Source organism: Ranitomeya variabilis, chromosome 5 (genome assembly GCF_051348905.1).
Source record: "Ranitomeya variabilis isolate aRanVar5 chromosome 5, aRanVar5.hap1, whole genome shotgun sequence".
Taxonomy (NCBI): Eukaryota; Metazoa; Chordata; class Amphibia; order Anura; family Dendrobatidae; genus Ranitomeya; species Ranitomeya variabilis.
In genome coordinates, this window is record NC_135236.1 from 54953042 (window position 1) to 55025130 (window position 72089).

Consider the following 72089-nt stretch of genomic DNA (forward strand, 5'->3'; position numbering starts at 1 on the left):
GGGAACCAAAGGTAAAATATAATAACAACTTTATTGAAAACAAAAATATAATTGGACATGTAAAACACAGAGAGAACACAGGATGAAAGACAGGGAATACACCATGAAGGTGGCACCACGGAAAACCAGCAGGTAAACCACAGTAAGAAGCATCAATAAACCTAAATTCCGTGCACCCAATCAAAGTAAGCATACAAGTATATAGGAAATGCCTGGACAAATGCCAATAGAGAGGGGCACCATTAAGGAGTAACTAGATATTAAGGGAAACACATGAAGATGCAAAAAGTAACAGTAACGTGGAAAATACCTGTGGGACCGTGATGCCACCCACCCCAACGCCGCGTTTCGGCCTCGTGCCTTCTTCCGGGGGTATGGCATCATCAATAAGTGCCAGCGTTTTAAAGTATGGGTCAGCCAATCCAGAGCGCCGTAACAATGAGGCCCATATGTCGGCGCATGCGCAAACCGGCTGGTTCAGGAGACAGGCCGACACCGAGGGCGTCAAGCGAGGCCGAGGACCGCGTCACCAGGCCCCGCCCACATGAGATCACGTGAGCGGCGGCGACGTCAGACCCCAGACAAGCCTGTGAGACGCCATCAGCATCGCCTGGCAACAGAGCGCCGGCGCGCATGCGCACTGGGTCAGGTAAGTATGGTGGAAACGGCAGTCAACAAAAAACACAGGCAAGGAAACCCAAATAAAACAATATTGGATGGGAAACATTGGAAATATAAGCAGGAGTATTCAACCTGTAAACAAAGTGCACAAATAGTGATAAAGTGCAAAGTGCAAGAGATATATCAAAATGTGATGTGAACCCTCACAAAAAGAGGGAATAATACTAGAGCACAGTATGCATAAATGGTAAAACACTAAACAACAATATGCTAAAACATAGCCATATGAAGGATGTATCAGTGCCACAAAAATTGTACACATATACACAAATACAAATTACGTATATAAATATGTTCGCACAGTGAATACATAATAAAATAGATGCACATAGTGAATAATAAACAGGAGACAATCATCCAAAAAAACAGTCATTGTGATCTTCATAAAACGTTGATATCCCGCATAATTATAAGAAGAAGAGTCAAAATGGTACAGATCCAACGGAACCCAATCTAAAAGAATAAAAAAATTGTAAAGAAACAAAAAAAGGGGGTTAAAAATTTTTTAATAAAACACACAACAAGATGCCAATTAAAAAGTGTGACTACGATAAGGAAAGGAATGGTCTGCTCAAAGAAAAGAGGCAAAACTGAGGCTTTCGTTGAGACCCAAAGGATGTAGTGTCTGAAGTCTCCATATCCAACGCGCCTCTTTCTGCGCTAGATGGCGACTCAATCTGCCACCACGTAAATTCACAATCAGGTGATCAATGCCCTTAATCCTAAAGCCAGAGGGATCACAGAAATGGTGTAACTTAAAGTGTCTAGGAATAGTTTTTAGGCACTCTGCATTCTCCACCTTGGCAGCCGCCAAGATGTCACATACATGCTCCCGTGTCCTGACTTTTAGGGTACGTGTTGTAAGCCCAATATATATTTTATTGCAAGGGCATGTCCCATGATATACCACCATTGTGGTCTGACAATTGATCGTATGTGTTATGGTGAACTCACGGCCATCCGATGACAAAAATTTAGTGGCAGAATCAATATTGGGGCATGCTATGCAGTTCCCACACGGTCTGCAACCCCATCGAGAACGATTGGGCACATTAGAAAAAATTGGAGAGGGTGGTGCCGGTTTGAGGTAGCTCCTAACAAGATAATCCCCTAGATTTTTGGATCTCCGTGCCGTAACAGATGGGTATGAGGGCAAGTATTGTCTTAAAACGGGATCTGCAAGTAAGATAGGCCAATGCCTAGCCAGAATATTAGACATCTCCCCCCACCTAGAATGGTACTGTGTAACGAATCTGACCTGATTGGAGATTTTAGTTGATTTAGTAGAAAAGAGAAGTCAATGGCGATCTGAATGCTTCGCCCTGTTGTACGCTTTTTTGATGCTTCTTTTGCTATAGCCGCGATCCATGAAGCGGTTTTTCAGATCCTCAGCTTGGATTTCAAAAGACTCATTAGTAGTACATATTCTTTTCAAGCGAAGAAATTGCCCAGTGGGGACCGCTCTTATCACATGGGGTGGGTGGGAGGATGAAGCATGGAGTACCGCATTCACCGCTGTCTCTTTACGGAAAACACTGGTCAGAAGCAAGCCATCCACACTCCTCTCCACCAGGACATCTAAGAAATCAATACGGGAAAAATCATGTTTGTAAGTCAGATGAATATTCAAATTGTTGTCATTCAACTCCTGCACAAATGACCGTAATTCAACTGAGGTCCCTCGCCAGATCAGGAAAATGTCATCGATGTAGCGGGCCCAAAAAACGACCCGCTCCATCGATGACCCATGATCCGACGAGAATAGATCCCTCTCCCACAGCCCCAGGAACAGGTTTGCATACGAGGGCGCACAAGCCGCGCCCATCGCTGTCCCCTGGAGCTGCAGGAAGAAGGATCCGTTAAAAAGAAAAAAATTGTGTGTCAGGAGAAAATTCAAAAGGAGAGACAGAAAATTGATGTCAATGGTGGAGAGGCTTGTCATAGTAAGAAAGTGTGAGACTGCCCTCAAGCCATCCTGGTGGCGAATATTGGTATAAAGGGACTCGACATCACATGTGACGAGGAGCATGTCCTCGTCAACATGGATGGAGTCAATCTTCTGTAAAAAATCTGATGTATCCTTTAAATAGGAGGGTATAGTCTCCACCAGGGGCTTGAGAAAAAAATCAATATATTTCCCAATGTTTTCCATAAGCCCACCCACCCCAGAGATAATCGGCCTACCTGGAGGTGATTGAAGTTGCTTATGAACTTTGGGTAGGAGATACAAAGTCGGTATGCAGTGGTCCTGGCCCAGCAGAATATCACGGACCTGTGTTGTAATTATCTCATCAGAAAGCGCTTTATTCAAGATCTTAGCCAATTCTTCTCTGAATGAAATCAAAGGATTAAATGTTAAGCGCTTATAACACTTAGGATCCCTAAGAAGACGTTGTGCCTCCGCCAGGTACAGTTTAATTAGCCAGATCACAATATTCCCCCCCTTTTTGGCAGGTTTGATAACCACATCCTCAAAATGTTTGAGATGTTTCAGAGCCTGTGTTTCGCTAAAAGATAGGTTACCAAAACCGATATTAGTCGGTATTGAACCAAAATCCTGAGAAACCAACTTGACAAAAATGTCAACATTTGAACAGAGGGACAAGGGGGGGAATTTTTTGGATCTAGGGCGCAATGAAAAAGGTACCTTAGCCAACGAGGGATTCAAGTGTTCACGAGCCAGGTCTTCCAGATCTTGTAATGCTAGTTGTTCTTCCGGTAAAGGGAATGCTCGTTGCCTCTTTTCTTTGAGCAGACCATTCCTTTCCTTATCGTAGTCACACTTTTTAATTGGCATCTTGTTGTGTGTTTTATTCAAAAATTTTTAACCCCCTTTTTTTGTTTCTTTACAATTTTTTTATTCTTTTAGATTGGGTTCCGTTGGATCTGTACCATTTTGACTCTTCTTCTTATAATTATGCGGGATATCAACGTTTTATGAAGATCACAATGACTGTTTTTTTGGATGATTGTCTCCTGTTTATTATTCACTATGTGCATCTATTTTATTATGTATTCACTGTGCGAACATATTTATATACGTAATTTGTATTTGTGTATATGTGTACAATTTTTGTGGCACTGATACATCCTTCATATGGCTATGTTTTAGCATATTGTTGTTTAGTGTTTTACCATTTATGCATACTGTGCTCTAGTATTATTCCCTCTTTTTGTGAGGGTTCACATCACATTTTGATATATCTCTTGCACTTTGCACTTTATCACTATTTGTGCACTTTGTTTACAGGTTGAATACTCCTGCTTATATTTCCAATGTTTCCCATCCAATATTGTTTTATTTGGGTTTCTTTGCCTGTGTTTTTTGTTGGCTGCCGTTTCCACCATACTTACCTGACCCAGTGCGCATGCGCGCCGGCGCTCTGTTGCCAGGCGATGCTGATGGCGTCTCACAGGCTTGTCTGGGGTCTGACGTCGCCGCCGCTCACGTGATCTCATGTGGGCGGGGCCTGGTGACGCGGTCCTCGGCCTCGCTTGACGCCCTCGGTGTCGGCCTGTCTCCTGAACCAGCCGGTTTGCGCATGCGCCGACATATGGGCCTCATTGTTACGGCGCTCTGGATTGGCTGACCCATACTTTAAAATGCTGGCACTTATTGATGATGCCATACCCCCGGAAGAAGGCACGAGGCCGAAACGCGGCGTTGGGGTGGGTGGCATCACGGTCCCACAGGTATTTTCCACGTTACTGTTACTTTTTGCATCTTCATGTGTTTCCCTTAATATCTAGTTACTCCTTAATGGTGCCCCTCTCTATTGGCATTTGTCCAGGCATTTCCTATATACTTGTATGCTTACTTTGATTGGGTGCACGGAATTTAGGTTTATTGATGCTTCTTACTGTGGTTTACCTGCTGGTTTTCCGTGGTGCCACCTTCATGGTGTATTCCCTGTCTTTCATCCTGTGTTCTCTCTGTGTTTTACATGTCCAATTATATTTTTGTTTTCAATAAAGTTGTTATTATATTTTACCTTTGGTTCCTTTGGTGCTTCCTTTCTCATTGGTTTATTATACTCTAGTAGCACTGAACCTTACTAGATATACCCTGGCACCTCGTCTATATCCTTTTGGTGTGGTGTGTATATTTCGCTTTTGGATTTATACAAGTTCCTTGGGGGGTCTAGTTTCCAAAATGGGGTCACGTGTAGGGGAGCTCCAATGTTTAGGCACACAGGGGCTCTCCAAACGCGACATGGTGTCCGCTAATGATTGGAGCTAATTTTCCATTCAAAAAGTCAAATGGCACGCCTCCCCTTCCGAGCCTTGCCGTGCACCCAAACAGTGGTTTACCCCCACATATGAGGTATCGGCGTACTCAGGAGAAATTGCCCAACAAATTTTATGATCCATTTTATCCTGTTGCCCATGTGAAAATGAAAAAATTGAGGCTAAAAGAAATTTTGTGTGAAAAAAAAGTACTTTTTCATTTTTACGGATCAATTTGTGAAGCACCTGAGAGTTTAAAGTGCTCACTATGCTTCTAGATGAGTTCCTTGGGGGGTCTAGTTTCCAAAATGGGGTCACTTGTGGGGGAGCTCCAATGTTTAGGCACACAGGGGCTCTCCAAATGTGACATGGTGTCTGCTAGCGATGGAGATAATTTTTCATTGAAAAAGTCAAATGGCGCTCCTTCCCTTCCGAGCCCTGCCGTGCGCCCAAACAGTGGTTTACCCCCACATATGAGGTATCAGTGTACTCAAAACAAATTGGACAACAACGTTCGTGGTCCAGTTTCTCCTTTTACCCTTGGGAAAATAAAAAAAATTTCGCTAAAAGATCATTTTTGTGACTAAAAAGTTAAATGTTCATTTTTTACTTCCATGTTGCTTCTGCTGCTGTGAAACACCTGAAGGGTTAATAAACTTCTTGAATGTGGTTTTGAGCACCTTGAGGGGTGCAGTTTTTAGAATGGTGTCACTTTGGGGTATTTTCAGCCATATAGAACCCTCAAACTGACTTCAAATGTGAGGTGGTCCCTAAAAAAAATGGTTTTGTAAATTTTGTTGTAAAAATGAGAAATCACTGGTCAAATTTTAACCCTTATAACTTCCTAGCAAAAAAAAAATTTGTTTCCAAAATTGTGCTGATGTAAAGTAGACATGTGGGAAACATTATTTATTAACTATTTTGTGTCACATAACTCTCTAGTTTAACAGAATAAAAATTCAAAATGTGAAAATTGCGAAATTTTCAAAATTTTTGCCAAATTTCCATTTTTTTCACAAATAAACTCAGAAATTATCGACCTAAATTTACCACTAACATGAAGCCCAATATGTCACGAAAAAACAATCTCAGAATCGCTAGGATCCGTTGAAGCGTTCCTGAGTTATTACCTCATAAAGGGACACTGGTCAGAATTGCAAAAAACGGCAAGGTCATGAAGGGGTTAACATTTTAAAAATTATTAAAAGGAAAGTGCACTGAAGCAAGAGTGTGCACCCTGCATGGTTAGTACCTAGTATCACCCACTTTTGCAAGTATCACAGCTTGTAAACAATTTTTGTAGCCAGACAATCCTTGCTGGAGGGATTTTCATCCGTTCTTCTTTGGAAAATTCTTCCAGTTCTGTGAGATTCCTTGGCCATCTTGCATGTACTGCTATTTTGAGGTCTAGCCACAGATTTTCAATGATGTGCAGATCAGTGGACTGTGAGGGCCATTGTAAGACCTTCAGTTTAGACCTTTTGAGGTTGTCTGTTGTGGATTTTGACGTGTGTTTAGGATCATTACCCATTTGTAGAAGTCATCCCCTTTTTAACGTCAGCCTTTTTACAGATTGTTTGGTTTGCACAAGAATTTAGTATTTCATTGCATTCATTCTTCCCTCTACCCGTGAAAAATTCCCCGTCCCATTGACTACAACACAACCCCAAAGCACGATTAATCCACTAATGCTTAATGGTTGGCAAGTTGTTCTTTTCCTGAAATTCTGTGCCCCATTTTCCTCCACACATACCTCTCTGATCACTGTGGACAAAGTTCCATTTTAATCTCATTGATCCACAGGTCTTGTTTCCAAACTGCATCAGGCTTGTTTAGATGTTCTTTTCCATACTTTTGATGCTAAATTTTACGGCGAAGCCACAGGAGAGGTTTTCTTCTGATGACTCTTCCATGAAGGCCATATTTGTGCATTTGTCTCTAAACAGTAGAACAATGTACCACACCTCCAGAGTCTGCTAAATCTTTCTGAAGAGCTTTTACAGTCAAGCAGAGGTTCTGATTTGCCTCTCAAGCAATCCTACAAGCAGATCACAAAGTTTTCTTGGTCTTCCAGACTTTATCTTGATCTCCACTGTTCCTGTTACCTGTCATTTCTTAAATACATTTTGAACTAAAGCAGTGTTTCTCAACTCCAGTCCTCAAGACCCACCAACAGGTCCTGTTTTCAGGATTTCCTTAGTATTGTCCAGGTGATAATTGCAGTACCTCCTTCCATCACCTGTGCAATACTAAGGATATCCTGAAAACTTGACCTGTTGGTGGGTCTTGAGGCCTGGAGTTGAGAAACACTGAATTAAAGGGTAACTTGAAAAAGCTCTGCTAGCTTCTCATAGCCTTCTACTGCTTTGTAGGCCTCCACCATTTTCATAACATTAGGCAGCTGCTTAGAAGAACCCACATTTGCAGTATTTTTGGCTAGAGGCTGTTTTTTTTTTATAAAGCTGAGAAATTTGCATCACCCGGCCTTTCCTAATGATAATAGTGAACAAGCTATAACCCTATCAGGCTAATGAACCCCTTCATGACCAGAGGTAATTTCAGGTTTTCATTTTTTGCTCCCCTTCTTCCCAGAGCCATAACTCTTTTTTTTTGTCAAAATAGCCATGTGAGGACTTGTTTTTTTGCAGGACGAATTGTACTTTCAAATAATACCATTGGTTTTACCATGTCGTGTACTCAAAAACAGGAAAAAAAAATCCAAGGGCGATGAAATTGTAAAAAAATTGCAATTTTATCTAAGTGGTGAAAATTATTAATTTTTTTAACAAAGTTTGGAAAAGCGCCATTTTCCCATACCCGTAGCGTCTCAATTTTCCGTGATCTCCGGTTGGGTGAGGGTTTATTTTTTGCGTGCCGAGCTGACGCTTTTAATGATACCATTTTGGTGCAGATGCAATAACGGGCAATCAAAAGATTGCATTTTAATGCAATGTCGCGGTGACAAAAACACGTAAGCCTGGCGTTTTGACTTTTTCTCTCTAAGGCGTTTAGCGATCAGGTTAATCCTTCTAAACGCCGCAATACCAAAATGTGTTTTATTTATTTTACTGCTTTATTCTGAAAGGGGCAAAAAGTGGTGATTTGAACTTCTATAATTTTATTTTTTTTTATTTTTTTTTTTTACTTTTGTCATGCTTTAATAGTCTCCATGGGAGACTAGAAGCCGCCATAACCCGATCGGCTCTGCTACATACAGGCAATGATCGGATCGCCTGTATGTAGTAGAATTACTCACTTGCTATGAGCGCCGATCATCGGGCGGTTCTCATAGCAATCCGGCAGTGACAACCATAGAGGTCTGCAGGAGACCTCTCGTCCTCATGCCAACCCATCAGTGACCTGTAATCATGTGACAGGGGTCACCGGTGGGCGCATTTCCTGCACAATTAGCGGAAGTGCATGTTGGAGCCCAACATGGACGCATTATTACGCCCAACGTCGGAAAAGGGTTAAAGTCTGTAAGCTTGGTAAAAGTTATGAGCACACAAATCTCCAAGGGTGCCCAAACATTTGCATCAGTCCATCTTTTTTTATGTTATGTTTTTTATTTTATATATATAAAATTTCAAAGGAAAGGTGTTATCTTTAGGTCTTTTTAGAGATCATTTCATCTTCATCTTGCTTCACTGTTCATAATAGTAATTTTGACCAGGGGTACCCAAACTTTTACATGTCACTTTAGTTTCCATTGAAAGGTTTTAGAAACAGATTTAACTAATTTCGGTTTACAATAATCCGAAGACAAAAATCTACTTGTAGAATCCTCTTCCGAAGTGTCCGTTAGGAACTGGAGTCAGGACCCCTTTGAGGAATATTAACCCCCTTAATGACTTTTTACTGACCTGAGATATAAGAGAATAACATCACCATACAGGAGACAATCCAGCATCTGTCGGCTGTACACTATAGCTGACAACTTGCTGCATCAGCCATGATCAGTGTTGGCACCGTCCATATCTGTTTAAACCCCCCTAATCTCTCCTTCCCTCCTGCCTCCCCACCTGACCTCCTCTGCTGACCTGCTCCTCAACCTCAGATCTCTCCTAATAAAACACAAAACAAGCCGCCCACTCTCCTTCTCCCACCTGCTGTCTCTCCTCACTGCTGGTGACATATCTCCCAATCCTGGATCCCCAAATGTCATACCTCCCATTATTACCCCCTTCTATCGCTCCCAACCCAATATAAACACCCAAAGTCTTGCCCACCTCAAATCCATGCCCTTGACGCCCACCCCCCTGCTCCATCTCTCTGGAATGCCCGCTCCGTCTGCAATAAACTCCACGTGATTCACCTCTTTACCTCTCGTAATCTGTCCTTCCTGGGCCTCACCAAACATGGCTGACACCCTCTGACACAGCCTCCCCTGCTGCGCTATGTTATGGCAGCCTCCACTTCACCCACACTCCTCGCCCTGGTAACAGACATGGAGGAGTGGACCTTCTCCTTTCTTCTAATTGTACCTTTAACCCAATCCCACCTCTACCCTGCCCTCTTTTGAAGTCCACTCTGTGCACATCTACTCTCCCTCCAACCTCCAAATGGCCGTCATATACCGACCTTCGGGCCCAACCACTGCCTTTATTGACCAATTCGCCACCTGGCTTCTTCACTTTCTGTCTGCTGACATTCCCACCATCATCAAGTGTGACCAACATCCCCATTGACACCCACGAGTCAGCAGCCTCCAAACTCCTGTCCCTTACTTCATCCTTTGGACTTACTCAGTGGTCCTCCTCAGTCACCCACACAGACGGACACACATTAGACATTCCCTGCGCCGAAACTCCTGATCTTTACTATCTTATGACAATGCATGCGTCGCAAAACGCTGCGTTGTGTACATGCGTTGTTGGTTGCGTCGCCGACGCTGCGCCCAACAACGCAAATGTGAACGTAGCCTAACCCATCTCTTCAATCTATCATTAACTTCTGGTACCTTCCCCTCTGCTTTCAAACATGCCAGTCACACCTATCACTAATCAACTTTCTTGACCTTAACATAAGGAAGGATCAGAGGGGTGGACTGTCCACCAGAACTTTTAGGAAACCAACATCCACTAATGGTCTCTTCAGATGGGATAGTTTCCATCCAGGTACCCTGCGTAAAGGTATCCCCAAAGGTCAATTTTTACGCATAAGGAGAAACTGTTCTGATAACCATGAGTTCACGGAACAGGCCCATGACCTAAGGTGTAGATTTGGTCAGAGAGGGTACCCTGGGTTGGTCCTCGATGGGGCATGGAGGCATGCAGCTGGTTGTGCCCGTCATGATTTACTTCATCCGCCACCTAAGGTAGATACACCCGAAATCCCGAGAATTATTGGCATGTTTGACAACAAATCGTGTGTGGTACAAAACATTCTAAAGAAGCATTGGGGGATCCTTAGGGCGGATCCTGATCTCAAGGACTTTGTTCCATCCACCCCTAAAATTACATACAAAAAGGGTAGGTCCATCAAGGATCGATTGGTTCACAGCTTCTATGATCGCCCTAAAGCATCTGGCACCTGGCTGGACCGCAAACCCTGTGGCACCTTTAGGTGTGGGGGTTGTAAATTTTGTTCATGGGTTAGAAAGGAGAAAACCTTTAAGAGTACCACATCGGACAAAATCTACTATATGAGAGATTTCGCTAATTGTAAATCGGAGGGAGTGGTGTATATGGCGACCTGTTTGTGTCCACTTAATTACGTTGGTAAAACTAAAAGAGAGCTGCGGAGACGCATTGGTGAACACCTGGGTGACATTAAACATAACCGGGATACACCGATAGCGAAACACGTTAGACTAGTCCATTTGAATGACAACAGAGCAATTTCCTTTTGTGTCCTTGAGGTCGTGCGGCGTAACCCACGAGGTGGTAATTTGGACAAATTACTCCTTCAAAAGGAGTGTCAATGGATTTTTAGGCTACGAACTCTTGTACCGAATGGCTTAAATGAGCAGCAAAATTACTGCTGTTTTCTCTGATTCGGTAATCCATTATTACTAGCCACCTTTCTCGATCGGGTTATATTACCCGTACTGTATCATTTATCTTTGTTTGTTTATCATATTATATCATTTATTTATTTTGCAGGTACTTGTGGTTTGGTTTTGGTTTTTTTGCAGGGTTAAGGGATGGTGATATTATTATAGTATTATTACTATTTTCGTTGTTTGCATCACTATACTATTCTTTTTTAGTATCTGGGTACTTACCTGTTTTGGCCGTATTGCATATCTAATATTGCATATATCTTTGTTTATTAATTTATGTAATTTGTATAGTTTCTCATTTAGGCATGTATTAGATTGCCCCGGTTAATATGGTAGCATACCTATGATTCAGTACATGTGCCTTCTTTATCTGTATTTGTCAGGGTGTCTTTTTATTCGCCGCCTTAATAGCCCTTATACTTACTGCGCATGCGTTGTCCCCTTGGCTGTGGCGCTGAAACGCTGGTTGATATCTTCCCTTGATAGGGTGTACTGGGTGCGCTTGCGCTCTGTTGTTTGTTATGGGCTTTTTCTCTATTTGCCGGCGCATGCGCTGTGATTCATGGTTTTGCCCCGTATTTCCGGTCTATTTACCGCTAGAGTGTGTCAGCGCTCTTCATTTCCGTGTGGGTCCAGTTTGGACTTCACTATCATGGCGTCTTATGGGGTTTTACCTGGCGCTATCATGTCTATGGTATGATCTTAGTGACGGTTATGTTTTAATCGCCAAACAGGAAGTCCTTTCTTTCCTTGCTGTGAGTTTATCTATTTAAGCCGTACCCACAGGTAAATCACTGCAGCCCTATCTTTTTGTATACCTATATACTGCCATGTTGTTATCTGTACTCTCCTGATGAACCCAGGCATGTGGGGGAAACGCGTCGAGAGGTGTTTTGGAGATTTTGCTCGCCCTGAGTCACTTTGTGAGCCACTACTCCTGGATGAATGATCGGCTGGGGATTACTAGTGCAATAGATGAGTATACTATTACTATCATAAATGTATCCCTTGTTCTAAAATTGCATTTCTCATTTGGCTGACCTCATCAGTTTATGACAATCTATTTCCAAGGGTATGTGGTGGCGTGTTGTGTTTTGTTATGTATCATGTGGTATGAGTATTTTTTAGTGATTATCAGTCAGTCTATGACAGTGTTGGTTGCATATTTATATGTATCCTTTAGACTATATTATTAACCAACCCAGGCTTATGCTGGTTATATACCGATGTTATTTGTTTTCTTTGTGTCCTATTTGGTGATATTTTAGTCAGTGCAACTATCCTTTAACCTTACATCACATGTTGGGGGTTGGGCCTGAAATGCTGTATAGCTGGTATCATATAGTGTCACACGTTATTACCAGCCACCTGGCCTTCTGTTTCCAATTCTATCCCTTATAGGGAGACAGTAGGAGACCAGGGATAGTCATCGTACGAGCGGGGGCGCCATTCTTGTTATTCTTCTTAGGGTGCCAACCTCCGCATCTAGGTAGTATCATTCTCTAGGGTTTTTGTGTAGCTGTGAGGGATAGTGCACTTATATATATATACACCCTTACAGCTATTACTGGTCAGTCACTAGTGTTATATCACTTTTTCTATTGGATATTCAAATAGCATTGTGGGTGTGGTATCTTACCAGTATTTATAAACTAATACGGGGGATTATATTGTATATATTTTTCTCCCCTGGAAATACTGACTTTTTGGTAGGGTTTTTTGGTTTTAGTGAATTATCTAATAAAGCATTCCAGTTTTACGGGGGTTATTTTTCTTTTGTAAGCTCTTCAGTCACACCTATCCTCAAAAAGCCTACCCTTGACCAGAGAGCTATGTCCAGCTATCGCCCCATATCTTTGCTCCCAAACTCCTTGAGAAGCACTTTCCTCTCACTTTGCATCTAACTCGCTCTTCGACAACTTACAATCTGGCTTCCATCCCCACCATTCCACTGAGACTGCCCTGACCAAACTTACTAACGACTTACAGCCAAAGCTAACGGACAATACTCTGTACTCCTCCTTCTAGACCTGTCCTCTGCCTTCGACACAGTTGACCACTGCCTCCTACTACAGATCATCTCCTCCTTTTGGTGTCAAAGACCTCGCCCTATCCTGGATCTCCTCATACCTTACCAACCGCACATTTAGCGTTTCCTTCTCACATACTACCTCTTCATCTCGCCCCCTCTCTGTTGGAGTCCCCCAAGGCTCTGTCCTAGGATCCTTACTCTTCTCAATCTATACACTCAGCCTGGGACAACTCATAAGGTCCTATGGCTTCCAGTACCATCTATATGCCGATGACACTCAGATCTACCTCTCTGGCCCAGATGTCACCGCTCTGCTCTCCAGAATCCCAGAGTGTCTATCAGCCATATCCTCCTTCTTCTCCTCTCACTTCCTCAAACTCAATGTGGACAAATCTTAACTAATAATCTTTCCTTCATCTCGCACACCTTCCCTACCTGATCTATCTAAATACCAAAGTTTACCTAATAAGGTAAGAAGTGACGCAAGAAATAGTAAAATATAACAATATTTTATTAACAAATCGCCCCCTTTATGAAGCGGTAAACGCGAAACGGCGCTCGTCAGGCACAGCACGCTGACACAATTACATCTTTATGCTGCATTCCTTTCCATCCTCTCGACTCAGGTAACCTTTGATCATGTTTTATCAGCTCCATTATATCATGCTCGCTGCCTCGGGGTAATCCTTGATGCTGATCTCTCCTTCAAACCACATATCCAAGCCCTTTCCACTTCCTGCCGACTTCAACTCAAAAATATTGCACGAATCCGTACATTCCTCAACCAAGAATCTGCAAAAACCCTAGTCCATGCCCTCATCATCTCTCGCCTTGACTACTGCAACCTTCTGCTCTGTGGCCTCCCCTCAAACACTCTCGCACCCCTCCAATCTATTCTAAACTCTGCTGCCCGACTAATCCACCTGTCCCCCCGCTATTCCCCTGCCTCTCCCCTCTGTCAATCCCTTCACTGGCTCCCCATTGCCCAGAGACTCCAGTACAAAACCCTAACCATGACGTACAAAGCCATCCACAACCTGTCTCCTCCTTACATCTGCGACCTCATCTCCCGGTACTTTCCTACACGCAACCTCCGATCCTCACAAGATCTCCTTCTCTACTCCCCTCTTATCTCCTCTTCCCACAATCGCATACAAGATTTCTCTCGCGTATCACCCCTACTCTGGAACCCTCTACCACAACACATCAGACTCTCGCCCACCATCGAAACCTTCAAAAAGAATCTGAAGACCCACCTCTTCCGACAAGCCTACAACCTGCAGTAACCACCGATCGACCAAACCGCTGCATGACCAGCTCTACCCTCACCTACTGTATTCTCACCCATCCCTTGTAGATTGTGAGCCCTCGCGGGCAGGGTCCTCACTCCTCCTGTACCAGTTATGACTTGTATTGTTCAAGATTATTGTACTTGTTATTATGTATACCCCTCCTCACTTGTAAAGCGCCATGGAATAAATGGCGCTATAACAATAAATAATAATAAATAATAATAATAATAATGCTTATCTCCGAATCCTATAGTTCTTATACACAGCATATTATCCTATACGTGGCTGCCATCTGGTGGTTGTTCATGTAAATTACAGTCCATTGGATATTATTATTATTATTATTATTAATTATTATTATAGCGCCATTTATTCCATGGCGCTTTAAATGTAAGGAGGGGTATACATAATAAAAACAAGTACAATAATCTTAAACAATACAAGTCATAACTGGTACAGGAGGAGAGAGGACCCTGCCCGCGAAGGCTCACAATCTACAAGGGATGGGTGAGGATACAGTAGGTGAGGATAGAGCTGGTCAATCGGTGGTTACATGCTCTAATATAGACTGTGATCCGCTTCAGTTTTTTCAAATTTTTTTTTTTTTGGAGCTGCTTTCCAGAGAATTTTATTGCATATCTGTGGTGTTAAGCTTTTCCTGGTTCTTGTTCTCCGTGGGATAGAGGACTATAAGGTGAAACTTCTGAGAGGCCTCGGCGTCCCATCACCTTTTTGAGATATACCTTTTCAACCTCCTTGAGAGAACACTTTCCAGGAGCAGACATATTATCGAAAAATTACCATCTTCTTGTGTCACGTCCTGATTAGTTCTTTGGAGGTCCTACAATTTCTTTGTCATCTCCCTGTCTTTTTATACTTAACTAGTTGTTTTAACCCCTTTCTGACATCTGACGTACTATCCCGTCGAGACCAACGGGATAGTACGTCATATGCAATCGGCCGCGCTCACGGGGGGAGCGCGGCCGATCGCGGCCAGCTGTCAGCTGACCATCGCGGCTGACATCCGGCACATTAACCTTCAGCATACTGCGATCAAACATGACCGCAGTGTTCCGGCGGTATAGGGAAGCATCGTGCAGGGAGGGGGCTCCCTGCGTGCTTCCCTGAGACCCCCGAAGCAACGCGATGTGATCGCGTTGCTCCGAGGGTCTCTTACCTCCTCCTCCCTGCAGCAGACCCGGATCCAAAATGGCCGCGGCATCCGGGTCCTGCAGGGAGGTGGCTTCACAGCGCCTGCTCAGAGCAGGCGCAGGGAAGCCAGGAGCTATGCATGTCAGATCGCCGATCTGACACAGTGCACAGCAAAGTGTCAGATCAGCGATCTTACACTATAACATGATGCCGCCCCCCCGGGGCAATGTTATAGTGTAAAAATATATATATTCACATGTGTAAAAAAATTAAAAAAAATTCCCCCAAAAAATTCCAAAAAATATATATATATATATTGTTCCTATAAATACATTTATCTAAATAAAAAAAAATAAATAAAAGTACACATATTTAGTATCAACACGTCCGTAACAACCCAACCTATAAAACTGTCCCGCTAGTTAACCCCTTCAGTGAACACCGTTAAAAAAAAAGGGCAAAAAACGCTTTATTATCATACCGCCTAACAAAAAGTGGAATAACACGCGATCAAAAAGACGGATATAAATAACCATGGTACCGCTGAAAGCGTCATCTTGTCCCGCAAAAAACGAGCTGCCATACAGCGTCATCAAAGAAAAAAGAAAAAAGTTATAGTCCTCAGAATAAAGCGATGCAAAAATAATTATTTTTTCCATAAAATAGTTTTTATCGTATAAAAGCGTCAAAACATAAAAAAATTATATGAGGTATCGCTGTAATCGTACTGACCCGAAGAATAAAACTGCTTTATCCAAAATATGGAAAAATTATAGCTCTCAAAATGTGGTGATGCAAAAAATATTTTTTGCAATAAAAAGCGTCTTTCAGTGTGTGACGGCTGCCAATCATAAAAATCCGCTATAAAAGTAAATCAAACCCCCCTTCATCACCCCCTTAGTTAGCGAAAAATTAAAAAAATTTATTTATTTCCATTTTCCCCTTAGGGTTAGGGTTAGAGTTAGGCTAGGTTCACATTGCGTTAATGGGTTAACGCTAACGGACAGCGTTGCACAGCGAAAATGTAGCAATTAACGCCGTGCAACGGGTCCGTTAGCGCACCCATTGACAGCAATGTGATTTTTTGCTGAAGTGCATCGCTAGCGCGTGCCATTTTCGGCACGTGCTAGCGATGTGCCGTTCTTTTGTGGTGCGCCTCGGACGCTGCTTGCAGCGTCCGCGGCGAGCCCAAGGTCCGTTCCCCGCTCTGGCAGATCGGGGATCTGCGCGAGCGGGGACGTTAACGCGACCCCTAAAAAGACATTGCGTTAGCGCAATCCGCTAGCCCTAACACAATGTGAACCTAGCCTTAGGGCTAGGGCTAAGGCTACAATTAGGGTTGGGGCTAAAGTTAGGATTAGGGTTGGGGCTAAAGTTAGGGTTAGGATTACATTTACGGTTGGGAATAGGGTTGGAATTAGAGTTAGGGGTGTGTTAGGGGTGTGGTTAGGTTTATGGTTGGGATTAGGGTTAGGGATGTGTTTGGATTAGGGTTTCAGGTAGAATTGGGGGGGTTTCCACTGTTTAGGCACATCAGGGGCTCTCCAAACGCGACATGGCGTCCGATCTCAATTCCAGCCAATTCTGCGTTGAAAAACTAAAACAGCACTCCTTCCCTTCCGAGCTCTCCCATGCGCCCAAACAGGGGTTTACCCCAACATATGGGGTATCAGCGTACTCAGGACACATTGGACAACTTTTGGGGTCCAATTTCTCCTGTTACCATTGGGAAAATACAAAACTGGGGGCTAAAAAATAATTTGTGGAAAAAAAAGATTTTTTATTTTCACGGCTCTGCGCAATAAACTGTAGTGAAACACTTGGGGGTTCAAAGTTCTCACAACACATCTAGATAAGTTCCTTGGGGGGTCTAGTTTCCAATATGGGGTCACTTGTGGGGGGTTTCTACTGTTTAGGTACATTAGGGGCTCTGCAAACGCAATGTGACGCCTGCAGACCAATCCATCGAAGTCTGCATTCCAAATGACGCTCCTTCCCTTCCGAGCTCTGCCATGCGCTCAAATGGTGGGTCCCCCCCACATATGGGGTATCAGCGTACTCAGGACAAATTGGACAACAACTTTTGGGGTCCAATTTCTTCTCTTACCCTTGGGAAAATAAAAAATTGGGGACGAAAAGATCATTTTTGTGAAAAATTTTTTTATTTTTACGGCTCTGCATTATAAACTTCTGTGAATCACTTAATGGGTCAAAGTGCTCACCACACATCTAGATAAGTTTCTTAGGGGGTCTACTTTCCAAAATGGTGTCACTTGTGGGGGGGTTTCAATGTTTAGGCACATAAGGGGCTCTCCAAACGCAACATGGTGTCCCATCTGAATTCCAGTCAATTTTGCATTAAAAAGTCAAATGGCGCTCCTTTCCTTCCGAGCTCTCCCATGCGCCCAAACAGTGGTTTACCCCCACATATGGGGTATCAGCGTACTCAGGACAAATTGTACAACTTTTGGGGTCCATTTTCTCCCATTACCCTTGGTAAAATAAAACAAATTGGTGCTGAAGTAATTTTTTTGTGAAAAAATTTTTTATTTAAACATTCCAAAAATTCCTGTGAAACACCTGAAGGGTTAATAAACTTCTTGAATGTGGTTTTGAGCACCTTGAGGGGTGCAGTTTTTAGAATGGTGTCACACTTGGTTATTTTATATCATATAGACCCCTCAAAATGACTTCAAATGAGATGTATTTATAGAGCTTTAAGGCTACTTTCACACTAGCGTCGGGCCGAGGTCCCCGACGCTAGCGTTGTCCCCGCCGCACAACGGGGGCAGCGGATGCATTTTTCCCACGCATCCGCTGCCCCATTGTGAGGTGCGGGGAAGTGCGGGGGCGGAGTTCCGGCAAAGTTGGAAAATTGCAAAATTTTCACCAAATTTCCGTTTTTTCACAAATAAACGCAGGTAATATCAAAGAAATTTTACCACTATCATGAAGTACAATATGTCACGAGAAAATGTCAGAATCACCGGGATCCATTAAAGCGTTCCAGAGTTATAACCTCATAAAGGGACAGTGGTCAGAATTGTAAAAATTGGCCTGGTCATTAACGTGCAAACCACCCTTGGGGGTAAAGGGGTTAAACATTTTTGATAATAAAATTTTGTTATATTTTACTTTTCTTGCGTCACTTCTTACCTTATTAGGTAAACTTTGGTATTTATGTATATTTGAAGTGCTACTGCCATTTATATGTCGGATCATGGGATTAACTGATCTCTCTATCGCAATAAATTAATTCACACTTACCCCTGTCCCGGTGGTAATCTCCTGCCTCGGAATAACCCTGGACTCTGCCCTGTCCTTCAAACCGCACATCCAAAGCTCTCGCCACCTCCTGTCGCCTCCAGCTCAAAAATATTTCCAGAATCCGTCCTTTCCTCAACCCTCACTCTACCAAAATGTTGTGCATGCCCTAATCATCTCCCGCCTCGACTACTGCAACATCCTCCTCTGTGGCCTCCCTGGTAACACTCTCGCACCTCTCCAGTCCGTCCTTAACTCTGCTGCCCGACTAATTAATCTCTCTCCTCGCTGCACTTCTGCTTCCCCTCTTTGCAAATCCCTTCACTGGCTCCCAATTTCCCAGCGTATCCAGTTTAAACTACTAACACTGACCTACAAAGCCATCCATAACCTATCTCCTCCGTATATTTCCAAACTAACGTAATCTCCGGTCCTCCCAAGACCTCCTCCGGTCCTCCCAAGACCTCCTCCTCTCCTCCATGCTTATCCGCTCCTCACCCAATCGCCTCCAAGACTTCTCCCGAATATCACCCATCCTCTGGAATTCAGTGCCCCAACACATCCGGTTATCCACCACATTTGGATCCTTCAAAAGAAACCTGAAAACTCACCTCTTCAAAGAAGCTTACAACCTGCAATGACCACACGGCCACCTCACCACTACCGGAGCTACTGCAACCCTCAACCTACTGCCTCCTTCCCCACCTTCCTGTAGAATGTAAGCTCTCAAGGGCAGGGTCCTCGCCCCTCTGTACCAGTCGGTCATTGTTAGTTTGTTTACTGTAAGTGATATTTGTATTTTGATGTAACCCCTTCTCATGTACAGCACCATGGAATTAATGGTGCTATATAAATAACCCCTTAGATCCTGCTGTCCATAATGACCATCATATAAATGGTTAAAAGTGCATGGGAGCTTCCTCTATCCCCATTGGCACCCTGAAATCATGATTGTGGGGTCCTGACGTTTGTCATGGCAGTTCACGGCCAAATATCGGCCTTAAGAGTCTGCTGCCTACAGTAGCCTGTTTAGAAGTTAGCGACATTTAGGTGGTTAAAAAAAAAAAAAAGCCACTTTCATTCCCATCATGCCACTTTGTATTAATTCCTGAAAAGCACCCGAAGGGTTAATAAACTACCTGACAGCAGTTTTCGGTAGGTCAGGGGGTGTTTTTAAAATTGTATCACTTTTGGGGGGTTCCCAATATTTAGGATCCCTAAAGTCAATTCAAAACCTGGAGAGATCCCTAAAAAAAAAAAAAAAAAAAAAAAAAAAATTTAAAAAAAAATACATTTTGTAAATTTCCATGAAAAATTGCCGATTTTTTTTTTTTTTTTTTTACAAAAACCTCTTAAAACGGTAACAAAATAAATCAACATTTTACAAATGGTGCAGATTTAAAGCAGACATGAGGGAAATGCTATGTATTAATGTTTTTGTGTAGCATGACTATCTGGATTAGAGGGATAATCATTAAAAGTTAGAAAATTGCTATTTTTTACATTTTTGTCAAGTTTATTTTATTTTTCGCAGCAAAATCCGCAACGTGGGCACATACCCTTAAACTCCCTCCTGAAACCTAAAGTACAGGCCCCCATCACCAATCTCAGTGGTGAGGATCTGGCCACTTAAGGTACCTTCACACGAAACGACGCTGCAGCGATAGCGACAACGATGCCGATCGCTGCAGCGTCGCTGTTTGATCGCTGGAGAGCTGTCACACAGACCGCTCTCCAGCGACCAACGATGCCGAGGTCCCCGGGTAACCAGGGTAAACATCGGGTTGCTAAGCGCAGGGCCGCGCTTAGTAACCCGATGTTTACCCTGGTTACCAGCGTAAAATGTAAAAAAAAACAAACAGTACATACTTATATTCGCGTCCCCCGGCGTCCGCTTCCTGCACTGACTGACGTCACCGCTGTGCTGTGCTTTCACTTTGCGGAGCTCAGTCAGTGCAGGAAGCAGACGGCGGGGGATGCGAATGTAAGTATGTACTGTTTGTTTTTTTTACATTTTACACTGGTAACCAGGGTAAACATCGGGTTACTAAGCGCGGCCCTGCGCTTAGTAACTCGATGTTTACCCTGGTTACCAGTGTAAAATATCGCTGGTATCGTTGCTTTTGCTGTCAAACAACGATACACGGCGATCGGACGACCAAATAAAGTTCTGAACTTTATTCAGCGACCAGCGACATCACAGCAGGATCCTGATCGCTGCTGCGTGTCAAACTAAACAATATCGCTAGCGAGGACGCTGCAACGTCACGGATCGCTAGCGATATCGTTACAAAGTCGTTTCGTGTGAAGGTACCTTTACTTCCTAGAAAAAAATCAACCACATCCATCAGGATATCTCAGCCCAATCTCCTCAGTGCCTGGATCCCCTTCCCTGCCGCACCTCAAGCTCACTAGACATCTTTGAGCCTGTCTCAGAAGAAGTCTCGGCCTACAACCTGCAACAGTGACCCCATTCCTTCACATATCCTGCAGTCTCTCACCAGTGGTCACCACTCACCTGACTAAATGAGGAGGGAAAGGTACCTGAAGAAAGAGGTTAAATATTTTAAACATGCCATCATAACCCCTTTACTTAAAAAGCCATCCCTGGACCAGAACTGCACTGTTAACTACAGACCTGTCTCTAACCTTTCCTTCATCTCTAAACTCCTGGAACGCTTGGTCCACTCCCGTCTAATCCGCTATCTATTGGATAACTCTCTTCTCGACCCCTTACAATCTGGTTTCCGCTCTTTACACTCCACTGAATCTGCCCTCACTAAAGTCTCTAATGATCTAATAACAGCTAAATCCAAAGGTCATTGCTCTCTGCTGATTCTCCTGGATCTCTCTGCCGCATTTGACACTGGATCACCAGCTCCTTCTCACTATGCTCCGCTCCATAGGCCTCAAGGACACAGCCCTCTCCTGGTTCTCCTCCTACATCTCTGACCGCTCCTTCACTGTATCATTTGCCGGCTCCTCTTCCTCTCCTCGTCCCCTTACTATCGGGGTTCTGCAGGGCTCAGTCCTAGGCCCCCTCCTCTTCTCTCTTTACACGGCCCCTATTGGACAAAATCAGCAGATTTGGGTTCCAGTATCATCTCTATGCTGATGACACCCAATTATACACTTCCCGTCATCACCTACCCTAATTCAAAATACCAAGGATTGTCTGTCTGCTGTCTCTAAGGCTAGGTTCACATTGCGTTAGCGTAATCCGCTAGCGCTAAACGGATTGCCCTAACGCAATGTTTATTTTGGGGCCGCGTTAACGTCCCCGCTCTCGCAGAGAGGGGAACGGACCTCGGGCGAGCCGCAGACGCTGCAAGCAGCGTCCGAGGCGCGTCACAGAACGGCACATCGCTAGCGTGAGCCGAAAAAGGCACGCACTTGCGATGCGCTAGAGGGAAAATTCACATTGCTGTCAATGGGTGCGCTAACGGACCCGATGCACAGCGTTAATTGTGACATTTTCGCCCTGCAACGCTGTCCGCTAGCGTGCACACATTAACGCAATGTGAACCTAGCCTAACATCATGTCCTCCCCTCTATCTGAAACTAAATCTCTCCAAAATGGAACTTCGTGTTTCTCCCTTCTACTAACCTCACTCTTCCCAACATCGATATTACCCTGGAGGCTTCAACCATAACTCCCAAGCAGCATGCCCGCTGTCTTGGGGTCATATTCGACACCGATCTTTCCTTTACTCCCTATATCCGATCACTCACTCGCTCTTGTCACCTGCATCTTAAAAGCATCTCCAGAATCCGACCTTTTCTCACCTTTGAAACTGCTAAGACTCTTACTGTCGCGCTTATTCATTCTCGTCTGGACTACTGCAACTCTCTTCTGATCGGTCTCCCTCTTACCAAACTTTCTCCTCTCCAATCAATCTTGAATGCGGCAGCCAGGGTCATATATCTGTCCAGCCGCTTCACTGATGCCTCCATCTTGTGCCAGTCATTACACTGGCTACCCATTCGCTACAGGGTCCAGTACAAACTCATCTCACCCACAAAGCCCTCCACAGTTCTGCACCACCTTAGATCTCCTCTCATCTCTGTATATCGCCCTACACGTGCCCTCCGTTCTACAAATGACCTAAGGCTAACATCCCCCGTAATCCGAACCTCACACCTCCGTCTCCAAGACTTCTCTCGTGCTGCGCCAGCTCTCTGGAATGCACTTCCCCAGACGATCAGACTGATACCTAGCCCCGACCTATTCAAGCGCGCTTTAAAAACCCATCTCTTCAAATAAGCCTACCACATCAACTACTCAGTAAACTAACTTTGTTTAACTCTGTTCCCTCCTTCCGAATATTATTCTAAATCTGCACCCTACTATTCATCTGTCTCCACACCCTCCATGCACGATAACTGCACTTGATACTTGACTATTGCACTGAAACACACGTGCTGATGACCGGATCATGCAGCTTTATATGAAAATCCCCATTTACGATAATTGCCAGACCTGAAATAACAAGCACTTTTCACCTATTGTGTCCCCCCCATTTCCTTGTAGATTGTAAGCTTGCGAGCAGGGACCTCACTCCTAATGTCACTGTTTAAATTGTCTTACCTTGTATTGAATCTGACTGTACGTCTCCGCTTAATTGTAAAGTGCTGCGGAATATGTTGGCGCTATATATCTATATCTATCTATCTATCTATATATCTATATATCTATATCTATATATATATAAATTATTATTATTATAAACTGCCACATCGATCTTTGGTGCTTGTCCCAAACCTCAAAATGAGTCTGAAAAGGGCATTTCCTTTCAATCCCTTAGGCATTAACCTCTTCATGTGGCCTCTTCTCTTCGAGGATATACATTTGCGAGTAGGAAAATATTTTTGCTTACATCCAAACATCTTGCATGCTTTTAGGATTCCTTTATTTTTATTGTGGATCTCACTGCTTTGGCTAGCTTGTATGTATGCCAATAGGAAAACGTGACCAATGTTCATCATCGGAAGATGAGGCCGACACATCTGAGTAAGATCTACTGACAGAAAGTCATACTGCTGTATAACGCAAACTAGGATGGCAACGATGTTCAGACTCATCTGCTCTCCTGCCCATGACCGATGCATAGAAATACGTGCCATCACAATTGGGTTTAGAGAGCCAGCAGCCAGTACGAGCTTTGTGATCCTCGTCTAAACTATACGGTAATGTGAACCTTTCATTGGACTGTGGAGGTGTACTCCATTACTCAAATTATCTGGCTACTTCCCAACAGAAGTAATAACTACATAGAGGGTACCCATTATATCTTCTCAGACATATGACATCTTTGGTCCAGTCTTCAGGGCCATGGAGTACTAATGGAAGAGCGCTCTGGGCCACTGCAAGAGTGATGCAACTAGAAAACACAGTCTTGAGATACAAACCAACTCCCAGCGTACCATGAAACCTGCCAGGACATGCTGGGAGCTTTGGGACAGCTAGCAGTCAATAGATGGCAAAATGGACACCACCAGTAACTTGAAACTAGTTTAACGTTTTTGTTTTTTATTTTAATTATGTGTCGACTCACTCCAGATAACATCTGAATGAAACGAGACATACCAAAAACCCTCCTTGGACACATCCCACAGTCTTAAAATAAAATCTTCACTTATAAAACAGGAACCAAAATAAGAAAAAAAAAAACAAATGAAAAAGAAAAAGCAACATGAAGTTGAAAACACTAACTCATTAAAATACATAAAGCTTGTTAAGTCACTTCACAGAATTGGGGCTAGGGGGCTGTTTAGAGGGGGAAGAGTCTATCTGTACTGGTAATTCATGCTGTGATCGGCGCCCCTGCCATAGCCGCCAGTGCCTCCTTGGGGTGGCTGCTGGTAAGAGCCAGGAGCGCTGTAGTTCTGTCCAGAACCTTGATTGTAACTGGTCTGTGTGTATCCTAAAAAGAAACAGTTATGGGTTAGACAATTCTTTTTTCCCCTTTCTATTAATGCGCCGAGTCCTTTTTCACATTTACATTAGTGCAATAAGAAGGCCAAGAATACATACCTTGGTATGAGGTATTGCTGGCACCACCATAGCTGGCTCCTGCGTTGTAGCCGCCGGTACTCTGAGGTGTGTAGGAACTACCACCTCTACCACCACTGCTTTCTCCACCAGAATAGCCTGGGGGAAAAGATGTAACCATCAATGTGACAAGTAATGTTACAAAAGGTTGCAGTGATGAGTGAGTATACTCGTTGCTTGGGTGGTCTCTAGTGATGAGTATACTTGTTGCTCGGGTTTTCCCAAGCACACTCGGGTGGTCTCCGAGTATTTGTTAGTGTTCGGAGATTTAGTTTTCATCGAGGCAGCTGAATGATTTACAGCTATTAGCCAGCCTGAGAACATGTGGGGTTGCCAGGGAATCCCCACATGTAATCAAGCTGGCTAATAGCTGTAAATCATTCAGCTGCCGCGATGAAAACAATCTCCGAACACTAACAAATACTCGGGAGATCACCCGAGCAACGAGTATACTCCCTAGCAACCAGGCAACCCCCACATGTACTCAGCCTGGCTAGTAGCTGTAAATCATTCAGCTGCCGCAATGAAAACTAAATTTCCGAACACTAACAAATACTCGGAGGACACCTGAGCGTGCTCGGGAAAACCCAAGCAACGAGTATACTTGCTCATCACTACTCATAACTAGTTGCATAGAGAAGGAGTGACTCCATGTTCTTCAGTGAGAAAGTGGGCTAAGTACAGCAGCATTAGGAACCCACTACATACCTGAGGCCGATCCACCACTGTAAGAGTTTGAGTAACCAGAATAAGAGCTGCTGCCACCTCCTCCTCCTTGAGACGCTTGGTTGTAGCCTTTTTGCTTGGCTGGCGTTCCGTAGCCTCCATACTGGCTCTGGTTGTAGCCCTGCTGAGACTGCGTCTGGTGTGACTGATAGCCCTGGTTATAAGACTGTTTGGGCTGCGGTGGTGGTTGACTATGCTGCGGTGGTGGCGGCTGCTGTTGGGGTGGTGGTTGATGCTGCTGTTGCTGCTGGGCTGGAGGTTTCTTGGGCACATAGGGTTTGGAGGGAGCAGGTGCAGAGTAACCTTCACTTTGATAATAGGAGCTGTAGCCACCAGAGCCAGCACCGCCACTGGTATTACTAGAGCCACTTCCATTGCTGTAGAACTGGCCTGAAGAGAATAAAAATTATTAAATGCTTAGGAGGTAAAACGCGTGACAGCACAACACAACATCCTCAATCCTCCATACAAGCGTGCATAGTAATGAAAAAAAATTATATACTTACACAGTGCCTAAACTTTTAATAGGCACCGATCCAGCCAAAAGGTGGCACATCCAAATTGCTGCAGGTACTAGAATCTGAAGCTAGATCTCATGGGCAGGATGTTTGGAGGAAAAACCTGTCTGTACCGACTGACTTCACGGAGTTACACATGACCCAGGACTGGCCTCTCTTTCAAGCCACATATCCAAGTCCTTGCCTCCTCATGCTGTCTCAAACTCAAAACTATTTCCCGGATCCGCGCATTCCTTGACCGTGACACCACAAAAACACTAGTGCATGCTGTTATCTCCCGCAACCTCCTACTCTCTGGCCTTCCCTCCAATCCATCCTAGACTCTGCTGCCCGACTAATTACCAGATTCCCTGTTATTCCCCAGCCTCTCCCCTCTGCCAAGCCCTTCACTGGCTCCCCATCGCCCAGAAGCTCCAGTTTAAAACCATATTATGTACAAAGCCATCCACAACCTGTCTCCTCCATACATCTGTGAGCTCGTCTCCCGTTACTTACCTACACACAACCTCCGATCCTCTCAAGACCTCCTTCTCTACTCCCCTCTCATCTCTTCTTCCCATAACCGCATCCAAGACTTCTCCCGTGCTTCCCCCATAATCTGGAACGCTCTACCCCAACACATCAGACTCTCACCTACCATAGAAACCTTCAAAAAGTACCTGAAGACTCACCTCTTCCGACAAGCCTGCAGTGATCATCAACCTACTGAACCGCCGCACAACCAGCTCTACCCTCTCCTAGTGTATCCTAACCCATCCCCTGCAGACTGAGCCCTCGCGGGCAGGGTCCTCCCTCATTATGTACCTGTGTGCCTTGTTTTTTGCTCATGTTTAATGTATTTGTCTATATTTGCCCCTTTTCACATGTAAAGCGCCATGGAATAAGTGGCGCTATAAAAAGGTATAATAACTGTATTTCCATCAGTGTGGGGAATATTGGCCACTCACCCTGTCCATCTTTGGGGTATATGTGTTAAAGGTGCATGCTAAGCCAATGTGTTACAGCAAATTGCAGACTAGTAATAGAAAGCAAACGCTTCCCACTTGAGTTCTGCCCAGGTGAATATACAAAAGGAGCTTAAGGGTTTTCTCTGGTTCTAAAATTGCCAACTAAAAGTAACTGACTTGCTTTTTCTACCATTATCATTCTCCTGCTTTTGGCACAAATTCATCAACACAGGCGATTTTCTCACTGATGTTGGAGCATCATGGAGGAGTCAAATGCTCCCGATTCTTGAAGAATCAGGAGCATCTGATTAGTGGTATGCACCGCACCAGAAGTCTGCCTCTGGTCAATGATTGGAGTAAGATTTCTGTAGTAGAGAATGGCACAACTAGACATGAATTAGATGAGCTGCCCTAGTCATGCCCCTCTCGCTCCCCAGCTCAGCCCATTTTGGCAAAACTGGGAGAAACTGGAGTGAAAACATCAATTCACAAAATCAGTGCAAGAGCTGCATTAAAATTGTGACTTTTCAAAGCAATTCTCTCGAGAATTCTGTTTAATGAATAAGCCTTTGTCTTTTATAGTGCAGAACTAGTTTCCATGGAGGCCAGCCTCTACATCCAGACAGAGTGCTGCCTGCAGTTATGTTCCTTCCAGGAGAGATTAAGGCTATATGCACACGATGCGGATTAGGCTTAGGAATTTCTTGTGCGGATTCTGTCTCTCCTGGCAGAAAACGCACCTGCGGCTTTGTGCGGTCGCGCAGCGTTTTTTTGTGCGTTTTTGCTGCGGTTTTCTTGCAGATTTGCTGCATTTTTTACCCCTGCAGTTTTCTATAATGGAATGGTTACAAAAACGCTGCAGATTCACAAAAAAGTAGTGACATGCTACTACTTTAAGGCCATGTTCACACTTTGCGGGTTTTCCCGCGGATCCGCGGCGATTTTGATGCTGCGGGTCCGCAGCAGTTTCCATTTACATGTAAACCCTATGGAAACCGCAAACCGCTGTGCACATGCTGCGGGAAAAACCGTGCAGAAAAGCAGTGGTTTAAAACCCGCAGCATGTCACTTTGTGCAGAATCGCTGCGATTCTGCACACATAGGAATGCATTGAACCGCTTACTTCCTGCATGGGGCTGTGCCCACGTTGCGGGAAGTAAGCAGCTAATGTGCAAGTGGTACCCGGGGTGGAGGAGAGGAGACTCCTCCAGGCCCTGGGAACCATATTTGGGGTAAAAAAAAAAAAAGAATAAAAAAAAAAAATCATGTTATACTCACCTCAGCGCTGCACGCGGCCGGCGTTGCTGTGCGAACAGGACCTGCGGTGACGTCGCGGTCACATGACCGTGACGTCACGAAGGTCCTTCTCGCACATCATCTTTGGAACCGGACCGCCGGGTGCAGCGCCAAGGAGATCCGGACATCAGAGGGCGAGTATAACCACGACAAGCAACTCGCTGTGGTACATGAGCTGCGGTGTGGGCAGGGTCAGCTTTCTCAGCTCTGCCGACATCTAAAAAGTGATACATTTGTTCCTACATCATGCTGTTCTCAGGCAAGGCAGCAAAAACCTGGGGATGGATTCTCTTTAAAACTACTCTAACAGCATGTAATGCCTGCAATCCAGGAGGGAGATTTATCTCGCAGTTATTAAGCAAAAAAAAAAAAAAAAAAAACTGTTTAAGGATCTCTGGGAAGAGGTCACAGAAAATGAAAAATAACCATGTCAGGCAGGAAAGTGAACAATCCTCTATATCTGGACTTTAACACCTTAACCCATGGAGTTTTTTTTGGTTTGAGTTTTCGTCTTTCGCTCCCATCCTTCCCAGAGCCATAGCTTATTTTTCCATCAATATGGCCTATGTGAGGGTTTATTTTTTGCGAGACGAGTTGTACTTTTGAACCACGTTATTGGTTTTAGCATGTCGTGTACTAGAAAATGAGGGAAAAAAAAAAAATCCCAGTGTGGAGAAATTGCTTAAAAAAAAAAAAAAGTGCAATCCCACACTTTGTTTTTTGTTTGGCTTTTTGCTAGCTTCACCAAATGCTAAGACTGACCTGCCATTGTGATTCTCCAGGTCATTACAAGTTCATAGACACCAAACATGTCTAGGTTATTTTTTATATAGGTGGTATATTTTTTTTTTTTTATTTTTTTTTCCTCCTTCTTCAAAACTTTGCTTAAAAAAAAAATTGTGCCATTTTCCGATACCCGTAGCCTCTCCATTTTTCGTGATCTGTGTTCAGGTGAGGGGTTATTTTTTTGTGTGCCGAGCTGACATTTTAAAGATAGCATTTTGGTGCAGATACAATCTTTTGATCGCCTGTTATTGCATTTTAATGCAAGGTCACGGTGACAAAAAAAAAAAAAAGCAACTGGCGTTTCGATTTTCTCTATGCCATTTAGCGATCATGTTATTTTATTGATATATCGGGTGATTCTGAATGCAGCGATACTAAATATGTGTAGGTTTCATTTTTTTGTTTTTGTTTATTTTGAATGGGGGTGATTTAAACTTATGTTTTTAAAAACTTTCCTCACTGTTGCCATGCTTCAATAGCCTCCATGGGAGCCTAGAAGCTGGCATAGCCTGATCGGCACTGCTACATAAGAGCGTTGAATAGATCGCTGCTATGTAGTAGATTTACTGCATCGCTATGAGCGCCGACCACAGCGATGCGCTAGTTAAATGCCACTGTCAGCAGCATTTAACTAGTTAATAGCTGCATGTGGATTGCAATTCCACCAGCCGCTATTGCAGGCACATGTCAGCTGTACAAAACAGCTGACATATCCTGGCTTTGATGCGAGCTCACCACCGGAGCCCACATCAAAGCGGGGGTTCTGACCTCGGAAGTACTATTCCGTCCGAGGTCAGAAAGGGGTTAAGGATCTCTGGGAAGAGATCACAGAAAATGAAAAATAACCATGTCAGGCAGGAAAGTGAACAATCCTCTACACCTGGACTTTAACCCCCAAAGCTTTTTTCAGTTTTGCATTTACGTTTTTCCCTCCCCTCCTTCCTTGAGCCATAACTATTTTTCGGTCAATATGGCCATGTGAGGGCTTATTTTTTTGCAGGACGAGTAGTACTTTTGAATGACATCATTGGTTTTAGCATTTTGTGTACTAGAAAATGGGGAAAAAAATTCCAAGTGCGGTGAAATTGCAAAAAAATGTGCAATCCTACACTTTTGTGGCTTTTACTAGGTTCACTAAATGCTAAAACTGACCTGCCATTACGATTCTCCAGCTCAGAACGAGTTCATAGACAAACACGCCTGTTATTTTTTTTATCCAATTCTAAACTACTTAAAAAAAAAAGAATAAAAAAGCAATTTTCCGAGACCTGCAGCATCTCCATTTTTCATGATCCGGGGTTGGGTGAGGGCTTATTTTTTTTGCGTGCCGAGCTGACATTTTTAATGATACCATTTTGGTGCAGATAAGTTCATTTGATCGCACATTAATGCAATGTCGTGGTGACCATTAAAAAAAAAAAAAATTGTAATTCTGGTTAATTCAGCTGATTGGGCAATTCTGAACATGGCGATACCAAATATGTGTAGGTTTGATTTTTTTATTGTTTTATTTTGAATGGGGCAAAAAGGGGGGTGAATTGAACTCTTTCATATTTTTAAGAAACATTTTTAATTTTGGCATGCTTTAATAGCTTCCATAGCAGACCAGAAACTGAGACAACTCTATTGCCTCTGCTACATAGAGGTGATGCTCAGATTGCCTCTATGTAGTAAAATTACTGCATTACTATGAGTGCCGACCACAGGGTGGCGCTCATAGCAATCTAGCATCAACAACCATAGAGGTCTTCAGTAGACCTCTGGTTGTCATGCCAATGCACCGATGACCCCTGATCATGTGATGGGTCACCTGTGCATGCATTTCCTGTCGGATGCACTTAATGCCACTGTCAAGAGTTTGACAGCGGCATTTAACTAGCTAATAGGTGCGGGCGGATTGTGATTCCGCCCGCACATATTGCAGGCGCATGTTATCTGTTAAGCTGAGATGTCCTGGCTTTGATGCCGGCTCACCACGGGAGCCCACATTGAAGCGGGGGCTCTGCCATCGGACGTACTATGCCGTCCGATGGCAGAAAGGTGTTAAACTGTAAAGTTGCTTACAAGTACAAATCTTAAGGAAAAATAGCCCTGATTTCAGTCGGTTCTCACACCCTCATTCCCATCCTTCACTTTCTGATCTCTGCAGCTTCTGTAATGTATACAGTGGCACAGAGGCAGATTAAACACTTTCCAGATCCGCCTTCATGGCAGTCAGTGTGGGGAGGACAGAGCTGCAGCGACAGACAAGTTTGTATTTGCAATCAGCAAGTCTATGCCCTGCCACAAGATGATGCGTGTCTGTAAATCAGTGCTTTTCTTTCCTCCTTGACTAAAGGTACCTTCACACGAAGCGACGCTGCAGCGTCGCTGTTTGGTCGCTGGAGAGCTGTCACACAGACCGCTCTCCAGCGATCAACTATGCCGAGGTCCCCTGGTAACCAGGGTAAACATCGGGTAACTAAGCGCAGGGCCGCGCTTAGTAACCCGATGTTTACCCTGGTTACCAGCGTAAAATCTAAAAAAAACAAACAGCACATACTTACATTCACGTCCCCCTGCGTCCACTTCCTGACTGACTGAGCGCCGTACAGTGAGAGCAGAGCGGTGACGTCACCGCTGTGCTGCTTTCACTTTCACTTTGCGGCGCTGAGTCAGAGGAGGAAGCAGACTGCAGGGGACGCAATGTGAGTATGTGCTGTTTGTTTTTTTTACATTTTACGCTAGTAACCAGGGTAAACATCGGGTAACTAAGCGCGGCCCTGCGCTTAGTTACCCGATGTTTACCCTGGTTACCAGTGTAAAATATCGCTGGTATCGTTGCTTTTGCTTTCAAACACAACGATACACAGCGATCGGACGACCAAATAAAGTTCTGGACTTTATTCAGCGACCAGCGACATCACAGCAGGATCCTGATCGCTGCTGCGTGTCAAACGAAACGATATCGCTAGCGAGGACGCTGCAACGTCACGGATTGCTAGCGATATCGTTATAATGTCGTTTCGTGTGAAGGTACCTTTAGTACAAAGACCCAAAGAGAAATCTCTGGTAATACAACCCAGTTGTGTGCATCACTAATAACTAAAGGTTCACGAACTATATGTCTGCAGAGTGAATAATAAGCTCTGGACATGCCATACCATTAAATTGGTACCATTCAAATTGGAGATGAAAAATGTGAATATTCCCCTTAAATCCTTGAAGTTAAACAAAACCCCATGTAATAGTGCATTTTATTTTCTCTACGTTGGATATATTAGTCGTCAAATTTGGCATCTAATGCGTCAACACCTGGGGGTATACTTCTGGCTTCTCCAGGACAGTGACGACATTCTCCATGGCAGCACACCAAGTATGGTTTATCAATGAATCTTTGCAGCCCAAATTAAGGCTAGGATTTTGTCTCTGAAGAACCATCACTCATGCTAAACAGGAAATGGTGCCCTTTAGCTTGATATTAGAAGACCAAGCAGGAGAAGAGTACCAAGTGCAAGTACTTTATCTAACATTGCCTATACTAGCAGAACACAAGGAACCCCAGTGTACCATTCCCTATTAAGCTTCTGGAAACCAACCCAGTGGCCTACACACCCCAAGTCTATGATCCCCAATACCTGCACCATCAAAAGCCCATTCTGTCAACAAAAAATAACTAGACTATGGCAACACTGGAAAGGTACTTGCCTAATGGGAGTCATCAGGAAATACTCAAGTGACAGCCACATTTGAGGACTTCAATGCGTGCATTTTGCACATTACAAGTTTCTCTTCCCTGCACATTGAACTCCCAGTACTAGGCTGGGCCATTTACAGTCGCTCTAACCAAGAACTTATTTTATTTTTTGAGGGGCTGTTATGTCTGCACATGTAGTTTGAGGCTGGAGTCACTAGCGCATGGCATCAGATGCAATATGCCAATGACCCTCGGCTCCTGCTGCATACGAGAGCTGAGCGTCATGCACAGAGGGTGCAGAGTGTAATTCCTCCACCTCCTTGCTGGCCGGCATCTGTGCATATTGAATCGCATTTAGATGATATCTGTGTGATGTGCGTTATGTCACTCACACCCACAGACATATACGGGTGCGAGTGAGCAGAGATTCGGCATGAGAAAATAATCACAGATGTGAGCTGCCCCATAGAGTAACACTGGGCCGAGTGCTATGCATCATTTCATTGCACGTAACTTGGCCGTGTTGTACAGTAGTGTGACTCCGGCCTAAGAGCCATACATGTTTCCCTTACATATACCGGCAATTCCTGTATATTGTTTTTACGGAACATGGCGGCGTTTATTTGTGTCGCTCACTTTTTGTTCATATAGGTGACAAATGGAAATAGGTGTCTGGCTTTAATTTTTAAGGCCAACCTGTCACCCCCAAAATCGATGGTGAGGTAAGCCCACAGTCAGAGGCTTATCTACAGCATTCTGTAATGCTGTAGATTAGCCGCCGAGCTTACCTGAAAGAGGAGAAAAAGACGTTAGATTATACTCACCCAGGGACGGTCCGATCCGAGGCCTCCCATCTTCATTCCATGACGTAGTCTTCTGGTCTTCACGCCGCTGCTTCGGCGCAGGCGTACTTGGTCTGCCCTGTTGAGGGCAGAGCAAAGTACTGCAGTGCACAGGCGCCGGTAAGGTCAGAGAGGCCCGGCGCCTGCGCACTGCAGTACTTAGCTCTGCCCTCAACAGGGCAGACAAAGAACGCCTGTGCCATAGCCACGGCGGCGACCAGAAGAGGACATCATGGAATGAAGATGGAGGCGCCGGAGCGGACCTGAGACACCCATTTGACCGGACCGCAGCAGGACCGCCCCTGGGTGAGTATATTATAACCTCTTTCAGGTAACATCGGGAACTTAACTACAGCATTACAGAATGCTGTAGACAAGCCCCTGATGACGGTGAGCTTACCTCACCATCGATTTTGGGGGTGACAGGTTCCCTTTAACCCCTTCAAGTCGCGGCCCTTTTTCGTTTTTGTGTTTTCGTTTCTCAATCCCCTCCTTCCCATAGCCATAACTTTTTTATTTTTCTGTCAATATGGTCATGTGAGGGCTTATTTTTTGCGGGACGAATTGTACTTTTGAACGACACCATTGGTTTTACCATGTCTTTTACTAGAAAACGGGAAAAAAATTCCAAGTGCGGTGAAATTGCAAAAAAAGTGCAATCCCACACTTGTTTTTTGTTTGGCTTTTTTGCTAGGTTCACTAAACGCTAAAACTGACCTGCCATTGTGATTCTCTAGATCATTACGAGTTCATAGACACCTAACATGTCTAGGTTATTTTTTTATCCAAGTGGTGAAAAAAAATTCAAAACTTTGCTTAAAGGGAACCTATCACCCCGTTTTTTTCGGTATGAGATAAAAATACTGTTAAATAGGGCCTGAGCTGTGCATTACAATAGTGTAGTTTGTGGACCCCGATTCCCCACCTATGCTGCCGAAATACGTTACCAAAGTAGTCATTTTCGCCTGTCAATCAGGCTGGTCAGGTCGGATGGGCGTGGCTTCTTCCCCCAGATATTGCGTAGTTTTCCGTTGGTGGCGTAGTGGTGTGCGCATGTCCAAGGTCCCCAATCCTGCACGGGGGGGTGAAAATAGCAGCGATGTCCGTTATTCCATTGGTGGTCGGTGGGCGCGGCCATCTTCCTTTGGCCGCGCGTGCGCAGAAGCGGCGCTCTGCTGGCCGCGGCTTCAGGAAAATGGCCGCCGCGATCTCCATCTGCGCACGCGCGGCATCCCGCGGCCATTTTCCTGAAGCCGCGGCCAGCAGAGCGCCGCTTCTGCGCACGCGCGGCCAAAGGATGATGGCCGCGCCCACCGACCACCAATGGAATAACGGACATCGCTGCTATTTTCACCCCCCCGTGCAGGATTGGGGACCTTGGGCATGCGCACACCACTACGCCACCAATGGAAAACTACGCAATATCTGGGGGAAGAAGCCACGCCCATCCGACCTGACCAGCCTGATTGACAGGCGAAAATGACTACTTTGGTAACGTATTTCGGCAGCATAGGTGGGGAATCGGGGTCCACAAACTACACTATTGTAATGCACAGCTCAGGCCATATTTAACAGTATTTTTATCTCATACCGAAAAAAACGGGGTGATAGGTTCCCTTTAAATAAATAAAATAAAAAAGTGCCATTTTCCGATACCCGTAGCGTCTCCATTTTTCGTGATCTGGGGTCGGGTGAGGGCTTATTTTTTGCGTACCGAGCTGACGTTTTTAATATCACTTTTGTGCAGATACGTTCTTTTGATCGCCCGTTATTGCATTTTAATGCAATGTCGCGGCGACAAAAAAAACCGTAATTCTGGCGTTTTTAATTTTTTCTCGCTACGCTGTTTAGCGATCAGGTTAATGCTTTTTTTTTTTTATTGATAGATCGGGCGATTCTGAACGCGGCGATACCAAATACGTGTAGGTTTGATTTTTTTTATTGTTTTATTTAGGATGGGGCGAAAGGGGGTGATTTAAACTTATGTTTTATACATTTTTTCATATTTTTAAAAACATTTTTTTTACCTGTGCCATGCTTCAATAGCCTCCATGGGAGGCTAGAAGCTGGCACAACTCGATTGGCTCAGCTACATAGCAGCGATCATCAGATCGCTCCTATGTAGCTGAAATGCAGGTGTGCTGTGTGGGCCGAACACAGGGGGCGCTCACAGCAGGCCGGCATCAGTAACCATAGAGTTCTCAATGACCTCTATGGTTACCATCCTGACACATCGCCGACCCCCGATCATGTGACGGGGGTCGGCGATGACGTCATTTCCGGCCGTCGGGCCGGATGCGGTAGTTAAATGCTGCTGTCTGCGTTTGACAGCGGCATTTAACAGGTTAATAGCGGCGGGTGAATAGCGATTTCACCCGCCGCTACTGCACGCACATGTCAGCTGTACAAAACAGCTGACATGTCGCGACTTTGATGTGGGCTCAGCACCGGAGCCCACATCAAAGGGGGAGACACGGCATGCGCAGTACATGTACGGCGCGTGTCGTGAAGGGGTTAATGATTCTTTTGTGGTTTATATGGAAAAGGCACGCTCCCCTATAACAATTTATACAATTGAGTTTGACAGGGGTGGAGCTAGTGAAAGTGATTTGAAACTAACTATTTTACATGTTCAACCATAGAAGACCGAGGGAGGGGGCACAAATCAATATTTAAAGCACTACCAGGTTTCCCCTGTAACTGGAATATTGGCCCCAGTTACAGCAGAAATGCAAAGGAATCTTGCGGTGACACCGGCTCCCCAACTCCGACAGCTGCTCTACTACACAGTGACGTTTTAGAACGATACAGCAGATTAGTATGTGGTGATATATCAGCTAAGAAGCCTAAGAAGGAGAGAAGAAAAGCTACAAGTGTTCCTGAATCTCACAGGTCAGATACTGTCTAGTTCATGCAGCCCTCTTCACAGACTGACTAGCAATGCTGCCCATACACAACTAATGTATGATGAAAGCTGCACTAAGACAATGGCTGATCTTTACCCCAGAATCCTCAGTGAGCTTGTTATATCTAAGAAAGTTTACCTCTGAGCTTTTCAGTTGATATGACCACAGACCATGAACGTTTAAAATGAAAATGAAAGTTAAAATGGCAAAAATATCTAGATTATGGGGCAGCAGATGAAATGGTTTTAAAGTTGGAAGTGTTCGGTAATTAAAAAAACCTTATATACTCGAATATAAGCAGAGATGCAGCCCATTTTTTTTAGGCTGAAAGTGCTCCTCAGCTTATACTCGAGTCATTGTCCCAGGGTCGGGGAAGCAGCAGCTGTCCATCATACACACCTGCTCCCAGCGCGTCTCTGCATGTCCCTACTTCCCGGCGCCCGCAGCTCTTCCTGTGTTCAGCGGTCACGTGGTACCACTCATTAAGTAATGAATATGGACGCGACTCCACTCCCATAGGGGTGGAGCGCACATTCATTACTTTAATGAACGGTACGAGTGACAGTTGTACACAGGAACAAGCTGCCGGCGCCATCGCATTGGAGAAGCAGGGACCGCGCCAGGAGGGCGAGTATAATGGGGAGGTGAGCCATGTAATATTCACCTGTCCCCGTTCAACCGCCACACTCAGTCTTCCGCGTCCTCTGCAGTGACGTTCAGGTCAGAGGGCGCGATGAGATGACATGTTTAGTGCGTGCACCGCCCTATGCCTGAACAGTCACTGTAGAGAGATGGAAGAGAGCGACGGTGGAACGGGGACAGGTGAATATCGCAAGTGCCGGTGTCCCCACCTGCTCAGGACAAGAGGTGGTTTTTGTTTGTTTTTTATCGCAGCAGCATATGGGGCAAATGTTTCTATGGTGCATCTTATGGGGCCATAATCAACCTTTGTGCAGCACTTTATGGGGCAAACGTTTCAATGGAGCCTCTTATGAGGCCCATGAACTTTATGGAGCATTATAAGGGGGCTCCTGAATCAATATGGATATTCAAAAACACTTAACCTACTGATCTCAATTTTACTTTGATTGGTATCTTTATTTTTTTAAATTTACCGGTAGCTGCTGCATTTCCCACCTTAGGCTTATACTCGAGTCATTAAGTTTCCCAGTTTTTTGTGGAAAAATTAGGGGTCTCAGCTTATACTAGAGTATATACGGTACTTAAAGTATAGAGTATAGTTACTGTGTTAAAACTCAAAAATAATTCATCAGCAAAACCTGTTTCTCTGCCAGGACAGATCACTCAAAATGCTTAATTCATGGTTACATTTATAAGAATTTAAAAAAAAAATTTAACTGCTGCTGATAAAATTCTTCAAAGATTGGGAGAGAGAACGAGGGAAAAAAAAAACAAAAACAAAACTGCACTGCTGCCCTCAGCTGTGTTTACTGGACAGCTGCTATCAACGTGTTAGTGTCAATTAATCTCACATCACTTCATCTTAATGACATGGCAATTTCCACACTAGTTTATACAAGATTTATTAAAACATTATGAACACGCAAAATAAAAAACCGCAAATTTCGGACAATAAAAACTACGCAAAAATTATATTTGCCTGGGGGCAGGGGATGGGAGGGGGATCTCCAGTAATTATGTGGGGTCAACATCTGATCATGAAGGTACAGAGAAATGACTGGCCAAGTGACACTTCAACCGCTGACTTGAACAAAGCAAGTTCCACTTGTGATTAAAGTTCGAGAGAAAAAAAAGGCTCAAAACTGCACAATTTTAGGAAGTCGCAGGCTACGGTCTTTAAGCTTGAAGTGAACAGTCCCCAAATAAATTCACTTGAAAATTAAAAAAAAAAAGCCACAGCAGAGCTTTTCATCTCGGAGCTCAAGACAGTCGGGAATAATGAGCTGGTTTGTGGGTTTTTTGAGAGGGTGGGTGCAATACGCTATAGATGGTCTAAGCAGATGCAAAATCATGATAACCGTAGCAGTCTGTGAAAAAGTCACCTACAAAAAGGGGGAGACAGCAGAGAGAAATAAAATTAGAATCCTCTGTAGATCGGCCATAGTGCCAGATAATTTATGTTTTCATTTATTTTAGATTTCTCTGCTTGTCTCCCCCCATAAGAAAAGAAAAAGTCTTATGTGGGGGGGCTCCTCCAGATGGTGACAGGGATGGAGGAAAGCGCTTTGTCTTTCTATATTCAGGAGTGTGAGGAGAGATTTCTCACACTATTAAACCAAAGCAGAGAAATTTAAAAAAAGGAAGAAGTGGTTTGACAGAATTAACGCACATTATTACTGAATACACCCACCCCACCTGCACACCGAAGAAGCAGTTGTGACTAGGGCTGCACCAGTGTGAACATGATGCAGGCCAGTTCTACCAGCAGCAGTCACTGGTGGAAGGACAAGCTAAAAACACTAGGACTGCTTCCCAGATGTGAAGGCAGAGGGCAGACTGAAAGCCAACCAACATATAAGCTGCTCCTTATATGATTTCTGTAGCATTTGTAAGACATGGATATGTTGACAGAAGCTTCGTATGTCACAGTATGGAGGTTGCATTTGCACAGAGAAGCCATATTGTGCACTACAGAGGACAACGAGAACGGCCAAATGCAAACAAAGCAACCGCATAATGACGACATCAGAAGATTGTGCCAAAAAAATGTCAAACCATTCACAGTAAAAGCAGCTTATTTTAGCCAGTTTTACACTTTACATAAAGGGCAGAGTTTTAGTACAGCCAAATATGCAAAGAGAAAACAGGAGGTTCATAGTATAGCCATAACATCCGGTGTAATAAAGTGCAGTAACGCGTCTACTTTCAGGACAAAACAGGCTCTAAATGCCATGACAGAAGTGGCCTTTCCAGAAGGATTCCAGTCCTCTCTAATTAGAAATCATACATCGTGAGGGGGGAAAAAAATATATATATAAAAAAAAATAAAGCATATGGGAGTGAAGTGGACAGAACGCTCCTACTTTCCACCAAGTTCACGAGTCAGTATGGTAGGTGTAAGGAGAGCCATTTAAAACTTTCCCAATAAGACCAGCAGGGAGCGGGGAAAAAAAAACCAAAGATAAAAACTATTGTTGATAAAGCAGGTGATCAGGACTCAGTGTCAAATAGGGGCAATGACAGTCACACGCCTTCACAGAAAAGTAAACAATTTTAGCAGTTTGACAATCACAAGATACTTACTGTATCCAGCTGTTGCAGAAGTTTGATAGTTGTAGTTTCCTCCATAGCTGCCATAACCACCTGAAAACAGATTTTTATAATAAGCCATTGTCACCCACAGAGACATCCGACTATTAAGATATCTGAAAGTAGCCTCTTCAGTTACCGGAATTCATGTAGCCATGATTGCCTCCGAACCCACGTCCCCTTCCTCTGCCACGATTCATCCCTCTACCTCGTCCTCGCATGCCCTGAGGTGGGGGCACTTCATTGTACATCATGTTAAAGCCCTGGTTATGAGGTGGGCAAAAAAAAAGTTTAGAAGAAAAAAAAAAACAAAAGAAACCATGTAGAGAGATTACGTTAATCCTGTGTATCTTACCTTTCCTCCTCTGGGGCCTCCCCTGGGCATCATTGGAGGCCTCTTCTTCTTGGGGGCTTCGGCGTATGTATTGTAGTCCGGGAAGAGTTTGTCCAGAGCAGCCAGTGCAGCATAGGCTTTGGCCACCTTCTTGTTGGAGCCGGAGCCTTGGAATTTCACATTATCTACTTCCACCTTTAGAAATAGAAAATAAAAAAAATTGATGCCACCAACTTTAACAATAGACCTTGTGCAGCCATTGACTTCATGGTCAGCCAAGCTGTACATAATACAGGGCACACAGATAGTCTGTTAGCGGTGATGTATATGCCATATGTGTGACAAGTAAGATAGATGGTGCCACCATTAAGTAGATTTTTTTTATTTTTTTTTTATCAACCACAAGTGACAAGTGTAAACTATACCTCCATGACAAATCGCTTGTCGTGGCTGCCTCCAGTCTCCGATATAAGCTCGTACTTCAGGCCACGTCTCTTTTCATTAAGCTCCATGACTGGATTCTTTCCATGCTTTGTGAGTATAGGTCCTTGCTGTTTCGCACTCTAAAAAGGCATCACATACAAATTTAGCATCCAAACTAACAGCAAACCCGCAAGCAAACAACTTCCAGGCAAGACCCCCTACCTCGCTTTGGTCTGTAGGGGAAGCACCATCCCCCTGAGCAGAGTCATTCTGAGCCTGAGTCTGGACCACTGGTTTCTGCTCTGTCTCCTCAGACGCTTCATCTTTTTCTTCCATCCCTGTAGGAAGTCCCATGTCTTGCAAAACCTAAAATAAAGTTATATAATCATTTACACCACCCAAGTAGAAACAGACAGCCCTGAAGCCCACCCGCCTGCACATACCTTCACGGCTACGTGAAGCTTTGCAGTTTTCTTCGATGGCCCTGAGGCCTCAAAGTTCTTGTCATCCACTTCCACAGACATTGTGAAGACGGGAGCGTGGACAGGGCCGGTTTGGGAAATCAGTTTATACTGCAGGCCTGGCTTCAGCTGGTTCAGTCTCATCAGGGCATTCATAACTTGTGGTGGCTCGTTCTTCCCGTCATCTGTACAGAAGGACATGTTTACCTCAGCTTCTCACTGCAGTGCCACATCCCAACACTACTCAACTTCTGAGACAACCATTTCAATCTGCTCTGATCATGAAACCAACAGCCTAATCCTCATATAGATCTGTTAATGGATCAGACATCTTCACAAACTTCTACAAATTACAGTGGAAAAACAAATTCATTAGCCTATATTAAAAGGAAGGCCAATTGATTAAAGGCACATCCTCATCTTAAATATCGCTGTATAACTAGGATACATGATCACTTGTGATCAGTGGGTGCGTCTCAGGTTTGACACTGAATTAATATAAAAATTAAGATACTGTGGAAGTTCTAAGCTGCATGCCATAGTACTTCTGGGGGGAGAATGCATGTACATACTAACATACTAATGAAAAAAGCCTGCCAAAAATGTTTAAAAAGCTACTCTGTAAATATGCCAAGAAAAGCTAGAGTACATCCTAGATCTTACTACCAAGTTTCCTGCTGGAGCTAGTGAGGTGTGAAGTTGAAATCTCCTGACCCAAGAGGTACAAGTTACATAGCACTGGTAGCGCCCTGCCTAACACCCCTCAAATACCTTTCTTCAGAATCTTCTTTTTCTTCTTACTTGGCGATTTGTCCTCTCCGTCCTCCTCTATGGGTCGTTTTAGGGCTGGTATAACGTAAGTGGTGCTGGGAGGAATCTGGACTGTAACGTAAAGCATGAAACCACATCAATAAAAGCAGATGGCAGAAACTATTGAAAAGCAATGAAATGATTGGAGTCATCTGCAGTTTACGCCATGGCCGAGTGATAGCAGACAAACTGCAAGTAAGCCCAAGCTAAGGATACTAGATACGTACACGAACCTGTGTAGTCCATGACAGGCTCTGGTTTTGACTTTTTAGACAACTTTGAGGGCAGAGAGTCCATCCCCAGAACTTTGTGCAATTGGCCAAATGCTGAGAGCCTGAGGGCATGCTATAGTGGAAAAGTAAAATGGATACTAGTGTTAGAAAAAGCACAAAACTACAGAAGGAAAACCCTCATCTCCACTGCAGTCAAGCACCGATGCCCCAAGGAAGGCGATCCCAATACCTGTGCACTATGAGTTATGTCCTCCCGTTGTTGTCTTTCTAGGTGTCCAAGAGCATCTGTAGCTTCTTTTTCACAGGGATCGTGTAATCCAGGACCGTCTGCAGACACAGGGCCATTAATGTATTTAGTAGACATCACTTAACTATGTGCTGTTCAGCAGGCCTTGGGAAAAATACACCAACCTGGCATCAATATTCCAGAGCTAAGACATTCGAGGACTCTCCTGAAGGCTTCACCCGCACCCATTGGCCGGTTGGCTGTTCCAATAGCCTTTTCACAAAGCAACTCAAGAGGCTAAGAGGAAAATGTATATAAAGTCAGATTACATCAAACCTCAAATGATCAAACTCAAGTGAAAACATACAGGTTATATGCAGACATCACAAAAGCTAAGGGACACATCTTCATCTGGTTTCCAGCGCCGCTCTGTGCCTTGGTCCATGTGCCTTGATTCTGACATGACCAGATCACACCGAGGTCCAAGTCTTTAACAATGGAAGCGTTTGCAGCCTTGGTTTCATTATTTATAGTTAAAGTGTAATTTTTGGTTCACACAAACCCCAGTGTGAATGGGCAAGTTGGGGGAGCCACATGACCCAAGAAGGGACCGGAGCTGGAAGCTGAAGACCACAGCTTGGTGACCATCTTAAAGCTCTCCTCCTGTACCAGGCGTGACTTGTATTGTTTAAGATTATTCTACTTGTTTTTATCAAGTATACCCCACATGTAAAAGTGCCATGGAATAAATGGCGCTATAATAAACATCCGCTACCGTCTGGCCCTGTAAATATTCTATTAAACATTTGGATACATACCCATCCTCTTAAAGGTTCCCAGGTTGGTACACGAGTGCACAAGTCTCTCAGCACACGGATAACAACAACGCAGGATTTAAGCCCATTTGCCCTAGCCTGGGACAAGGAAGATGCCGGTTAGTATTCAAAGTTACACCAGTACAAGCCAGAAAAAAATAAAATAAAAACATATTAAAGACATAGTGCTACTTTGTCAAGGGTAAATGTAAGCTATGTTTAAAAAAGGATAAGCCTTATGTATGTTACATTAGCAATTACAGTGTAGCTATGGCAAGATTACTCTTAGAACAAAGCAGCAACTAATATCTAAGCATTATGTATCCTTGTGAGTGTAATAGTGGTCACTGCGCTCCTGGATGGCTGTCCTGTGAGATGACAGGAGCCATTTTGGCACAGCTACTGCTCTGGTGTTTGCTTATATTATCTAAAAAAAAACAAAACATGTGAGCTGCTTTACGTAAAAAAAATAAATAAAATGGTATACAAAAAAAATAAAATGGCAAGTTACTACTTTTAAGACAGAAATAATAAAATGCAAACCTGGAACCACTTGGCGTGTCGGAGTGACGCCAATGCAGCAAGGCATTTCTGCCTGTCCAGAACGTCCGGAGGATCGCTGATTGATAGCGTCTCTATTCATGGATAAGAAGACAAGGCACGGTTTGACCAAGGGGTTGTCTGTCAGGTGGACAGGGGATGAGGCAGCTTCCAGAGGGCAGTGGGGCTTCTCTGTACTACTGCTGACATAATACCATAGTGACCTGCGCTAACAGAAGAGGAGTTCGGGCATCCCTCGTCTCCTGCTTTCCAACTAACTAGTAATAACATGCCTAATGCAATAAAGCAGCAGTCTGCATATGATCGGAGCAAAAGCTAAAAACACAACTGAAAAATCACAGAGCATTAGAAAGTCAAATCTGAGTTTTTCGGCCGACACATTTGCAGTTTACTTTGGTGCCGAAAAGGTGCAACAATGTCAGAATGCTGCTTTAAAGCAACGAGAGGGATAGATAAAGAAAATAAATTAAGAGAGATTAAAAAAAAAAAAAAAAAAAGGCAAGAATTCGGCAGTTGGCTGACTGCAGGAACTAAACTAAACCTTCCACCCAGCTCGACTGCCCTGGCCACAGCCCATGACAGAGAGAGTCCTGTTGGTCAAAGGTCCAGCGTCCCTAAAAATTGACAAACTAGAAGTCTTGATACGTGATCAAATGTCAGAACCACATAGCAATATACAAGAACATCATGTCGTAAGCCGTCTGTGCTGCAGCAAGACCATGTCATAACACCAGGGTTTAGATAAGGCTACTAGCCCATTTACTGGGAACGTCTTCATATAGGACCCACACTGTTTTTAAACTTTAAATCCAGCAGGTATTTGAGTTTTTGGATAAACACGTAAAGTAGTCTCTCCGGATGGAGAGAGACTCCTTTGGGTATTCCTGCTGCAACACAAACAGCCCATATATAGAACATGCAATAACTAGAAATACTTCCTCAACTATAACTGATACAGCATCAACTGGGCCTACAGATCATAAGTTAAGGCAGGCCCTGTCACCACTGTATGCAAGAGACTGTAATATCCACAGAGGGCGCCTCTAAGTTACAACACACTTGACAGCAAGGCCCAGAAAAGGGGGGAGTATTACAGTATAGATGCTGATCAGCTAATGCGGTTATAAATTAATCAGATGCCATCAAAACTGATTATGTGGAAGGGTACAACACATTACATGGGTCTGGACAGGTTAGAGGAGGATGGGCACGACAGGAAAGGAAGAGTGTGGGTTTTGGAAGGGGGTAATAAGTGTTGGGTTCCAGCCATTTCTCTACCATTTGTACCTCCTGCGCTCAGCTTCTCCACCTCCTCACGGACCAGAGTGGAAGTCAGGCGGATGTTCAGAGTCAGCTGCGGCTCCTTGGTGTTCTTAATGACAATAGACGCCTCTCTGATGTTGGGCAGAACGTCATATTTCTCCTCGGAAACAGTCTATAAATAAACAAAACCACAGGTCAGCCCCCACCCGGTCTGCGGCAAAGATGAAGGACTTACGTTGCCAAGGAAACAATAGACTGGCTTACAGCGAACTGCACAACAAGGTTGTCCGAGACTTTCTTCAGGAGAGAGATGGTGGGCTTGTCCTTGCATAGGAGAACCAGTTCCAGATCGAGGTCCCCCTTCAAGAGTAGGCCTTTGGCCACAAGTCCTACCCTCATCACACCACGAAGTGTCCTTGTGGAGTTCTCGGCGGCTTTAGATTCATTATTGCTGGAGGGGGGGAATAAGTTTAAAGATCAAATATATATTGCAACAGCTGAGCCTGCTGTCAGTAGATACAGTGGGAGAGGACATTTACCCTTCCTTGCCCTCTTCTGTAGGTTCCTCAGCGGGAACAGGTTCTGGCTGAACAGCGTCACCAGTGATCACCTTTTCTTGCACGTCGATCCAGTCTGACACGGCCTTCAGAGCCCTCTCTGTGTGAGAAACCATGTTCTGCACCGCCTCCAGTTCCTCTTGGGTTGGATACACCACACAGTGTTTGGCCATGACATGGCGGTCATCATTCATAAAGATGCGCATGGGACGCTGAAAGTTTGAAGGCAAGAAGTTAAGAGCACATCCGGGGTGTTACAGATCCTCATGGCAAGTCACTGCCGTGTATGACCACTTACCATTATGGCAGCCTTGGTAGATGGGAAAGAGGAGTTAACAGGATCCTTTACAAGGTGGTTCACAGATCTGAAATGATCAAATAAAGGCTCTAAATTGGATCACAGAAATATCTACTTCTACAGGGATTGTCCTGGCCACCCAGCACCACACAGGGTGCCATTGTCCCTTTGTGCCCAATGTCAGGCAACAGAGGGCCTGGACAAAGCTTACAACCGGGTTAAAATTATTATTTGCAAACAACCTGCATAATAGGCAGCACACAAAGCAGATTGGTCATTGGTTGAAATGCATCTTTCAGAAGGGGACAGTGACAGCACAACTGGTGGGCATCCTAGCAATACACCACTGCCAGTGTGCCCAAGAAGAGGGGACGTCTTTGTTCTGAGACATTTGTTAGCATGCAGTAATCCATTGGTGTGAATGTACACGCTTCACTGATCTACACATTACAAAGCTGTGACCTCCAGAGCTCTCTGCAGCCGTGAAAATAATACCCTGCTAGAATATAAGGTGATTACCAGAATCAGACACATTTATCTGTAGGACGATGATGAAGGTGAAGAAATTAATCTACTAACTGGAGAGACAAACCAGACAAGCAGCCAGATCTAGGCAAAGCCCTGAAGGCGGGCTGATGTGAAGGATCTGAGATCCCTGTGCACAGGCAGGGTAAGCAGTACTGCAGTGCTCACTGCAGGGGAGATACCAGGCCATTGCCAAGGTCTGTTTACCCGCAGTCTAATCTCAAAGAACAAAGGCCATTCAGATGATACAACGCCCCATCATCAAGAGAAAGGTAAAAACCTGCAGGGATTTAAGGCAAGATGGGACTCTTCATATCTGCAGCACAATCTTCCCATCTCCCTCCACTAAAGATGTGCGCACAGCCGAATAGTCTATACACAGCAAAGCAGATGCCAGACAAACCAAGTTGACTGCCCATCTCTCAAAAACAAAACAATCATGCAAGAAGATATAACCCAGTATACCCGACCCCTAGTCCCAACATTGATGGGTCACATCTCTTATATAGGGCTGCCTGACAATCGGATCAGTAGAGAATCAGACAGCGGTACAATGTCTGGATCAAAAAAAAAAAAAAAAAAAAGGTGTGGGAGGAGAAAGATGTGTATAGAAAAAGCCATGTATTTTTGAGCAAGCCACTTTGTGGATAAACCTATGTGAAGGGGACATGGCTATTGAGCCCTAAAAATTCTCATGCTTGTAACAAAAACTGGTGTAAATTATAAAAGACACCTACGCCAGCTCACAGCCGACACCAATGAAGATAGCCCCAATAGCCACCAAATTAAGGGATTGTCCACTACTAGGACAACCCCCTTCTTGGTATGAATGTTTGGCCCAGTTAAAGGGAACCTGTCACCCTCAAAACCGAAGATGAGCTAAGCCCACTGGAATCAGGGGCTTATCTACAGCATTCTGGAATGCTGTAGATAAGCCCCCGATGTATCCTAAAAGGTGAGAAAAAGGTTAGATTATACTCACCTGGGCGGGCAGCCCGCTCCGGGGCCTCTCATCTTCATAGGATGACATCCTCTTCTCTTCACGCTGCGGCTCCGGCGTACTTTATCCTCCCTGTTGAGGGCAGAGCAAAGTACTGCAGTGCACAGGTGCCAGGAAAGGTCAGAGGCGCCCAGCACCTGTGCACTGCAGTACTTTGCTCTGCCCTCAACAGGGGAGACAAAGTACGCCTGCGCCGGAGCCACAGCGTAAATACAAGAAGAGGACCTCATCTGACGTAGGAAGCCCCCCCCACCCCCACCCCCCCCCCCCGACACCCATCGGACCAGACAGGGACCACCCCTTGGCGAGTATAATCTAACCTCTCTCATCTTTTAGGATACATTGGGGGCTTATCTACAGCATTCCAGAATGCTGTAGATAAGCCCCTGATGCCGGTGGGCTTAGCTCACCGTCGATTTTGGGGGTGACCGGTTCCCTTTTAAGAAATAAATTAAAAAAAGACCACCACCTCCTGGGCACTGTTCTTGCCTAGCGGTGGCTCTTGTCCCGTTATATGACGCGTGGTGCCCAGCAACCAATGAGCACTGGAATCAAGTGTCCCTGCCTTCCTACAGATTGCACATGAAGAGGAAGTGAAATACAGCTACGGCCCAGACTCCCTCTTCATGTTCAATTCATACCAAGGAGGGGACAGTAAGGCCATGTGCACACGCTGCAGATTTTGCTGGGGATCCGCAGCGGATTTGACCGCTGCGGATCCACAGCAGTTTTCCATACGGTGTACAGTACAATGTAACCCTATGGAAAACAAAATCCGCAGTGCACACACTGCAGAAAAATCCGCACGGATTTTCTGCAGAAAAAAAGAAGGAGCATGTCACTTCTTTCTGCAGATTCCGCTGCGGGTTTCAACTTGCACCAATAGGAAAGTGCAGTTGAAAACCCGCAGAGGAATCAGCAGAAGAAACACAAAAATCCGAAGTGAAAACCGCAGCGGTTTTGCACTGCGGATTTTCCAAATCCGCTGCGGAAAAATCCGCAGCAGAATCCGCATCGTGTGCACGTGGCCTAACTGGCGCTGATTTGGTGCCACCAGTGCCGACCCTGCTGGACTAACAACTGCACTCAGACAATGTATTCAGACTGCATCAGAAGTGTGAAGTATTTATTGAGTAACACCACAGTGGTCAAGAGTTCTGAGGTAACCCTTTGGGTCTTTATCAAACCTCACTTTATGAGTAGAGAATGATCAAAGAGGGGAGGACACTTGTCCAATGGATGGAGACAGAGGCTCCACAAAGTATCCAAGAAATCTGGGAAGTGCGGGGGTCCGGAACGGCACCCCCGCACCTACCTTATTGACCACTGTGGTGTTACTCAATAAATACTTCACACTTCTGATGCAATCTGAATACATTGAGTGCGGTTGTTTGTCCGAATGTATGAATTCACTGGATCCATTCCAGGTTCAGCCAGCACCAGCTTCATTCCTAGAGTGCACGTCTTTCCCTTTAATGACCCTGCTGGACTGGCAACAGCACTGGAGCAGAGTAAAAGCTTTTAATTTATCGGGGTCAAACAGGACAACCCTTTTAAGGTGTGAGAATAAAACGATGATTTACGTGTAAGTGAGCCCCATCAGTTAACATATGCCCGAGATTGACAACACGAGCCACATGTTTTGCTGCCTGGTCTAGCCCCATCTCCTCCAGAGGGCAACCATACTGTAATGGGCAGATTCTTGTGCTTTCTAACAGTTGAAGAGGCGTTTAACATCTAGCACCAACTCCATGGACACTTGGCTTTTTGTGGAGGGAGCCAACCCTATGCAAGTGTTTACAGCAATAGTTTGCACCCTTTAGTGGTTGAGGGGGCAGTTTTCATACAAGATGGTCAGCTTACTATGAGAATGGAATCCTTTGACTCCCAAGAACTGCATGTGTTACAAGTGAGTTTTGCTGTAGAGTAAGCCCCAGGCATTATACAGCGATCAGACGCTTAGGGGCGGATTCACTAGTGAGGAAGCTGGTGGCGCAACATGTGCCGTCCCATCCACACCTGGGCATCACAAAGCTTTTTTATCCAGCAACAGACTCCTTATTTGGTGCCCATTACTCTAGATCAGGACTGGTGTATATATGGGATGAATATGTCCCTTAAACTTTCCCCGCGTCATCTGTGTGCAGGAGTACTTCTCTGCTTTGTTGAGGGCAGAGACGAAAGTACTGCAGTACGTATGTGGCGGGAAAGGTCAGAGAGCCCAGACACCAGCGCAATACCTAACTCTGCCTTAGTCAGGCCATCCCATGGACAGGTGTAGCCCACCCCATCCCTTCTATTTTCAGGGAAGACTACCCAGACATCCGGCAGCCACCTTCCCTGCCCAATATGCGGTGATATTTCCCACCACTGAACACTGGAGAGGACTAAAGTCAAAAGACGGCAATGATAGGACATCACATCCCTCCCAGGACATCACCACTTCCCTCCCTGCACTTCATTGCTGTTTGGGGGACATTTATTGAACCAATTATCAGGTGGATTGATTGCAGGATGACCGCTGCAGCCAATCCCAGAGCTCTGTTGATGTGGAACATAGACGCAGATCTGTGATTGGCTGCAGCAGTTATGTTAGTTATTGCCATGGTGTCCCCACTGCAACAATCCAGGACTGGAGCAGTTACTGCACACAGTAAAATGAGTAAATTTGTTTTTTGTGTTGGGCAGGGGTGTTCATGCCGAGGAAAACAAGTTTTAACACCTGCAGTGGGAGAAACAATGAAGTAATGGGTGCGTGTCCCTTTAAGAGCTCGCACAATAGCGCCGCACGTGTGAACAGGAAGCTACCGATCAACGCGGCTGAGACAAAGCCCCTGCCAGACTGGGCCGGAAACCCCGCGCCGCCTCACTCCCTTCTCCCCCCCGCACCCGCAGCCATTCTGAAGAAAACAACGGAGTAATAGGGAGGTTACATGTACACGAGAACGGAGATTAACCGTGATTAAACCGGAGAGAACAATGCCGGGGGAACAAGACAAAATGGCGCCGGACCCCTCACAAGAGAAAATGGCGGCAGCCATTTTTATAAGCATTTTTCCTTCTATTTTTAAAAACCCCTGACTGAACTCACTAGTCCCTATTGTAGAATAAACCAACATTTACCTCAGAAATTCGTGAATTACCGTCAGAAAATACCGGAAAATGGCTCAGACTTACCCGGCGATGTGAGGCCTGACTGCGCAGCTAAACGGTCGGTGGAAAGAGGCGGAGCCGAAGTGTGATTGGCTAATCCCCCTCACGTGACACCAGCGACTGGCGCGAAAGAATGGAAGCGCCCGGCAATGTGGGTTAGACCGAAAGCGGCGGTCTGCGAGCGCCTATATAGCAGCAGTTTAGGCCCCGCCCTCGCAACGATGACGTAAATACTACCGATTGGTCGTTAAGAGATCACAGCCGAGGCGTGAAACGCATGGAGGATGCTGATTGGATGAGAGGATGAGTGACGCGGCTGCCAAGATGGCGGCGACTAATCACGATGTGCGGGCTGAGAGAACAATAAAGGCTTCCATAGAGAATCATTGATCTCGGAGGATTTTTTCAATTCTCAATGGAAAGAGCTGTGTCATGGGGAGAGTTGGGAGAAATCAAAAAACACAATAAAGTATTTAGTTCAAAAATGGCTTTTGTTTGAATGATATAGATTAGACTTTGATTGTGGCACTACAAGTCCCAGCATGGTTTTTTTTTCATTATGATGAAGAAAAACACTAAGGTCTCCACCAGATCACAAGCTCGGGGGTTGTCACCCACAAAGTACAACCTTTGTTGCTAAGCGACAGCCGTAACCCCTGTACGTTCCGTGTTTGCGCTTCCTCTCCTTCCTAGTTTCTTCCTCGTAAGCGTCTGAGGACTTTTATCCCCGTGACAGGTTGTAGCTTTGAACAACACCGTTCATTATATAATATAATGTACAGAAAAATTGCAAAAGACATAGTAAGCGTGGCGAAATGGTGAAAAAACTGGGAATTCCGCCATATTTTTTATTAATTTGAATAGGGGTCGATGTGCAGTTCCCCGCTGCGGCCATTATACAGCTGAATACATCCGGTGACTGCCAGCATCGGCAGCATATGACTGGCAAACGTGCCGGGCCTCGTAAATAGAGGCCATCAATAGAAGTAAGTAATGGACACCCCCTTTAAGAGCTTGGAAATGGGAGATCTTCCCTCTGACACCCACTGACCGCGCTTAACATCATTGCAGGGTGCCCATGGCACAAGGCCTAGCGAAGGAACATGGCTTCACTATGAATTGTGAATGGGGGCCATGGAAAGAAGAGCTGACAATCTCTCAATGGCCCCCCGCTGAGCAGAGGGTCTGTGATGCAGCCCAATCCTTTGATGTGGTCAGTATGAATATGAAGCAACAGGCTGCTGACAATTTTCTGACCATTTGTAGTTTTGCTCTTACCTAACTTCAAAGCAATGGTATGGCCAATGCCCCACAGATTGCGGGACCACGTTACCAGATGTGAATATTGGGGTTTTGGTGAGAGGTATAGGTTCTATAGATATGGGAGACATATTTTTAGCATCTTGGTGAAGTGCATTCGCTTGTATTCCTGTACCGACTGCACATTAGCCCAGAATGTCTTATATCGATAGAAAACTAAAATCATGATAGGATATATGGTACTATCTCCCGCCTAGGACCTCCAGGGGGGCAGATAGCCTTAACATCAGGGATCTCATAACTTTTCGTATCTGAGACCTCACCTTATTTACCAGCCCCCATCTCCCAGGGGAGGTAGGTGGAAGTGGCTGGTATCTGCTAAAAGCGTGTTCTGGCCAATAACCCATGTTCACTGCTGGGAGATACAGCGAGCTGTAAGGACTGCGCCAGTTTCTAGACACAGGTATCCCCTTCGCAAGATCTGCACCATTCCTATGACATCAGGTGTAGTAACTTTCTTTTGTTTATCCCTTTTATTTTTTATGTGACTGTATACTGTATTGCCTTATCCCCTTTGTAACATCTTTTGTATATTTTTATAAGCACTGCCTAATTGTTGGATTAAGTATACAAAATTTGCTTTGTTGCTTTTACTCTATAAACCGCACCCAGGAAGCTTCACTAGGCTCATTGTTACCAGTAACGGGCATCCAGTCTGCCTGCAATAGAAGATTGGTGGTGATTGATAGGTTTTCTTTGGTTATTGAGGAGCTTGGTGGTGATCTTGTCAGTGTATATATATATATATATATATATATATATATATATATATATATATATATATATATATATATATATATTCATACACCCATGTAGAACATTGAGAGACCTGTCTTATGTCCCTTCTTCTGAGCGATGTAACGCTGTGACTGGGACCAGATAATGAATGCCTAATCTACTGGCATCCGGCAGAGATGATAAAAAATGTGAAAACTCAAAATCTCAATATTGAAATTACAACACCAAGAAGAAGTCATCTTTTGACAGTATTGAACATGACAAATCGTGGAAATGTCTGGACGTAATTTGGACACTGCAGCACCTTGTCCGTCTTAGGCCACGATCACACGTTGAGTATTTGGTCAGTATTTTACCTCAGTATTTGTAAGCCAAAATTAGGAATGGAACAGTCGGAGGAAAAGTCTAATAGAAACACGTCACCACTCCTGTATTTATCCACCACTCCTGGTTTTGGCTTACAAATACTGAAGTCAAATACTGAACGAGTGAACGTGGCCTAACGACGACATATGGAGACACAGATTGGTTGGAGACTGGTAAAGGCAACTGACGAGGCTGCATTCTGTCACTAGCAAAATACGCAAAAATGGTCATGAAGAATGTAGGCTTGGATGAGAGCAACATCAGAGTGAAGATCGTTGGTAGAAACATCAACAATCTATGATATTTAGATGACACGACCCTGCTGGCAGAGAACAGTAAGGATTTGGAGAAGTTTATTTTGCGGGTTAAGGAAAACAGTGAGAAATTCGGGTTGTATCTGAACGTGAAGAAAACAAAAATCATAACAACAGCTTAAACTGCTAACATCAATATCAAGGTGGACAGTGAGGAGATCAAAATGGTTGACTATTTCATGTTCCTTGGCTCCACGATTAACTGCGATGGTGACTTCACACCAGAAGTAAAACGACGCATAGCACTTGGACAGGATGTACAAGGTCTGGAAGAGCAGAGACATCATCCTCGCTACCAATTGTAGATTAGCCCGATCCGCTAGTCGGATGCGTAAAAAAAACGGATCCGTCGCATCAGTTTTTCACAATCTGCGATGGATCTGTCGAGCCAACGGATTGTGACTGTTGGCAAAAAACTGATGTGTGAAAGGGGCCTTACCCTTTACTCCCTCTCTATATACAGACTCTGGGCGTTTAGTCCCTGCCGGTGAAAGATTCATCTTCCTGTGTTGTGTACTAAAGCTAAGCAGTTGAAGTTTGGAGTTGAAGTTGTGGTGTTCTGTAGTTTGCTATTGTATATGTGTGTTTATCTCCTGCTCCCTTTTCTCATTCAGTTAATTCCTCCCTGACCCTATCCTCCTCCCTATTGTTGGTTAGTGCTGTTTTATGTTAGAGGTTTTCTCTTATCCCTGTCTTGTCTTTCTTTCTGGTTTACCTTTTATTTCTGTCCCACGCCTCATGGAGTGGGGGAGGGGACAGGTTCAAGTTTTTACAGGAGCATAGTAAGGTCAGAGACTCGGGCCTCTCTACCTTTAAGAGTACCCCAGGGATAGTTAGGGTCCCAGCTCTAGGAACGGTTTGCAGCCCCTCTTCCTTACAGAAGACCGCCACAGCGTGACAGGAGGACACTTCTATGGATTCCATGGTTAGTGTGGATCACCACTTCTGACAGCTGGCACTAGGTGCCAGGAGCAGTCACAGACTGCTCACGGCACTTTAACCCCTGAAATACTGTGATCGAACACGATCGCAGCATTTCGGAAGCCGGTGCAGGGGCCACATATTTGCTATCGCTGTGTCTGTAATGACCTGACCTATAAAACTGTCCCACTAGTTAACCCCTTTAGTGAACACCATAAAAAAAAATCCAGGCAAAAAACAACGCTTTATCATCATACGGTGGAACAAAAAGTGGAATAACACGCAATCAAAAAGACGGATATAAATAATCATGGTACCGCTGAAAATGTCATCTTGTCCCGCAAAAAACGAGCCCCCATACAGCTCCTTCACCAGAAAAATAGAAACGTTATAACTCTTAGAATAAAGGGATGCACAAATAATTATTTTTTATATAAAATAGTTTTTATTGTATAAAAGTGCCAAAACATAAAAAATGATATAAAATCGTACTGACCTGAAGAATAAAACTGCTTTATCAATTGTACCACACATGGAACGGTATAGACCCCCCCCCCCCCACAAAAAAAAAAAAATAAATTCATGAATTGCTGGTTTTTGTTCATGCTGCCGAAATAGAAAGCGATCAAAAAATGTCATGTGCCCGAAAATGATTCCAATAAAAACGTCAAGTCATCCCGCTTGGATTAGGCGTTGCAGTAAGTATGGTTTAATTAACAATAATAAAAATAATAAAAGGTGTCTGTGTCATTTTTTTCAAATAAAAGACTTTATTCTGGCTGTGTCTTTACCATACAACCAGGGCCGGACTGGCCATCTGGCAATTCTGGCAAATGTCAGAAGGGCCTGTCTGCTCGTGGGCTGCCTTGTCTGCTATGTTGTTAATAGAATCGGTGTTCTCAAGACATCTATACTGTTAAGAGTCGTGACAGAGCACAAAGTCGCTGACTCCGTCACTTATTCCTGCAGGCCTCTGGTATCATTAGAAATATTGGCTTTGTAGAAAGTCTTCCTTTCCTCCATCCAGGGTAAAATTAGTAATATATCCCATCTGGTTCTTGGAGACGGGGACAACATAGGCCTGTGTGATTTCAAACGCCAGGACTAGAATTTCAGCCCCAGTCCGTACCTGCATACAACAATAGGATTAGTAATGGATGGGTGTCTTATAGATGCCTCTCCATTACTAAGTCTTGGGCTTGATGTCACCTGACAATACAAAGTGTAATGATTATAAGGGATAACTCACGAGACTCTTTGCATGGAACAAGACAACTACAGGACACAGTGTTATAAGTGGTAAGGTCTATATTATCACACGGTGATTCAAACAGGTGCAGAGAGAAACTCAAGTCCACAACACTTGGTGCAAATATCAAATGCAGCTCAGCAGTCTATAGGAAACTTCAGAGGAAAATGCAATCATGCAGAAAGTCTATGAAGCACAGTTATTCTTGAGGATACTTGACACGAATAAGTCCTTGCTTAGTCCACAACACAGATAGATATGATTATAAGGCAGTTCAAATAATATCTTAGCTCAACCAGGGAGGTCTGGGTAATAGTCTCAGGTTCTTGCAGAGCAGAGACAGCTTACATGTCCAGCAAATGCACATGGAAGCAAACAGGAGCAGCAGATGAAGGAGGATTACTGGAACTGGTGTATGCAGCAGGAACTCAGAGCAGAGTAGCAGGATAACCCCACAGGTTCACAGGAGCAGGTATATAGCCAGGGAGTACCAGAGGTCAGGAGCTGGATGCAAGGCAGAACACTCTAGCACAGACTGAAGGCTGGGGTGGAGATTTATAGCAGGAAGACACAGTGCACATGAGACCAAAGACGCCATCTTGGAAAAGGGCAGTAATGCACAAAAAGGTAATCAAAATGTTCAGAGTCCTGACACAAAGGTGACATCAACCCCACTACTATTATCCCACTTGCCACCGCTACAGGGCGAGTGGGAAGAGCCGGGCAAAGCGCCAGAATTGGCGCGTCTAATAGATGTGCCTTTTCTGGGTAGCTGCGGGCTGCTATTTTTAGGCTGGGGGGGGTCAATATCCATGGCCCCTTACCAGCCTAAGAATACAAGCCTCCAGCTGTCAGCTTTAGCAAGGCTGGCTGTCAAAAATGGGGGGACCCCATGCTGTTTTTTTTTCAACTATTTAAATAATTAAAAAATATGGTGTGGGGACCCCTCTACTCTTGATAAACAACCTTGCTGAAGCTGACAGCTGAGGGTTGCCGACCCCAGCAGTGAGTTTTGTCTGGCTGGTTATCAAAAATAGTGGGAAAGCACGCCGGATTTTTTTTTTTTAAATTACCTTAATTATTTACAGCGCAGGAGCGGCAGATGAATACTCCCATCCGCCGCACCAGCTGTCACTGTTATTAGCAGCACCAGGGGTAGGCTGAAGGGAGTAATAGTCCCCATCAGCCGCCACCTGTTGTCTCTTTTATTACTTTGATGTAACTCTCATCATTCTCCCCTGCTCATGCCGATCGCCAGCAGACCTGTTGTGAACTCTGTGTTCAGGCTCCCTCTTGTTATCACTGGTGGTATGGTGTGACTTTTGCTTTGGGCTCCCCATGGTGGCTTTGCCTGTTATCCTGCTGGTCTCTGGCTATCAGCTGGTTCGTTATCCTCTGGGAGGTTCCTATATAGCTCTGTTTTACTTCCACTTGTTGCTGGCTGTCGATGTAATCAGTGCTACTCAGATTCCTTCTGACTACCTTGCTCCCAGTCCATCCAGGATAAGCTAAGTTTTGTTTGCTCATTTTTTGATCAGCAGTGTTTATCATGTTTTCTGTTCCAGCTTGCTAAAATGTAATTCCCTCGCTTGCTGGTTGCTCTAGTGGGCTGAGTTTCTCCCCACACACCGTTAGCTGGTGTGTGGGTTCTTGAAATCTCAGGATGGATATTTTGTAAGGGTTTTTTATTGATCGCATAGACCCCTGCTCTATTTTCTGATTCTAGTACTAGTGGGCCTCTTTTGCTGAATCTGATTTCATCCCTATGTATGTGCCTTCTTCTTACTTCACCGTTAATATTTGTTGGGGGCTTCTATATCTTTGGGGATTATTTCTCTGGAGGCAAGCGAGGTCTTTCTTTCTCTTTAGGGGTAGCTAGTTCCTCAGGCTGGCTCGAGACGTCTAGGAATTTTTTAGGCACGTTCACCGGCTACCTCTAGTTGTTTTGGATAGGTTCAGATTTGCGATCAGTCCAGTTACCATCTCCCTAGAGCTCGTCCTTAGTTTAATCACTTGCTGATCTATTTGTGATCCTCAGCCACTAGGGATCATAACAGTACAGCCAGCCCGCAAAGTGTTAATTGCATGGCAGAAGCAGGAGAAAAGAAGCCTTGAGAATTTTTTTTTTTTCTTTTTTTTTTTTTTTCTTGTTGTTGCCGTGTGTCTAGCTGCTGTGCTAGCTTCTCTCCTCCTCTTAATCTTGGTGTGGCTCTGAGTTCAGCTGCTGTCATGGATGTCCAGAGCTTGGCTTCCAGTCTGGATCATCTTGCTGATAGAGTTCAGAGTATTCAGGATTTTGTTGTTCACAGTCCTATGTCTGAGCCTAGAATACCTATTCCGGAGTTGTTTTCTGGAGATAGATCTAGGTTCCTAAATTTTAAGAACAATTGTAAGTTGTTTCTTTCTTTGAAACCTCGTTCCTCTGGTGATGCCGTTCAGCAAGTTAGGATTATTATTTCCTTTTTGCGTGGTGACCCTCAAGATTGGGCCTTCGCATTGGCGCCAGGGGATCCTGCATTGCTCAGTGTGGATGCGTTTTTTCTGGCCCTTGGATTGCTCTATGAGGAACCTAATCTTGAGAACCAGGCTGAAAAAGCGTTATTGGCCCTCTCGCAGGGGCAAGATGAAGCAGAGGTGTACTGCCAGAAATTTCGGAAATGGTCGGTGCTTACTCAGTGGAATGAGTGTGCCCTGGCTGCAAATTTCAGAGAAGGTCTTTCTGAAGCCATTAAGAATGTCATGGTGGGGTTCCCTACGCCTGCAGGTCTGAATGAGTCAATGACTCTGGCCATTCAGATTGATCGGCGGTTGCGGGAGCGCAAACCTGTGCACCATTTGGCGGTGTCTTCTGAACAGACACCTGAATCTATGCAATGTGACAGAATTCTGACCAGAAGTGAACGGCAAAATTATAGACGGTAAAATGGGTTGTGCTTTTACTGTGGTGACTCAGCTCATGTTATCTCAGCATGCTCTAAGCGCAAAAAAAAGGTTGATAAATCTGTCACCATTGGTACTTTACAGCCTAAGTTCATTTTGTCTGTTACCCTGATTTGTTCCCTGTCATCTTACCCGGTTAATGCCTTTGTAGATTCAGGTGCTGCCCTGAGTCTGATGGATTGGTCATTTGCCAGGCGCTGTGGTTTTGATTTGGAGCCTTTAAAATTCCCTATTCCACTAAGGGGAATTGACTCTACGCCATTGGCTACGAATAGACCTCAGTACTGGACACAAGTGACCATGTGCATGACTCCTGTTCATCAGGAGGTGATTCGCTTTCTTGTATTGCATAATTTGCATGATGTTGTCGTGTTGGGTCTACCATGGTTGCAGACTCATAATCCAGTCCTGGATTGGAAAGCTATGTCTGTGTCAAGTTGGGGTTGTCAGGGAATTCATGGTGATGCTCCTGTGGTGTCAATTGCTTCGTCCACTCCTTTTGAAGTCCCTCTGTTTTTGTCAGACTACCAGGATGTATTTGAGGAGCCCAAACTCAATTCTCTACCTCCTCATAGGGACTGTGATTGTGCTATAAATTTGATTCCTGGTAGTAAGTTTCCTAAGGGACGACTTTTCAATTTATCTGTGCCGGAGCATGCTGCCATGCGGAGTTATATAAAGGAGTCTTTGGAGAAGGGACATATTCGCTCGTCCTCTTCCCCTCTTGGTGTGGGATTCTTTTTTGTGGCTAAGAAGGATGGTTCCCTGAGACCTTGTATTGATTATCGCCTTTTGAATAAAATCACGGTCAAATTTCAGTATCCTTTGCCATTGTTAACTGATTTGTTTGCTCGCATTAGGGGGTCTAGTTGGTTCACCAAGATAGATCTTCGTGGTGCGTATAACCTTGTGCGTATAAAACAGGGTGATGAATGGAAAACTGCATTTAATACGCCTGAAGGCCATTTTGAGTACCTGGTGATGCCTTTTGGACTTTCTAATGCTCCTTCAGTCTTTCAGTCCTTTATGCACGACATCTTCCGTGAATATCTGGATAAGTTTATGATTGTGTATCTGGATGATGTTCTGGTTTTTTCGGATGATTGGGAGTCTCATGTTAAGCAGGTCAGGATGGTCTTTCAGGTCCTGCGTGACAATGCTTTATTTGTGAAGGGCTCAAAATGTCTTTTTGGAGTCCAGAAGATTTCTTTTTTGGGTTTCATTTTTTCTCCTTCTACTATTGAGATGGACCCAGTCAAGGTTCAGGCTATTCATGACTGGACGCAGCCTACATCGGTTAAGAGTCTTCAGAAGTTCTTGGGTTTTGCTAATTTTTACCGTCGCTTCATAGCTAATTTTTCTGGTGTTGTTAAGCCTTTGACGGATTTGACCAAGAAAGGTTCTGATGTGACTAATTGGTCCTCTGCGGCTGTGGAGGCCTTTCGGCAGCTGAAGCGCCGGTTTTCTTCGGCTCCGGTCTTATGTCAGCCAGATGTCTCACTTCCCTTCCAGGTGGAGGTTGATGCTTCCGAGATTGGAGCGGGGGCTGTTTTGTCACAGAGAAGCTCCGATGACTCTGTGATGAAGCCATGTGCTTTCTTTTCAAGAAAGTTTTCGCCTGCCGAGCGGAATTATGATGTCGGTAATCGGGAGTTGTTGGCTATGAAGTGGGCATTTGAGGAGTGGCGACATTGGCTCGAGGGAGCTAAGCATCGTGTGGTGGTCTTGACTGATCACAAGAATTTGATTTATCTCGAGTCGGCCAAGCGGCTGAATCCCAGACAGGCTCGTTGGTCGTTGTTTTTCTCTCGTTTTGATTTCGTGGTTTTGTACCTGCCTAGTTCGAAGAATGTGAAGGCTGATGCTCTTTCTAGGAGTTTTGTGCCTGACTCTCCTGGAGATTCAGAGCCGGCTGGTATCCTTAGAGAAGGGGTGATTTTGTCTGCCATCTCCCCAGATTTGCGACGTGTCCTGCAAGAGTTTCAGGCGGATAGACCTGATCGCTGTCCACCGGAGAGACTGTTTGTCCCGGATAGATGGACCAACAGAGTCATCTCCGAGGTTCATTCTTCGGTGTTGGCGGGCCATCCTGGAATATTTGGTACCAGAGACTTGGTGGCCAGGTCTTTTTGGTGGCCTTCCTTGTCGCGGGATGTGCGTTCCTTTGTGCAGTCTTGTGGAATTTGTGCTCGGGCTAAGCCTTGCTGTTCTCGAGCCAGTGGTTTGCTGTTGCCTTTGCCTGTCCCGAAGAGGCCTTGGACGCACATTTCCATGGATTTTATTTCAGATCTCCCTGTTTCTCAGAGAATGTCTGTCATCTGGGTGGTGTGTGATCGTTTTTCTAAGATGGTCCATTTGGTGCCCTTGCCTAAGTTACCTTCCTCCTCCGAGTTGGTTCCACTGTTTTTTCAAAATGTGGTTCGTTTGCACGGGATTCCTGAGAACATTGTTTCTGACAGAGGATCCCAGTTTGTGTCTAGATTTTGGCGGACCTTATGTGCTAAATTGGGCATTGATTTGTCTTTTTCGTCGGCCTTCCATCCTCAGAAGAATGGCCAAACCGAGCGAACTAATCAGACCTTGGAGACTTATTTAAGATGTTTTGTTTCTGCTGATCAGGACGACTGGGTTACTTTTTTGCCGTTGGCCGAGTTTGCCCTTAATAATCGGGCTAGTTCGGCTACTTTGGTTTCTCCTTTCTTTTGTAATTCGGGGTTTCATCCTCGTTTTTCCTCGGGTCAGGTGGAGCCTTCTGACTGTCCTGGAGTGGATGTTGTGGTTGATAGGTTGTATCAGATTTGGAATCATGTGGTGGACAATTTGAAGCTGTCTCAAGAGAAGGCTCAGCTCTTTGCCAACCGCCGTCGCTGTGTGGGTCCCCGACTTTGCGTTGGGGACTTGGTGTGGTTGTCTTCTCGCTTTGTTCCTATGAAGGTCTCCTCTCCTAAGTTCAAGCCTCGGTTTATCGGTCCTTATAAGATTCTGGAAGTCCTTGGCCCTGTGTCATTTCGTCTGGACCTCCCAGCATCATTTGCTATTCATAATGTGTTCCATCGCTCGTTGTTGCGGAGGTATGTGGTGCCTGTGGTTCCTCCGGTTGAGCCTCCTGCCCCGGTGCTGGTTGAGGGAGAATTGGAATACGTGGTGGAGAAGATCTTGGATTCTCGTATTTCTAGACGGAGGCTCCAGTATTTGGTTAAATGGAAGGGCTATGGTCAGGAGGATAATTCTTGGGTTGTCGCCTCTGATGTTCATGCAGCCGATTTGGTTCGTGCCTTCCATGTGGCTCATCCTGATCGCCCTGGTGGTTTTCATGAGGGTTCGGTGACCCCTCCTCAAGGGGGGGGGTACTGTTGTGAACTCTGTTCAGGCTCCCTCTTGTGGTCACTGGTGGTATGGTGTGACTTTTGCTTTGGGCTCCCCCTGGTGGCTTTGCCTGTTATCCTGCTGGTCTCTGGCTATCAGCTGGTTCGTTATCCTCTGGGAGGTTCCTATATAGCTCTGTTTTACTTCCACTTGTTGCCGGCTGTCGATGTAATCAGTGCTACTCAGATTCCTTCTGACTACCTTGCTCCCAGTCCATCCAGGATAAGCCAAGTTTTGTTTGCTCATTTTTTGATCAGCAGTGTTTATCATGTTTTCTGTTCCAGCTTGCTAAAATGTAATTCCCTCGCTTGCTGGTTGCTCTAGTGGGCTGAGTTTCTCCCCACACACCGTTAGTTGCTGTGTGGGTTGTTGAAATCTCAGGATGGATATTTTGTAAGGGTTTTTTATTGATCGCATAGACCCCTGCTCTATTTTCTGCTTTCTAGTACTAGTGGGCCTCTTTTGCTGAATCTGATTTCATCCCTATGTATGTGCCTTCTTCTTACTTCATCGTTAATATTTGTTGGGGGCTTCTATATCTTTGGGGATTATTTCTCTGGAGGCAAGCGAGGTCTTTCTTTCTCTTTAGGGGTAGCTAGTTCCTCAGGCTGGCTCGAGACGTCTAGGAATTTTTTAGGCACGTTCACCGGCTACCTCTAGTTGTTTTGGATAGGTTCAGATTTGCGATCAGTCCAGTTACCATCTCCCTAGAGCTCGTCCTTAGTTTAATCACTTGCTGATCTATTTGTGATCCTCAGCCACTAGGGATCATAACACAGACCAGAGAGGAATGATGAGAGCCGTGTTCAGCACCCGATGCCGGGGAACAGTGCTTACTGTAACGCTTCTTCCCTGGCGCCGATGCGTGTCACATGGATGACATCCATGTGTTATGTGTATGCACGTGTGCGGGACATTTTATGGCCCATGTTGACATTAAAAAATGGACATGTCAGCGTGTTTTGCCCATGGGCACATGGTCCATGGAAACACACTGACATGTGCACAGACCCATTTACTTGGATAGGCAAATAGCGCTCCATTCCTCCCAAGTCTCTCCGTGTGGCTAAGTAGCACTGTACAGCCACATATGGGGTATTGCCACATTCAGTAGAAATTGTGGGACAAATTTTGTTGCCATATGTACCCACTTCTTGTGCGAAAATGTAAAATCTTTGGCTAAAACAAAATTTTGGTGGTAAAAATGTAGTTATTTTGTTCTCACTGCCCAATGGTATAAAATTCTGTGACACACCCATGGTGTCAATATGATCACTGCACCCCTAGATGAAATCATTGAGAGGTGTAGTTCGTAAAATGGGGTAACTTATGGGGGGGTTCTGCTGTTTTGGCACCTCGTGGGCTCTCCCAGTGGGTCATGGCACCTGCAAACCATAACAGTAAAATCTGGCGCTCCTTCCCTTCTGAGCTCTGCCATGCGCCCAAACAGTGGTTTACCCCCACATATGGGGTATCAGCGTACTCAGGACAAATTGCACAATAACTTTTGGGGTCCAATTTCTCCTGTTACCCTTGGTAAAATTAAAAAATGGGGGCAAAAATATCACTTTTGTGGAAAAACTATGATTTTTAATTTTTACGACTCTACGTTATAAACTTCTGTGAAGCACTTGGGGGTTCAAAGTGCTCACCACACATCTAGATAAGTTCCTTAGGGGGTCTAGTTTTCAAAATAGTGTCACTTTTGGGGGGTTTCCACTGTTTAGGCACATCAGGGGCATCCGATCTCAATTCCAGCCAATTTTGCATTGAAAAGTCAAACGGCGCTCCTTCCCTTCCGAGCTCTGCCATGCGCCCAAACAGAAGTTTACCTGCACATATGGGGTATCAGCGTACTCAGGACAAATTGCAAAACAACTTTTGGGGTCCAATTTCTCCTGTTACCCTTGGTAAAATAAAAAATAAAAAAGTTATATGTTCATTTTTTTAAAAACATTCCAATCATTTCTGTAAAGCACCTGAAGGGTTAATAAACATCTTGAATGGTTTTGAGCACCTTGAGGGGTGCAGTTTTTAGAATGGTGGCACTTTGGGGTATTTTCTATCATATAGACCCCTCAAAGTGACTTCAAATGTGAGGTGGTCCCTAAAAAAAGGTTTTGTAAATTTTGTTGTAAAAATGAGAAATCACAGGTCAAATTTTAACCCTTATAACTCCCTAGCAAAAAAAAAAAATTGTTTCCAAAATTGTGCTGATGCAAAGTAGATATGTGGAAAATGTTACTTATTAAGTATTTTGTGTGACATATGTCTGTGATTTAAGGTCATGAAAATTCAGAGTTGGAAAATTGCGAAATTTTTAAAATTTTCGCCAAATTTCCATTTTTTTTCACAAATAATCGCAAGTCTCATCAAAGAAATATTACCACTAACATGAAGAACAATATGTCACGAAAAAACAGTGTCATAATCACCGGGATCCGTTAAAGCGTTCCAGAGTTATTACCTCATAAAGGGGCAGTGGTCACTGATGTTGGCTCTGGTTTTGCATTTATGCACTGATGATTTTTCTGGTTATGTATTTTTGTACTGATGATTGTTCTGGTGTTGTACTCATGTACTGATAATGGTTCTGGTGATATATTAATATACTGATATTCATTCTGGTAATTGTATATATGTGCTGATGATAGTTATGGTTATGTTTTCATGTACTGACAATGTTTCTGGTGATTTATTCATGTACTGGTGGTGGTTATGCTATTATATTCATGTTCTGGTAATGTACTGATGATGATTCTGGTGATATATTTATGTACTGATGCTAGTTCTGGACATGTATTCATGTACTAATGATTGTTTCTGTGCTGTATTCATGTACTGATGATGTTCTTGATATGTATTCATGTACTGATGATGTTTTTGGTGGTGTATTTATGTACTGTTGTTGGTTATGGTATTGTAGTAATTTACTAATGATAGTTCTAGTGATGCATTCATATACTGATGATGGTTCTGGTGCTGTATTCATGTGCTAATGATGTTCAGGTGATGTATTAATGTACTGATAAAACCTAAGATAGAAACAAAATGAACATATACACCGCTGTAAGTAAGTAATAAGCACTATTACATATAAATAACATAGGGTACTTAGTAAACACTTTTTTTTATTTAAAAAAAAGCGTAAAAGCCACCCGACCAGCACCAAAGTGTTTCCAACCTGACTCTAGTAGTAAAACCTGACTATGTGTCCAAAATGACCTCAACTAACAAATAAAGTTGCACTATATAGCGCTAAAGCATGAAATATATGAAACTTGAATTACATTACTGATCTATAAAATAGGAAAAAAATGATAATACTTATTGCATAAATTGACCAATTCATGTGTACCCGGCAGCCGTGTTAAAGCGATTATCTTTGCTGGGAACCTATCCTAATGTGAATTCTCTCCTAGGTTGAAGCCTACCTTTATATGGGTAGGAAGGACCATCAGAGAGCAAATAAGAAAAGACTGACCAGCACTTCCAAACAGAAAGCAGGTATGTACAGGTGTAAATTAAGAGTAGCCATCTCCTTATATAATTAACAAATAAAGCTGCACTCTGTGGCACTATAACATGCAAACATGAAATATATGAAAATTAAATTGCATTACTGCTCTAGAAAATGTGAAAAAAAGAATACTTAGCGCATAAATTGAGCAATTCATGTATACCGAGCAGCCGCGATAAGGCGATTGTCTTTACTGGGAATCAGGGCCGTATTTGCCACTAGGCACTTGAGGGCACGTGCCTAGGGCGGCGGGATGCGGGGGGGGCGCACTTGAGCTAGGCTTTTTCTTTTTTTTTTTTTTATAAAACTCCGGGGTCAAGTGCCCGCCCCCCTCCTCCCTCCCTCCATCCCGCACCCCTCCCTGAAGACGTAATACTCACCTTCCTCCAGCGGTGGCTGCAACTGCGTCTCAGCGCCGGCAGTGTGTCCTGTCTTCAGTGGTCACATGGTACCGCTCATTAAGGTGATGAATATGCGCATATCTTAATGAGCAGTATCACGTGACCACTCATACAGGAAGGAAGACGCTGCAGAGATGCCGGGAAGTTCTGCGCCGCCCGGTGAGAGGTGAGTATGACAGGGAAAAGGGATAGAGGAGCCATGCACGCAGGGGAGAAGGATGGGGGAGCCATGCACGCAGGGGAGAAGGATGGGGGAGCCATGCACGCAGGGGAGAAGCATGGGGGAGCCATGCACGCAGGGGAAAAGGATGGGGGAGCCATGCACGCAGGGGAGAAGGATGGGGGAGCTATGCATGCAGGAGAGAAGGATAGAGGAGCCATGCACGCAGGGGAGAAGGATAGAGGAGCCATGCACGCAGGGGAGAAGGATGGGGGAGCCATGCACGCAGGGGAGAAGGATAGAGGAGCCATGCACGCAGGGGAGAAGGATAGAGGAGCCATGCACGCAGGGGAGAAGGATGGGGGAGCCATGCACGCAGAGGAGAAGGATGGGGGAGCCATGCACGCAGGGGAGAAGGATGGGGGAGCCATGCATGCAAGTAAGAAGGATGGGGGAGCCATGCACGCAGGGGAGAAGGATGGGGGAGCCATGCACGCAGGGGAGAAGGATGGGGGAGCCATGCATGCAGGGGAGAAGGATAGAGGAGCCATGCACACAGGGGAGAAGGATAGAGGAGCCATGCACGCAGGGGAGAAGGATGGGGGAGCCATGCACGCAGGGGAGGATAGAGGAGCCATGCACGCAGGGGAGTAGGATAGAGGAGCCATGCACGCAGGGGAGAAGGATGGGGGAGCCATGCACGCAGAGGAGAAGGATGGGGGAGCCATGCACGCAGGGGAGAAGGATGGGGGAGCCATGCACGCAAGTAAGAAGGATGGGGGAGCCATGCACGCATGGGAGAAGGATGGGGGAGCCATGCACGCAGGGGAGAAGGATGGGGGAGCCATGCACGCAGGGTAGAAGGATAGAGGAGCCATGCACGCAGGGGAGAAGGATGGGGGAGCCATACACGCAGGGTGGGAAGATGGGGGAGCCATGCACACAGGGTGGGAGGATGGGGGAGCCATGCACACAGGGTGGGAGGATGGAGTATAAATATGGTGGAGTATAAATACAAGGCGCTATAGGGGGACACAGTATGACAGGACAGTGTGAAGAAGGGGGCCGGTATAGAAAGGAGAGGTCAGTGTGAAGAGTATGTACCATAAGAGGGACAGTGTGGGGGTCATATTTTGTGCAGACAATATAGTATAGGAGCATTATAATGACACTTGTATCTTTAAGGGCGTCATGTGGAGACTTTCTGCAAAAGAGCGGAGAAGATGGAAGTCTTCAGAGACGAGCTGTGGATGAGAAAACGCATCATGGGATCTGGACAAGATGAAGAAAAGAAGGAGAAGGCTCCAGAGACGACGTCATCTATAAGGTACCTGGATGTAAATGTTATTTGTGATACTAATTCTCATGTTTTTATTTATGTTAGGAGCATTACAGGAAATGTCCAGGTTTGTAATGAGTCTGCAGTCATTCTTTGTGACTGCAGACTTCTGAATTCTCACAGTGCGCACTGCACGCTGTCAGAATTCTCGCATGCTGGGGATTTACATTAATGCGGTCACATGCTGACTAGACATGTGTGGCCTCCGTCAATGAAAATGAACTGAGTGAGGCCGGGCACGTCTTGTCGGAATGTGGTCAGAAGTATACAAATCACAAGTTTGTGCTGACATGACTGTCCACCAGCCAGGGAGAATCCTAAAAGTGTGCAGTGCATTAGTTGTGAGAATTCAGAAGCTGCGATGTCCAGATTCAGCTCTGCAGGTTCCAGTAGTCGTCACATGGACACTTCACTCACATGCGACTTTCATACTTATGGTCCTGTGACAACGAGCTTCTCTTCTGCTTCTCTCAGTTTTTCACTGAACATTGAGAGCATTAGGGAGAGGAGCTCGTGGGCACATGACTGAGTGTATAAATCGCATATGTCCTTGGCGGAGGGGGGGCGCCAAACTGAATTCTTGCCCCTGGTGCCAGAAACCCTAGATACACCTCTGCCGGTATGCTACTGCGAGCGGCGATTACCGAGTCCGAAGGAGGGAGGTCTGTGCACAGGGACTGAGGATGTGCACAGAGAGAATGGAGACCCGGAGACTGCCCGTCCCAGTCTACGCCGTAGGCTGGAGCCCTCATTATATGTCAATGGAATATGTCAGTTAATAAATTGTTTTTCTAAAGCTTTATAGTGTAGTTTTAGGTGAGGGAGGGATGGATAGGGATGAGCTAGGAAGGTGCAGGGACAGGTAGTGATGGCTACTTGCGGACATGTGCAGCACTTGCGGTTTTGCACTTGCGGTGATACCAAAAACACTGCTAGCAGTGTTTTTTTCCATTGCTGCAAGTACCGCATTTGCCGGATCGCGTGCATGTCTGCAAGTCCCATAGGGAATGAATGAGGCCGAACGCAGTGTTACCGTAAGTGATCCGTTACACGGCAGATGTGGAAAAACTGCCGGATCTGCTGCAAAAGGCGACTTTCACATCAGCGATTTTTGCCAAAGTCACTGCCGATAGTGTCATACTCACCAATGGGGGAGGCAGCACTAAAAGTGCCTAGGGCAGCAGAAACTCTAAATACGGCCCTGCTGGGAATCTGTCCTAATGTGTATCCTCTCCTAGGCTCAATGTGAATATGGACTGAGCAGGACCAGGGCCCAACTATGGATATCCAGCAATGGGAAGCTATATAAACGAAATGCCGAGCTCAGCCATGACCTTGCATGCACTGAGTGCAAGAACCTAAAGCAAAACCCAAAAAAATTAACATGGTATACATTCAACTTTTACTGACAATGGTTCTGGTCATGTATTTATGCACTGACGATGGTTCTGGTCATGTATTCATGTACTGATGATGGTTCTGGTCGTGTATTCATGTACTGACGATGGTTCTGGTCATGTATTCATGCACTGACGATGGTTCTGGTCATGTATTCATGTACTGACGATGGTTCTGGTCATGTATTCATGTACTGACGATGGTTCTGGTCATGTATTCATGTACTGACGATGGTTCTGGTCATGTATTCATGTACTGACGATGGTTCTGGTCATGTATTCATGTACTGACGATGGTTCTAGTCATGTATTCATGCACTGACGATGGTTCTGGTCATGTATTCATGTACTGACGATGGTTCTGCTGATGTATTCTTGTACTGATGTTGGTTACAGTGTTGTATTCTTGTACTGATGAAAGTTCTGATGAAGTATTCCTGTACTGATAGTGGTTCTGGTGCTGTATTCATGTACTGATCAATGTACTTCAAATACAAAAACCTTCGTATTTGAAGGCTTCACTTCCATTAAAAATGCAACAAACATGATCAAAGCGTTGTATATATAAGAAAACACTACTATTAAAAACGTCAGCACATCACACATACAAAACAAGCCTCACGGAGCTGCATGGACGGAAAAATAAAAATGGTACAGATCTAAAAATTTTCAGCTCAAACCAATTTTTTTTCCAGAAAAAAATTAATGCAAGGCTGGTATCACCATAATCCTACTGACCTGGATAATCAGGTTCAGAGGTCATGAATTCAGTAAAAGCAAAACTAAAAAAGCAGTGAGGTAATTGCTTCTATTCACTGTAGGTTTATATTGCGCTGCAGGAAGGGACGTCATTTAAATTTTTCGCCTCAGGCAGCAGAAAAGCTAAAATCAGCCCTGAATGCAGGATACAAGTCAAATAATGGACAGAAACACTGTTATTCCTCATGTATACACAGGACCACGTATTCTGAATACTCACCTGATACAGTTGAAGCCCAGAAATGTCATAGTCTGAAGTTACAGTGAATGCACTTTATTCCTTTCTGTTCTTTTCAGATAAAACAGTGAAAATTGACCATCCACACAGCAAGTATCACTACACTATTGTAAAGGCAATACCAATAATGGCCACAAGATGTCACTAGAGTCTCTGCAAAGTAGACATTGATTTTAAAGTGACACTTCAAATCTCAGCAGGCGCAGACTGAAGTCTTTATGTTTAGACCACAAATCTCAAGACAAGTCATAGATTGGATTTTACATTATGAAAGCACCATAAGAGTTAAAAGTTTATGGAGTCCTAAAATGGTCTCTACTGTATGACCTGTTAGATGATTTTAGGTGACATTTCCCTTTAAGAACAAATTCTTTTCATGGAATTCTACTTGGATCCTAATCCAGAGTCAGTACTTGTGTCCACTTATGTGGCACCCATATATAATCTTTATATTTATATAGCGCTAACATATTCCGCAGCGCTTTACAGTTTGCACAGATCATCATCACTGTCCCCAATGGGGCTCACAGACTACATTCCCTATCATTTGTCTTTGGAATGTGGGAGGAAACCGGAGAACCCGGAGGAAACCCACGCAAACACGGGGAGAACACATATACTCCTTGCAGATGTTCTCCTTGGTGGGATTTGAAGCCAGGATCCGTTGCAAAGTAACCACTGCGCCAGCGTGTTGCCCATATATGTACACCCCCATTTATACACTTCTTATATGTACACTCCTATATGCACACTCCTATATGTACACTCCTACATGTACACTCCTATATGCACACTCCTATATGCACACTCCTATATGGCAATTCCTATATGTACACTCCTATATGCACACTCCTATATGTACACTCCTATATGTACACTCCTATATATACACTCCTATATACACTCCTATATGTACACTCCTGTATGCACACTCCTATATGCACACTCCTATATGTACACTCCTATATGCACACTCCTATATGCACACTCCTATATGTACACTCCTATATGTACACTCCTATATGTACACTCCTATATGCACACTCCTAAAAGCACACTCCTATATGAACACTCCTGTATGCACACTCCTGTATGTACACTCCTGTATGCACACTCCTATATGTACACTCCTATATGCACACTCCTATATTTACACTCCTATATGCACACTACTATGTGTACAATCCTATATGCACACTCCTATATGTACACTCCCATATGTACACTCCTATATTTACACTCCTATATGCACACTCCTATGTGTACACTCCTATATGTACACCCCTATATGCACACTCCTATATGCACACTCCTATCTGTACAACCCTATATGCACACTCCTATGTGTACACTCCTATATGTACACTCCTATATGCACACTCCTATAAGTACACTCCTATATGTACACTCATATGTGCACACTCCTGTATGCACACTCCTGTATGCACACTCCTGTATGCACACTCCTATATGTACACTCCTGTATGCACACTCCACTCCTATATGTACACTCCTATATGCACACTCCTATATGTATACTCCTATATGCACACTCCTATGTGTACACTCCTATATGCACACTCCTATATGTACACTCCTATATGCACACTCCTATGTGTACACTCCTATATGCACACTCCTATATGCATGCTCCTACACCATGTTCCAAATTATTATGCAAATTATATTTTTATCCGATTTTCCTAAATGGTCGGTGCAAATGACAGTCAGTCTAATAAAAGTCATCACCCGTTAGATTATACATCAAATTTTATTAATGAAACCTCCCAATGATAACAGTATAATCTCCAAAATGAATAAAAACTCACAATGCACTGTTCCAAATTATTAGGCACAGTAGAATTTCTAAACATTTGATATGTTTTAAAGAACTGGAAATGCTCATTTGTGGAATTTGCAGCATTAGGAGGTCACATTCACTGAACAAAAAAGATATTTAACTCCAAAACATCCTAACAGGCCAAGTTACATGTTACCATAGGAACCATTTGTTTGATGTCACCTTCACAATTCTTGCATCCATTGAACTTGTGAGTTTTTGGAGAGTTTCTGCTTGTATTTAAGATTGATTTCAGTGATCCATTGAGCCCTGACACACAATAACATCCACGAGTTTATTTAAAAAAAGAATAATTAAATCTTTATGACACTTAAATCCAATTTGCATAATAATTTGGAACACGGTGTATATGTACACTCCTGTATGTACACTCCTATATGCACACTCCTATATGTACACTCCTACATGCACACTCCTATATGCACACTCCTACATGCACACTCCTACATGCACATTCCTATCTGTACACTCCTATATGCACACTCCTATATGCACACTCCTATATGCACACTCCAACATACATTCCTATATGTACACTCCCATGTGTACACTCCTATATGCACACTACTATATGAACACTCCTATATGTATACTCCTATGTGTACACTCCTATATGCTGACTCCTATATGTATACTCCTATGTGTACACTCCTATATGCACACTCCTATATGCATACTCCTATGTGTACACTCCTATATGTACACTCCTATATACTCTCCTATATGTACACTCCTATATGCACACCCCTATATGTACACTCCTATATGTATACTCCTATGTGTACACTCCTATGTGTACACTCCTATATGCACACTCCTATATGCATACTCCTATGTGTACACTCCTATATGCACACTCCTATATGCACACTCCTACATGCACACTCCTACATGCACATTCCTATCTGT

General features: G+C 44.5%; 1 protein-coding gene across 4 annotated transcripts; it reads right to left on the bottom strand.

The window, feature by feature from the left end:
- Positions 1 to 24165: 24165 nt before the first annotated feature.
- ILF3 (interleukin enhancer binding factor 3) lies at positions 24166 to 50448 on the bottom strand. 4 transcript variants are annotated; one of them, XM_077262017.1, is made up of 20 exons: positions 50316 to 50448; positions 45614 to 45680; positions 45298 to 45527; positions 45023 to 45209; positions 44783 to 44930; positions 43478 to 43569; positions 42938 to 43033; positions 42305 to 42416; positions 42123 to 42220; positions 41894 to 42005; positions 41622 to 41732; positions 40833 to 41035; positions 40612 to 40755; positions 40392 to 40529; positions 39988 to 40161; positions 39772 to 39895; positions 39627 to 39686; positions 25413 to 25820; positions 24687 to 24803; positions 24166 to 24576 (listed from the first exon to the last, which is right to left on the bottom strand). In XM_077262017.1, exons 2-20 carry the CDS (start codon positions 45614 to 45616, stop codon positions 24440 to 24442), a joined length of 2694 nt encoding a protein of 897 aa, XP_077118132.1. In that variant the 5' UTR covers positions 45617 to 45680; positions 50316 to 50448; the 3' UTR covers positions 24166 to 24439. The 4 variants fall into 4 exon arrangements, with proteins under 4 accessions (XP_077118132.1, XP_077118131.1, XP_077118134.1 ...); XM_077262016.1 differs by having other exon boundaries at positions 41888 to 42005; XM_077262019.1 differs by lacking the exons at positions 24166 to 24576; positions 24687 to 24803; positions 25413 to 25820 and adding an exon at positions 37929 to 38425.
- Between the last annotated feature and the right edge of the window lie 21641 nt (positions 50449 to 72089).

Excerpts from the sequence above, each read along its gene's own strand:
- ILF3 (XM_077262016.1), bottom strand. Across the intron at positions 43,034-43,477 it reads GACACGCCAAGTGGTTCCAG|GCTAGGGCAAATGGGCTTAA; the intron begins GTTTGCATTTTA and ends TCCTTGTCCCAG. Across the intron at positions 25,821-39,626 it reads TTCTGCAACAGCTGGATACA|GCCAGTTCTACAGCAATGGA; the intron begins GTAAGTATCTTG and ends TATTCTCTTCAG.